This window comes from Ranitomeya variabilis, chromosome 2 (genome assembly GCF_051348905.1).
Source record: "Ranitomeya variabilis isolate aRanVar5 chromosome 2, aRanVar5.hap1, whole genome shotgun sequence".
Classification (NCBI taxonomy): domain Eukaryota; kingdom Metazoa; phylum Chordata; class Amphibia; order Anura; family Dendrobatidae; genus Ranitomeya; species Ranitomeya variabilis.
Genome location: NC_135233.1, coordinates 367,157,092 through 367,229,180, shown reverse-complemented (window position 1 = coordinate 367,229,180; position 72,089 = coordinate 367,157,092). Strand labels below are relative to the sequence as shown.

At 46.3% G+C, this 72,089-nt stretch overlaps 2 protein-coding genes across 7 annotated transcripts; one reads left to right on the top strand and one right to left on the bottom strand.

Annotated features, from left to right (window-relative positions):
- Positions 1-16,284: 16,284 nt before the first annotated feature.
- Positions 16,285-45,352, bottom strand: SAMD4B (sterile alpha motif domain containing 4B). 4 transcript variants are annotated; one of them, XM_077285874.1, is made up of 13 exons: positions 45,209-45,352; positions 30,524-30,845; positions 28,389-28,844; positions 28,070-28,309; positions 27,872-27,981; positions 27,488-27,574; positions 25,655-25,952; positions 25,491-25,576; positions 25,264-25,388; positions 24,412-24,625; positions 24,203-24,326; positions 18,303-18,386; positions 16,285-17,236 (listed from the first exon to the last, which is right to left on the bottom strand). In XM_077285874.1, exons 2-13 carry the CDS (start codon positions 30,717-30,719, stop codon positions 17,208-17,210), a joined length of 2,049 nt encoding a protein of 682 aa, XP_077141989.1. In that variant the 5' UTR covers positions 30,720-30,845; positions 45,209-45,352; the 3' UTR covers positions 16,285-17,207. The 4 variants fall into 4 exon arrangements, with proteins under 4 accessions (XP_077141989.1, XP_077141991.1, XP_077141992.1 ...); XM_077285876.1 differs by having other exon boundaries at positions 24,412-24,610; XM_077285877.1 differs by having other exon boundaries at positions 25,288-25,388.
- Positions 45,353-45,478: 126 nt separating this feature from the next.
- On the top strand, positions 45,479-71,656 carry GMFG (glia maturation factor gamma). 3 transcript variants are annotated; one of them, XM_077285881.1, is made up of 7 exons: positions 45,479-45,529; positions 54,353-54,449; positions 54,542-54,591; positions 57,602-57,651; positions 59,614-59,696; positions 68,148-68,221; positions 71,514-71,656. In XM_077285881.1, the coding sequence occupies exons 2-7, from the start codon at positions 54,446-54,448 to the stop codon at positions 71,583-71,585; spliced, it is 333 nt and encodes a 110-aa protein (XP_077141996.1). In that variant the 5' UTR covers positions 45,479-45,529; positions 54,353-54,445; the 3' UTR covers positions 71,586-71,656. The 3 variants fall into 3 exon arrangements, with proteins under 3 accessions (XP_077141996.1, XP_077141995.1, XP_077141994.1); XM_077285880.1 differs by lacking the exon at positions 45,479-45,529 and adding an exon at positions 45,734-45,879; XM_077285879.1 differs by lacking the exon at positions 45,479-45,529 and adding an exon at positions 46,150-46,285.
- The last annotated feature ends 433 nt before the right edge of the window (positions 71,657-72,089 follow it).

Here is a 72,089-nt window from a genome sequence, read left to right as displayed (position 1 = left end):
CCTGTGGGGTTTTAGGGGTTTTCGTGTCCTCAATACCCATGGTGTTACAAACTGATCTTACTAAATTATCGATACTGTCTGTGGGAAAGCATGTATCTCGCTCATCATCTGAGGAAATGATATTTTGGGAACCATCCGAATCTTTATCCTCAATGTCAGAGGACTGCTCAGACCTAGGGGAGTTATATTTTTTCCTACTCTCGGGAATTTTTTCTGAGCTTCGGAAGGCCCGCAATTCTTCTCTAATCATACTCCTTATATCTTCCGACCTTACTGAAGATTCCTCACGTAAGGTGGATTCGATGCAAGGCTGGCACAGCTTCTTTAAATAATTATCGGGGAGCGGCTGAGAGCATAAAGCACATTGTATGTGTTTGGTTTTCCCCGTTCTTTTTGCCTAAGGAATATAGACAAAGAGGGGGAGTATAATCAGCCTAAAAAGGGTACAGACACACACTCACCCAGTGAGGTTGTTGTTACAATACCGGCTGATGAGGAGGAGACGGAGGCACAGATGGAACCGACCGGCCTGACTTTTTGTCTCTGGCGTTCTTAGAAGAAGATCTGCGGCTGCTGCTTGTGTGGCTGCCAGGCGTAATAGCGGTGACTTCAGATGAAGCCATCGCCGGGTCCTGCGGAGATGCCATGATGGACGCCGGAGGATCAGTGCCGGCGTCCTTTTCTAATGGGGGCCGCCATCTTGCTTCCTGCCGCACCCGGAAGTGACCGCTACATCCGGGTCGCGGCTCTGCTGTATGCGCCTGCGCCTCCACCAGCTTCAGCGTAGGCGCCGTCCCTCCTGACTCACCCCGGAAGTTCGCAATACTGCTTCCGGGGGACAATACACCGGACCCACGCTGCCTGCACACCATACGAGATGGCGCCGCAGGATCACCTTACCCCAGCGAGTCGGTCCCTGCAGGTCCGCTGGGTGGATCTTCGTGAGCCAGACGACTCCCCGGACCCGGCCTCACGGTACCTGCCAGCAGAGGGGGGAAACTGCCATAGGACCCCCGACGCTGCTTCCAGCTTCTGGAGCCCTTGCCGTCCCATAAAGGTAAACTGCGCAAGCGGCATCCAGGCTGGGTATCCTCTTCTCTCCAAGCGTCTCCCGTAGGAACAGGAAACCAACTGTGGGAGCGAGGGGGACCGCCCCTTTTATCTCTCCATAGGGTTTCCTGTTCCTAGGGGCGGATCCCCTCTCTCAAGTGGGTGCTGTCGTGGCGAAGAGAAAACATTGTTTTTACGGCATGCTGTTGCAGAGTGGTCTCTGCTGCTCCATCTAATAGTGTAAAAAGGCAGAAAGCCCAAAGAAAACCTCCCAAAAAGAGGCTAAATTTAGATATAATTTAGGTGTAACCAGCATTTATTATTTCTTCCCCTTCCCCGTCCTACAGATCAATGAGGAGCCGAAGCCCAATACCCCAACTGATAGCTAACATTTTTTTTTTTTTTGCAATCAGTATTGTGGATGGAAGCAACAAAATCCATCCACACTGTGGCCACGATCAGACCCGGATCTTGAGACAGTAGGCTCAAATACTTAATGCACTATGGCTAAAGCACCCCTACAATGCTTTAACCCCTTCCCGACATGCGCCGTACTAGTACTGCGCTGCCGCCACTGCATTACTGACAGCCGCAGTACTAGTACGGCGCCCCGATCACCGCGGTCTCACGCTGAGCGCCGCGGTGATCGGGTGCGGGTGTCAGCTGTATATGACAGCTGACACCCCGCAGCAATGCCCACGATCGGCGCTGTCGCCGATCGCGGGCATTTAACCCCTCTGATGCCGCTGTCAATAGTGACAGCGGCATAGAGGGGGATCGCGCAGGGACGGGGGCTCCCTGCGCTCTCCCACCGGAGCAGCGCGATGAGATCGCGCTGCTCCGGTGACCTGGAAGGAGTCCCCGGATCCAAGATGGCCGCGGGACTCCTTCCGGGTCACAAGATGACCCTGCTTGCCGGCGTCTGCTGAGAATCCTCATAGCAGGCGCCGGCAAGCCTATGGAACGTGCCTGTCACATCGGTGATCAGACCGAGTGCTATGCACACGGTCTGATCACCGATCTGTGATGTCCCCTCCTGGGACAAAGTAAAAAAGTAAAAAAAAAATTTTTCCACATGTGTAAAAAAAAAAAAAAAAAAAAAATCCTAAATAAAGAAAAAAAAAATATATATATTCCCATAAATACATTTCTTTATCTAAATAAAAAAAACACCACACAATAAAAGTACACATATTTAGTATCGCCGCGTCCGTAACAACCCCACCTATAAAACTATATCACTAGTTAACCCCTTCAGTGAACACCGTAAAAAAAAAAAAAAAAAAAACGAGGCAAAAAACAACGCTTTATTCTCATACCGCCAAACAAAAAGTGGAATAACACGCGATCAAAAAGACGGATATAAATAACCATGGTACCGCTGAAAACGTCATCTTGTCCCGCAAAAAAAAAGCCGCCATGCAGCATCATCAGCAGAAAAATAAAAAAGTTATAGCTCTCAGAATAAAGCGATGCAAAAACAATTATTTTTTATATAAAATAGTTTTTATTGTGTAAAAGCGCCAAAACATAAAAAAATTATATAAATGAGTTATCGCTGTAATCGTACTGACCCGAAGAATAAAACTGCTTTATCCTTTTTACCAAACGCGGAACGGTATAAACGCACCCCCTAAAAGAATTTCAGGAATTGCTGGTTTTTGTTCATTCCGCCTCCCAAAAATCGGAATAAAAAGCGATCAAAAAATGTCATGTACCCAAAAATGGTACCAGCAAAAACGTCAACTCGTCCTGCAAAAAACAAGATCTCACATGACTCTGTGGACCAAAATATGGAAAAATTATAGGTCTCAAAATGTGGTGATGCAAAAACTATTGTTTGCAATAAAAAGCGTCTTTTAGTGTGTGACGGCTGCCAACCATAAAAATCCGCCCAAAAAACGCTATATAAGTAAATCAAATCCCCCTTCATCACCCCCTTAGTTAGGAAAAATAATGAAATTTAAAAAAATATATTTATTTCCATTTTCCCGTTAGGCTACTTTCACACTAGCGTCGGTACGGGGCAGTCGCGCTGCGTCGGCCCGACATACCGACGCATACTGTGCAAGCGCTGCACAACGGGGGCAGCGGATGCTGTTTTTCCACGCATCCGCTGCCCCATTGTGAGGTGCGGGGAGGTGGGGGCGGAGTTCCAGCCGCACATGCGCGGTCGGAAATGGTGGACCGTCAGCACAAAAAAAGTTACATGTAACGTTTTTTGCTGCCGGCGGTCCGCCACAACACGACGCAACCGTCGCACGACGCTTGCGACGTGTGTCAATACGTCGCTAATGTTAGTCTATGGGGAAAAAACGCATCCTGCAGATGACTTTGCAGGATGCGTTTTTTCGCCAAAACGACGCATTGCGACGTATGCAAAAAAACGCTAGTGTGAAAGTAGCGCTAGGGTTAGGACTAGGGTTAGGGTTGGGGTTAGGGTTTCAGTTAGAATTGGGGAGTTTTCACTGTTTAGGCACATCAGGGGCTCTCCAAACGCGACATGGCGTCCGATCTCAACGCGTTTGTTTGCGTTAAAAACGCATGCGTTTTTATAGAAAAAAAACAGAACACACACTGAAAAGTCACCCACCACCATCAAGGTGATAAAGGGATCCAAACCCTAACCCTACCCCTAAACTGATCCCTAACCGTTTAATGAACATTTTCTGACAGTCATAGTGCCACGTATTTCAGTGCCAAGTATTTCAGTGCCAAGTATTTCAGTGCCACGTATTTCAGTGCCACGATATTTCAGTGCCACGATATTTCAGTGCCACGTATTTAAGTGCCACGGTATTTCAGTGAAATACGTGGCACTGAAATATCGTGGCATTTACGTGAAATACGTGGCACTTAAATACGTGGCACTTAAATACGTGGCACTTAAATACGTGACACTTAAATACGTGGCACTTAAATACGTGGCACTTAAATACGTGGCACTTAAATACGTGGCATGTACATGAAATACGTGGCACTTATATACGTGGCACTTATATACGTGGCACTTATATACGTGGCACTTATATACGTGGCACTTATATACGTGGCACTTATATACGTGGCACTTATATACGTGGCACTTATATACGTGGCACTTATATACGTGGCACTTATATACGTGGCACTTATATACGTGGCCACTGAAATATCGTGGCACTTATATACGTATATACGTATATAAACGTATTTCAGTGCCACGTATTTCAGTGCCACGTATTTCAGGTTAGGGGTAGGGGTAGGGTTAGGGGTAGGGTTAGGGTTTTTTGGTTTTTTCTTGTTTTCTTGTGTTTTTCTATAAAAACGCATGCGTCTAAAAAAACGCATGCGTTTTACCGCGATTACATGCATTTTTTCACACATGCGTTTTTAAAAAAAACGCAAGTGTGAAACCAGCCTTACCCTTGGGAAAATAAAAACATGGGGGCTAAAATATAATTTTCGTGGAAAAAAATATATTTTTTATTTTCGCGGCTCTGCGTTATAAACTGTAGTGAAGCACTTGGGGGTTCAAAGTTCTCACAACACATCTAGATAAGTTCCGTGGGGGGTCTAGTTTCCAATATGGGGTCACTTGTGGGGGGTTTCTACTGTTTAGGTACATCAGGGGCTCTGCAAATGCAACATGACACCTGCAGACCAATCCATCTAAGTCTGCATTTCAAACGGCGCTCCTTCCCTTCCGAGCTCTGCCGTGCGCCCAAACAGTGGTTTATCCCCATATATGAAGTATCAGCGTACTCAGGACAAATTGGACAACAACTTTTGTTGTCCAATTTCTCCTGTTACCCTTGGGAAAATAAAAATGTGGGGGCTAAAATATAATTTTCGTGAAAAAAAAAATATTTTTTATTTTCATGGCTCTGCGTGATAAACTGTAGTGAAACACTTGTTGGTTCAAAGTTCTCACAACACATCTAGATAAGTTCCGTGGGGGGTCTAGTTTCCAATATGGGGTCACTTGTGGGGGGTTTCTACTGTTTAGGTACATCAGGGGCTCTGCAAATGCAACATGACACCTGCAGACCAATCCATCTAAGTCTGCATTTCAAACGGCGCTCCTTCCCTTCCGAGCTCTGCCGTGCGCCCAAACAGTGGTTTATCCCCATATATGAAGTATCAGCGTACTCAGGACAAATTGGACAACAACTTTTGTTGTCCAATTTCTCCTGTTACCCTTGGGAAAATAAAAATGTGGGGGCTAAAATATAATTTTCGTGGAAAAAAAAATATTTTTTATTTTCATGGCTCTGCGTGATAAACTGTAGTGAAACACTTGTTGGTTCAAAGTTCTCACAACACATCTAGATAAGTTCCGTGGGGGGTCTAGTTTCCAATATGGGGTCACTTGTGGGGGGTTTCTACTGTTTAGGTACATCAGGGGCTCTGCAAATGCAACATGACACCTGCAGACCAATCCATCTAAGTCTGCATTTCAAACGGCGCTCCTTCCCTTCCGAGCTCTGCCGTGCGCCCAAACAGTGGTTCCCCCCAATGTATGGGGTATCAGCGTACTCAGGACAAATTGGACAATAACTTTTGTGGTCCAATTTCTCCTGTTACCCTTGGGGGGAAAAAAATTGCAGGCTAAAACATCATTTTGTGGAAAGAAAAAATGATTTTTTGATTTTCACAGCGCTACATTCTAAACTTTAGTGAAACAACTGGGGGTTAAAAGTGCTCACCACACATCTAAATAAGTTCCTTAGGGGGTCTTCTTTCCAAAATGGTGTCACTTGTGGGGGTTTCCACTGTTTAGGCACGTCAGGGGCTCTCCAAACACGACATGGGTTCCGATCTCAATTCCAGCCAATTTTGCATTGAAAAGTCAAATGGCGCTCCTTCCCTTCCGAGCTCTGCCATGTGCCCAAACAGTGGTTTATCCCCATATATGAAGTATCAGCGTACTCAGGACAAATTGCACAACAACTTTTGGGGTCCAATTTATCCTGCTACCCTTGGGAAAATAAAAAATGTGGGGCAAAAATATCATTTTTTGTGAAAATTAATATTAATTTTTTTTACGGCTCCACATTATAAACTTCTGTGAAGCACTTGGAAGTTCAAAGTGCTCACCACACATCTAGATTAGTTCCTTAGAGGGTCTACTTTCCAAAATGGTGTCACTTGTGGGGGTTTCCACTGTTTAGGCACGTCAGGGGCTCTCCAAACACGACATGGGTTCCGATCTCAATTCCAGCCAATTTTGCATTGAAAAGTCAAATGGCGCTCCTTCCCTTCCGAGCTCTGCCATGCGCCCAAACAGTGGTTTATCCCCATATATGAAGTATCAGCGTACTCAGGACAAATTGCACAACAACTTTTGGGGTCCAATTTATCCTGCTACCCTTGGGAAAATAAAAAATTTGGGGCACAAAGATCATTTTTTGTGAAAATTAATATTAATTTTTTTTACGGCTCCACATTATAAACTTCTGTGAAGCACTTGGAGGTTCAAAGTGCTCACCACACATCTAGATTAGTTCCTTAGAGGGTCTACTTTCCAAAATGGTGTCACTTGTGGGGGTTTCCACTGTTTAGGCACGTCAGGGGCTCTCCAAACACGACATGGGTTCCGATCTCAATTCCAGCCAATTTTGCATTGAAAAGTCAAATGGCGCTCCTTCCCTTCCGAGCTCTGCCATGCGCCCAAACAGTGGTTTATCCCCATATATGAAGTATCAGCGTACTCAGGACAAATTGCACAACAACTTTTGGGGTCCAATTTAACCTGCTACCCTTGGGAAAATAAAAAATTTGGGGCAAAAAGATCATTTTTTGTGAAAATTAATATTAATTTTTTTTACGGCTCCACATTATAAACTTCTGTGAAGCACTTGGAGGTTCAAAGTGCTCACCACACATCTAGATTAGTTCCTTAGAGGGTCTACTTTCCAAAATGGTGTCACTTGTGGGGGTTTCCACTGTTTAGGCACGTCAGGGGCTCTCCAAACACGACATGGGTTCTGATCTCAATTCCAGCCAATTTTGCATTGAAAAGTCAAATGGCGCTCCTTCCCTTCCGAGCTCTGCCATGCACCCAAACAGTGGTTTATCCCCATATATGAAGTATCAGCGTACTCAGGACAAATTGCACAACAACTTTTGGGGTCCAATTTATCCTGCTACCCTTGGGAAAATAAAAAATTTGGGGCACAAAGATCATTTTTTGTGAAAATTAATATTAATTTTTTTTACGGCTCCACATTATAAACTTCTGTGAAGCACTTGGAGGTTCAAAGTGCTCACCACACATCTAGATTAGTTCCTTAGAGGGTCTACTTTCCAAAATGGTGTCACTTGTGGGGGTTTCCACTGTTTAGGCACGTCAGGGGCTCTCCAAACACGACATGGGTTCCGATCTCAATTCCAGCCAATTTTGCATTGAAAAGTCAAATGGCGCTCCTTCCCTTCCGAGCTCTGCCATGTGCCCAATCAATGGTTTACCCCAACATGTGGGGTATCGGCGTACTCAGGACAAATTGTACAACAACTTTTTTGGTCCAATTTCTCCTGTTACCCTTGGTAAAATAAAACAAATTGGATCTGAAGTAAAAATTTTGTGAAAAAAAAGTTAAATGTTCAATTTTTTTTAAACATTCCAAAAATTCCTGTGAAGCACCTGAAGGGTTAATAAACTTTTTGAATGTGGTTTAGAGTACCTTGAGGGGTGTAGTTTTTAGAATGGTGTCACTTTTGGACATTTTCTGTCATATAGACCCCTCAAAGTCACTTCAAGTGTGAGGTGGTCCGTAAAAAAAATGGTTTTGCAAATTTTGTTGCAAAAATGAGAAATCGCTGGTCAACTTTTAACCCTTATAACTCCCTAACAAAAAAAAATTATGTTTCCAAAATTGTGCTGATGTAAAGCAGACATGTGGGAAATGTTGTTTATTAACTATATTATGTGATATAACTCTCTAATTTAAGGGCATAAAACCGAAAAATTTGAAAATTGCTAAATTTTCATAATTTTCGACAAATTTCTGTTTTTTTCACAAATAAATGCAAGTCATATCGAAGAAGTTTTACCACTATCATAAAGTACAATATGTCACGAGAAAACAATCTCAGAATCACCAGGATCCGTTGAAGCGTTTCAGAGTTATGACCTCATAAAGTGACAGTGGTCAGAATTGTAAAAATTGGCCGTGTCACTTAGGTGAAAACAGGCTTTGGGGTGAAGGGGTTAAAAGCATAAGTTAAAAAAAAAAAATCTTCAAACTATATAGAAAAAAAATAAAAATATATATATATATATATATATATATATATATATATATATATATATATATATATATATATATATATATATATATATATATATATATATATATATATACACATACACACACACATACATATACACACACATACATATACACACACACACACACTCTGTATGTTTAACCCCACCCCTTCCTCAAGGCAAAAGAAAATAAACATGAACTCCATAATGCTAATCTATAAAATTGCGTGTGTGTCTATCTATCTATCTATATACACACAGTTTTATCATATGTCCATAAATAGTGTTGTGCACACCTCAATAAATACATATTGAATCCAATTACCCATATATAGGTGTTATGGGACAAGGAGGCTAGGGCAACAATGTAGAATAAAATCAATTTTAATGAAAATATTTAAAAACAACTGAATACATAAATAACAGGAAATGTTCTCATAAAAACAATGTGCTGGAAACAACTACTAGACAGGACACCAATTGGTTCAAAATTACAACACAGTGTGTAGGTCCACTTGTAACAATTATATAGAGCTCACTGGATTAAACGTGCCATATAGAAAGCTTAAGGACAATGAGTATAGAGAACATGAAAATAAATTTCCTATGGCCATGTGCGGAACATACCGCATAAATATACTCTGTCATAAAGAAAGACAGCTATTCCGTAGCAGATTTAAACCTAATAGAAACCGAATTCTTATGCATGCAGGCTCACCAGATTAAAAGTGCCATATAGAGAATTTCGGGACAATGAGTATAAAAAACATGAAAATAATTTTCCTATGACCATGTGCGGAACATACCGCATTGATATACTCAGAAAAAAGAAAAAAAAAAACAAAACAAAACAAAACCAACTATAACATAGCAGATTTGAACCTAATGGAAACTAAATTCCTATGCATGCAGGTGGAAAATACCGTATCAAATATATTACTGATGAATAACTAGGGAAAACCCGCTAAAACGGGTATAAAGTCTACTGAAATGTAGGGCACGAACGGAGCACACAAGGTGCTAATAACTGTTGCCTAAGCATACCATGCCAGAGTGTGCAATGCAATAATGAAGTGGACAGTACATGACCGAATATAAACTTACATAGAAAAGTGTCCAAATGCCCAGAGTGTTCCACAGCGACCCCGACAGCGCCGTAAGACTTACGCCCCCTATTTGAGGAAGCCGGTCAGGCGAAACGGCGCTGTCGGGGTCGCTGTGGAACACTCTGGGCATTTGGACACTTTTCTATGTAAGTTTATATTCGGTCATGTACTGTCCACTTCATTATTGCATTGCACACTCTGGCATGGTATGCTTAGGCAACAGTTATTAGCACCTTGTGTGCTCCGTTCGTGCCCTACATTTCAGTAGACTTTATACCCGTTTTAGCGGGTTTTCCCTAGTTATTCATCAGTAATATATTTGATACGGTATTTTCCACCTGCATGCATAGGAATTTAGTTTCCATTAGGTTCAAATCTGCTATGTTATAGTTGGTTTTGTTTTTTTTTGTTTTTTCTTTTTTCTGAGTATATCAATGCGGTATGTTCCGCACATGGTCATAGGAAAATTATTTTCATGTTTTCATGTTTTTTTATACTCATTGTCCCTAAATTCTCTATATGGCACATTTAATCTAGTGAGCCTGCATGCATAAGAATTCGGTTTCTATTAGGTTTAAATCTGCTACGGAATAGCTGTCTTTCTTTATGACAGAGTATATTTATGCGGTATGTTCCGCACATGGCCATAGGAAATTTATTTTCATGTTCTCTATACTCATTGTCCTTAAGCTTTCTATATGGCACGTTTAATCCAGTGAGCTCTATATAATTGTTACAAGTGGACCTACACACTGTTGTAATTTTGAACCAATTGGTGTCCTGTCTAGTAGTTGTTTCCAGCACATTGTTTTTATGAGAACATTTCCTGTTATTTATGTATTCAGTTGTTTTTAAATATTTTCATTAAAATTGATTTTATTCTACATTGTTGCCCTAGCCTCCTTGTCCAATAACACCTATATATGGGTAATTGGATTCACTATATACACACAGTACAGACCAAAAGTTTGGACACACCTTCTCATTTAAAGATTTTTCTGTATTTTCATGAATTTGAAAATTGTACATTCACACTGAAGGCATCAAAACTATGAACTAACACATGTGGAATTATGTACTTAACAAAAAAGTGTGAAACAAGTGAATCTATGTCTTATATTCTAGGTTCTTCAAAGTAGCCACCTTTTGCTTTGATGACGGCTTTGCACACTCTTGGCATTTTCTTGATGAGCTTCAAGAGGTAGTCACCGGAAATGGTCCTCCAACAATCTTGAAGGAGTTCCCAGAGATGCTTAGCACTTGTTGGCCCTTTTGCCTTCACTCTGCAGTCCAGCTCACCCCAAACCATCTCGATTGGGTTCAGGTCTGGTGACTGTGGAGGCCAGGTTATCTGGCGTAGCACCCCATCACTCTCCTTCTTGGTCAAATAGCCCTTACACAGCCTGGAGGTGTGTTTGGGGTCATTGTCCTGTTGAAAAATTAATGATGGTCAAACTAAACCAAACCAGATGGAAGAGCATGCCGCTGCAAGATGCTGTGGTAGCCATGCTGGTTCAGTATGCCTTCAATTTTGAATAAATCCCCAACAGTGTCACCAGCAAAGCACCCCCACACCATCACACCTCCTCCTCCATGCTTCACGGTGGGAACCAGATATGTAGAGTCCATCCGTTCACCTTTTCTGCGTCGCACAAAGACACGGTGGTTGGAACTAAAGATCTCAAATTTGGACTCATCAGACCCAAGCACAGATTTCCACTGGTCTAATGTCCATTCCTTGTGTTCTTTAGCTGAAACAAGTCTCTTCTGCTTGTTGCCTGTCCTTAGCAGTGGTTTCCTAGCAGCTATTTTACCATGAAGGTCTGCTGCACAAAGTCTCCTCTTAACAGTTGTTGTAGAGAGGAGTCTGCTGCTAGAACTCTGTGTGGCATTGACCTGGTCTCTAATCTGAGCTGCAGTTAACCTGCGATTTCTGAGGCTGGTGACTCGGATAAACTTATCCTCAGAAGCAGAGGTGACTCTTTGTCTTCCTTTCCTGGGGCAGTCCCCATGTGAGCCAGTTTATTTGTAGCGCTTGATGGTTTTTGCCACTGCACTTGGGAGCACTTTCAAAGTTTTCCCAATTTTTCGGACTGACTGACCTTCATTTCTTAAAGTAATGATGGCCACTCGTTTTTCTTCACTTAGCTGCTTTTTTCTTGCCATAATACAAATTCTAACAGTCTGTTCAGTAGGACTATCAGCTGTGTATCCACCAGACTTCTGCACAACACAACTGATGGTCCCAACCCCATTTATAAGGCAAGAAATCCCACTTATTAAACCTGATAGGGCACACCTGTGAAGTGAAAACCATTCCCGGTGACTACCTCTTGAAGATCATCAAGAGAATGCCAAGAGTGTACAAAGCAGTCATCAAACAAAACTTGGCTACTTTGAAGAACCTAGAATATAAGACATATTTTCAGTTGTTTCACACTTTTTTGTTAAGAAGTATATAATTCCACATGTGTTAATTCATAGTTTTGTTGCCTTCAGTGTGAATGTACAATTTTCATAGTCATGAAAATACAGAAAAATCTTTAAACGAGAAGGTGTGTCCAAACTTTTGGTCTGTATTGTGTGTATATGTATGTATGTATGTATGTATGTATGTATGTATGTATGTATGTATGTATGTATGTATGTATGTATGTATGTATGTATGTATGTATGTATGTATGTATGTATATATATATATATATATATATATATATATATATATATATATATATATATATATTGCTTCTTGGTCATTGTATTGTCTTTTTGTTTTCCTAGGGTCGCAAAGTGCTCAAAACCTCATCAGGCGCTCACATACACCCACTAACAGGAAAAAAAAAAAAAGTTTAGCCTCTGAAAATTATAGTTACTTACCGATAACGGTATTTCTCTGATCCCATGATGGCACCACGGAGAGAGGGGTCCGCCCCCAGGGACAGGAAACCTACAGGTGAAAAAGGGCGTACCTCTCTCCCACATCAGTTGGTTTACAGAGCCTTATACAGAACTTCAGCTGCAACTTAATATTTACACAATTTAAGCTTAACAATTTTTAACTTAACAGAGGCACCGTGACTAAAGCTAATTATTAACACATTATAATGTGCACACCTGTGTGTGAAAAGGGGAGGGAATATACGGGTGCCATCATGGGATCAGAGAAATACCGTTATCGGTAAGTAACTATAATTTTCTCTATCCCCATGATGGCACCACGGAGAGATTTGCATAGATTGTAACTCTTAGGGAGGGACCACTGCCTCTAGAACCCTTCGCCCAAAGGTGAGATCAGAGGAGGTCAAGTCTAAGCGGTAGTGTTTGAAAAATGTAGACTGTGAAGACCAAGTGGCCGCTCTACATATCTGTTGTATCGAAGCGCCAGCTCTCTCCGCCCAGGATGATGCCACTGCTCTGGTTGAGTGAGCTTTTATATTCTCCGGGATGGCCGTCCCGCTGGATGAGTAGGATAGGGCGATGGCATCTCTTATCCACCTTGCTAACGTGGCTTTCGATGCTTTTTGTCCCTTCCGTGGACCCTGGAAGCAGACAAACAGAGCCCTATCCTTCCTGCACTCCCTAGTGGCTGACAAATATCGGACTAGGCACCTTTTTACGTCAAGGGTATGTAGTGTTTTTTCTCCCTCATTTTTGGGGTTGGGACAAAATGAGGGCAGAGAGATCTCTTGTGTCCTGTGAAATTGTGACACGATCTTAGGGAGGTAAGCCGGGTCAGTTTTTAGAATGACTATCGTCGAGAATTTGAGTAAAGGGAGGACACGCGGATAGTGCTTGTATGTCACTGACACGACGGGCCGAGGTTAGGGCCACTAGGAGTGTGGTTTTTAGAGATAGGACCTTTAGGGGTACGTCTGCCAGGGGTTCAAAGGGAGGTTTGGTTAGCGCATTTAAAACAAGGTTTAAGTCCCATGGAGGGGCAGTATGAAGAGGGATAGGCCTTGATCTACCCGCGGCTTTGATGAATCTCGTGATCCATCGGTTTCTGGCTAGATCGTAATTATACAACGCTCCCAAGGCTGCTACCTGAACCTTCAGAGTACTCGTAGCTAAACCTTTTTCCAACCCATTCTGCAGGAACTCAAGAATTTCCCCTATTGGGATTTCCCCCGATGGGTTTGCACCCGATATCGACAAAAATTTTTTCCACACTTTCCCGTATATCCTGGTGGTTACGAGTTTCCTACTCTGTAATAATGTGGACACCAGATTGGGTGAGAAACCTTTATCGCTCAATAGCTTCCTTTCAAAAGCCAAGCTGTCATGTGTAGGCTTTTTACGCTGGGGTGACACACTGGGCCCTGGGATAACAGATTTTGAGAGTCTGGTAGAACCCATGGGCTGTCTATGGACATTTTTCTTAGCCAAGAAAACCATATTCTGCGAGGCCAGAACGGAGCTATTACTATCACAGTTGCTCCCTCCTCCCGAATTTTCCTCAGGACTAGGGGAATAAGGGATATTGGAGGGAACGTGTAGGCGAGGCGATAGTTCCAGGGAATTGTAAGGGCGTCCAGAGCTACTGGGCCCCCCCGGGGATTGATTGAGCAGAACATTTTTACCTTCCGGTTTTGACTGTCCGCGAATAGGTCTATCTCTGGCCCTCCCCAACGCATTACTATCTGGCTGAACACCGATTGTTTTAGCTCCCACTCCCCCTGTTTTAAGCGCGTCCTGCTGAGGAAGTCTGCGGTTTGGTTTTCTGAGCCTTTTATGTAGAGGGCTGTTAGAGACTTCAGGTTGTGCTCTGCTATGTGAAAGATGGACCGAGTTTCTTTCATCAGTGCTTGCGACCTGGTACCCCCTTGGTGGTTTAGATATGCTACTACCACCTGATTGTCTGAGAAGATTTTTACGTGGTGGGAGCGAAGGAGTTTTAGAAAGTGTGTCAGGGCGAGCTTTACCGCTAACAGTTCTTTCATGTTTGATGAGGTTAGTTCTTGATTTTTGTTCCAGTTCCCTTGTGCCACTTGACCGTCTACATGTGCTCCCCACCCCCAGGGGCTTGCATCCGTCATCAGGATTTTCTCCGTCGGTAGTGCCCAAGGGACCCCCTTGGTAAGATTTACTGGGTTCGCCCACCATTCTAGGGAGTGTATCGTAGTTGATGATATACTTAATTGCCCGTCTAAATTTCCGCCCAGATACAGGCTTGAATTTAAAGTCTCCCATTGTAAGTCCCGGGTATGACACTGTGCCCACTGTACGGCCGGGATGCAGGCTGTCATAGAGCCCAGCAGCGACATAGCTTTCCTGAGAGTGGTGACCGGGGATGTCGACAACTGCAACACAGCCTGTGTCATTTTTTGAATCTTCCCCTGAGGAAGATAGCACATTTGTGTGCTTGAGTCCAGGACTATCCCTAAGTACTCCTGTACCTGAGAAGGGACTACTTTGGATTTGGAAAGGTTCAATAGCCAACCTAGGCTTGACAGAGAAGTCATGACCAAATCCAACTGTTGTTTGCAGTGATGGAATGATGTCCCTGCTACAAGGAGATCGTCCAGGTAGGGAACTATCAGGATTTTCTGTTCCCGTATATGAGCCATCACTTCCGACATTATTTTCGTGAATACCCGGGGTGCGATAGCTAACCCAAATGGGAGGGCCCGCCTCCTGAATTGTCTTTTTTATACAATTGCTGCACAGTCTCTTTTCCCAGGAGGAAGGCAGTTCCTCTGAACATATCGCACATTCTCTATGCTTTGTTTTGCCTGCACATTTTCTTCCCTAGGAAAAAAGAGTAACCCCGTATTAAAACTCAGCACTTTCACGTAGGTCACTCACCCCCTGTGGATCAGAGATACCGTCTCGGGCCTGGGGACTGTATCCGCTGGAATCGTCGCCGGCCGTGTGGTTTTTGCAGACCCCCGGCTGCGTTGTGACTCTGATCGCCCGCTGCTGCTGCGCTGTACAGAGGAAGAGTTCCCTTTGCGCTGGTGCTGTAAGTGCAGACGCCGCTGCACCTGTACTTGCCCAGGGGGTAGTTGGACGACTTCCTGCACATCCTGCTGCTCGTTCTCGCTCATAGTGGCCTCCGCACTGTCTGGTGCACTGGAGTTTGAATTTGCCACACTTTTTCGCTTGCTGAGCGTTCTTTTATCGTATTGAACCGGCGACACCGGAAGTGACGGTCTGCGCATGCGCCCGCCCAACTTCCGGTTCCCTGGATCGCCGGCCTCACATGGGGAAAGATATGCGCTGGGACGCCGGCGCGCGCGTACTAGCGCTCTGTTTGTCGGCGCCTGCACTTCGGCGGTAACAGCTGTGCCGGCGGTAATGGCGCCGGCGTCTCTGCCCACGGCGTCCTCGTCTGGTTCGGGCTCTGCGGCCCCGATTTTGCCTGGGCTTATGGAAATGTAGCCGCCGCTACCTCCATGCGGTGGTAAAGAGCTCTTTTGGTGACCGCCGTCACCCGCTCCTTCCTACCCCTTTTTTTTTTTTTTTGTGAGGAAGGCAGACTTGATCCTTTCACTGCCTTCCCCCCTCACTCACCCATGAGGCCCGCCGACCCCTGTGGTAATGCTTCAGGGAAGGGAAAAAGGGGGGAGAAAACCGCTCAATCCAGCCGTGACAGGGCGCCCCCTATCAAGAAATCGACTGGACCAGCCCCTGGAATCCCACGAAGAATCCTTCAGGTATGTGCTGTAGGTTCCCCGTCAGGGACAGGAAACCAACTGATGTGGGAGAGAGGTACGCCCTTTTTCACCTGTAGGTTTCCTGTCCCTGGGGGCGGACCCCTCTCTCCGTGGTGCCATCATGGGGATAGAGAAAATGGCAACTTTTTTTTTTTTTTACGGAGTTCTTAGATTGTTTACGCCAATAAGTGTGCCAGACATACGCAGAAGCAGCCATATATATATTTTTTTTAGATTTTCTTTTAATAATTTGTACTCATGGTTACCAGCCATAGTCATAACAAAAGTTATCCATAATAAAATGTATCTAAAATAAGAATTTTGTTTCTATCAGAAAAGGAGCCGTGTTTTTCTATGTTAGAAATAAATAGTTAGCGCTATTCGGAAAATACTTTGGAGAGGGTGGCCACAGGCGATGCCCAGCTCTTCACCTCCACGCTCCGCGTGTGGCACAGGGGGGCAGCTTCCGAGTCCACCGCTATGAGAGGAGGAGGGAGGCGATGTGGAGCGGATAAAGATTACAGGTATAAGGTGTGCGCTGCGGACCCCAGAAGGTTGTGTGGTTACGTATGACAGCACCGCAATACCCAATTTGTAACAGTCCCCCCTCCTGTGACTGCACACAGCAGCGTCCTGTCTGACAGGTGCCAGTCCCTGTAGTGGGAACACCCGGTCGGGTTCCTTAGCTTAGTGTGCTCGCCCGGCCGAGGCTCCTTCCCTGGAGCTCCTGGCTCCACATCCGATCGGCAAACCTCTTTGTCGGAGTGATGCTTCTTCCTGCTCACCACAACCAGGCTTCTTTGCCACCTGAATGGCGGCTTTAAGTGCGTGCACCAGAAAAGACTCTTCGGTAAGCCCCCCCCCCTCCTCCCACCCTTACGTCATGGTCATCGGGTATAGACAGAAAAAAAGCTCCATCCTCAACATGAACGCTTAGCCGTGCCGCGTGGACTTAGATATTAAACCAAAGTTAAAAAAAAAAAGTTATGATAGCTGAAAGGATTATTAGAACGCAGTGGGTGGATGATGTAGTGATGGCCTCGGGCGGGATCGGGGGAAAGATCGCTCGCTTCCCTGGCCGAGGACATGGGGAAGGTAAAGGTTCTGCAGGTCCTCGTGGAGGAGGGTTGCCCCAGCGTCAGGTCAGATTGTTGATGTCTTGTCTGTGCCTTCTGTCAGAAAAGAAAAGAAGGTAAATGGGTTAGGCTGGGTTCACATAACGTTCACGGCATAACAGTCCGTTAACGCTGCCATTATCCCCTATTTTGGGCGCATCGCTAGCGCATGCCCATAATGGGCGTGCGCTAGCGATGTGCCGTCATTGAGTGATGGACCCTGGGACGCGGGCTGCAGAGTTTTTCGGGTCCGTCACTGCTAGCGCAGATAGAGCATCTGCTAGCTCTATCTGCACTAGGGATGTGAAGATGCCAAATATGATTTTTTGTAATTTAGAACAAAAGTGGGGAAGGAGTCAAACTTTTAGACTTTTTTAATTTTAGTTCCTTCAGGAATTGTTTGTTCCATCTACTGCTTTACTACAATGGTGACAACGATGGTCTTCTAAAAGGGAGTACTGAGATAGTGGCAGGTCCGCGGCACACCACGATCACATCAGCAAATGGGCCACAATCAGAGAATGACATCAGGACTTAAGGGGTTAAATAGCAGCAACCAGAGCCAGCTGCGGTCGCTGCAGTTAGGAGGTCGGCTGTGTTAGGGTATGTGCACACGTTGCGGATTTGCTGCGGATCCGCAGCGTTTTTTGAGGTGCAGAAACGCTGCAGATCCGCAATTGATTTACAGTACAATGTAAATCAATGAGAAAAAAAAAAATGCTGTGCACACTTTGCGGAAAATCCGCTGCGGAAACGCTGCGGTTTAAAAGAAGTAGCATGTCACTTCTTTTTTGTGAATCTGCAGCGTTTTTGTACCCACTCCATTATAGAAAACTGTAGCAAATCCGCAAGAAAACCGCAGCAAAAACGCACAAAAAAAACGCAGGTGCGTTTTCTGCCAGGAGAGGCAGAATCCACACCAGAAATTCCTAAGCCTAATCCGCAACGTGTGCACATAGCCTTACGCAGTGTGGAGCAGACTCCGCTCCTGAGCCGTCTGACATGTACGTCACATCATGATGGGGTTGGAGTAACTTTGCGCTATGGAATATTAAGATTGGGGTAGATTGGGACCCGCTGTAGTAATAGTCCACCAATCTGCTCACCCCGGACGTGGCCTTACCCTCCAGCGCGTGCTCCGTCATACTCAGGCATAAAGACTCCAGTCGGGGGTTAATCTCCAGATCCGCCCCAGGAACCTGGCAATCTGAAGACAGACGAGTCTTTATCACTACACGGCATACGGTTTCATGTCTATTCATTTTCTACTCATTATCCCAACATGGAGCAGCCTTAAAGGGGTTACCTCTAAAAGACGTTATCACCTATCAGGAGGTGGTTGGCAACTGCTGGGACCCCCATTGTTTATGAGAACTTGTGTCCTGATCCCACACTAATCACATTACCAGTATATCTGCTGACCCAATCAGGCATGAAAGCCTCCTTTGACCTCAAAAAAAAAAAAAAAAAAAAAAAGAAAAGAAAAAAAAAAAGGTCTGTCCACTACTGGACCATCTGTTCTTAAAGGGTTTGTTTCCTCAACATGGTATACTATTAATATTGCAAAGTTTTTGTAAAATCAAGAAACTCTGCAATTTTCTTGTTACAAAAAATGCTCTCTGATCATGATATAGGGATTTTTGTGTACTCACCGTAAAATCCTTTTCTCCGAGCCATTCATTGGGGGACACAGACCGTGGGTGTTATGCTGCTTGCCACTAGGAGGACACTAAGTGATACAAAGAAAGTTAGCTCCTCCCCTGCAGTATACACCCTCATGCTGGCTCTCAGCTAACCAGTTCGGTGCAAAAGCAGTAGGAGATCAATAACAACATATGAGCGTATAGCATGTCATTATATATGAGAGTATAGCATGTCAAATTATAAAAACAAGCACAAGCTAATAGGGTGGGAGCTGTGTCCCCCAATGAATGGCTCGGAGACAAGGATTTTACGGTGAGTACACAAAAATCCCTATTTCTCCTTTGCCTCATTGGGGGACACAGACCGTGGGATGCCCCAAAGCAGTCCCTGGGTGGGGACATCATCAGATCAGGCCCTGTGTAACCGCTACTTACAAGTGCGCCACCGCGGCCTGCAGAGGCCGCCTGCCCAGACTCACATCTGTGGAAGTGTGGGAATTATAGTGCTTCAAGAATGCATGTGGACTGGACAAATCCGCAACCTTGCAGGCGTGCCTTGCCGACGCCTGGTGCCTAGAACCCTCAATAGACAGGGAGATAGGCTGACATCTAACACGGAAGGACTCCTGGATGGTGAAACGAATTCACCATGTTATCATGGCCGATGAAATGGCTAAACCCTTCCTGAAAAGTCAGGAAGCCTTCCTCTACCGTCAGGAAGCACAAATAAAGCGTCCAACCGTCGGAAGGACGCCGACCTCGAGACGTACCTACTCAGAGCACTCACTTCGTCCAGAATATGGGGAACTCATTCCATTTTGTTGACTGGTGCCGAAAGATGAGGGAAGAACTATGCCCTCATAACAGTGGTAATACATTACCACCTTGGTAACAAGGGATGGGGATGGCCTGAGGACAACCTTGCCTTGAAGGTAATAAGGGAAAAAAAGGGAAAAAAGTCTGAAAGTGCAGAGCAGCTAGCTCCAAAGACTCGTCAGAGTGAGGATATCGCAGAGAAAAAAGGGTGACTTTCCCTGATAGTAAAGTCTGCCTGGATGAAAAGGAGTCTACTGTAAGGCTCCTAGGACCATTAAGGTCCCAATGATCTAACGGTATGCGATAGGGAAGAACTACGTGTGAAAACTACCTGTGAGAAAGTCCCTACTTGCAGTTTTGCTGCGATAAGGCGGGAAGATACTAGCTCCCAAACAAAAGCTGATGTGGTCAGTGCGGATCTCGGAGGATCACTGGGGCCTCTTTCTGCTTCCTAAAGGCTTTCGGAAGTAGTGGAAGGGGAGTTATGGAAACTGGTACCACGGAAGAACCAGAGCATGGAGTGTGATGGCTCTTGGATCTCGAGGCCGAACCACAAACACGAGTACACTGTGATTCAGTCTGGATGTCATCCGACCTACAACTGGAGAGCTCCAGTGAAGGCAGATCTGATGGAAGACCTCGGGGAGAAGTTCCCACTGACTTGAGGCGGAACCCTGACGGCTGAATTTGTTTGCCGTCCAGAGTTCTACTCCTGGGATATATACTGCCGAGATCACCAAATGATAGATCTAGGCCCATCAGAGAATGTGAGGTACCTCGGTCATGGCGCCTGACCGTGGGTACCTGTTAGATGATTGACGTATGGCACCGCCGTGGCATTATCCAGTTGAATTCGGATAGGGTGACCCGCCAGAAGGCAGTGGACCTGCTGTAGGACTACCGTTCGGATCTCCAGAGCAATGATAGGGAGAAGAAGACTGGCATTGGTAGTTACTAATAACCATTGAATCGGGAGAAAGTCTCTGAGCTCCTTCTTCATCTAGGGCCTATCGTCTGAAAGTCTGTTTGACTTGCTGAAAACGAGCGGAGCGAAGGAAACTGCTTCCATTGTCGTCACCATTTTTCCTCAGAACTCTACCAGCAAATCGAATGAAATGAGGGGGTGAGTAATCAAGTCCTCAGAACTCTCCTTGCGCGAGCTCCCTGTTGAAGGGCCATGACCTTGTCTCGAGGGAGAATTACCATCCTTCTAGAAGTGTGCAGGATCATCCTCAAAAAGGATAACTGCTGGGCTGGAAATGAGGAGGTCTAAGTGTAGCTGCCAGCCCAGGTGAGAGGGTATCACAAGTGATAAACGACTCAGCGTAGTCCTGGAAGGGCGGCTAGACAGTCGACCAAACAGGGCAGGAAGAGCACGCCTCTAGGGTGCAAGAGAAACATGACATCCACCATGACCCGTGCGAACACTTTGGGTGCGGAAGCAAGGCCTAAGGACAAGGTTGTGACTTGAAAATGCTGTTCACGAATGGAAGGGCGAAGGAATTTTGAAGAGGGTAAGCATCCCGTATGTCGATGGATGCCGGAAACTGCACCTTGTTCTGTTGAAGTAATGACTGAGGGGAGGAACTCCATCCGAAGGAGGAGAACCATGTCAAAGGTTGTTAGAAGTTTGAGGTCCAGGGTCGGTCTTACTTTTCGTTCCCCTTTTCGGAACCAAGATCCCTTAGCTCTAGACTGTGCTGGACAACCCTTATACAATCCTTTGTCAGTCTCCCACTCAAAAGATTTGATTGGCCAGTTGTTACTGGTGTGAATCAAGGTAGTTAAGGTCTCCAGCCCGGAGACCATTGCTCTAGCAATCCATGCGGCGGCTAGGGAGGATAGAGCGCTGAACCCGAAGCCGCAAGACGGAACAAACTAGATTTGCTATCTGACAGTCTGTGGTATTTGTAATTGATGACCCATCGGGTAGGGATACTGGTGGGTATACCAAAGGAGAATCTACCCGGTTAATCTGCCCCGTGGCAGAATGTGCGGCTGCATCCAGCAGGTCATAGTCTCTTGCCATAGCCGCTCTCTTTTGACGGTGCAGAGATAAAAAATTAGGAACCCTCGATCCATCAACCTCTTAACAGGGAAGTGGAGAGGAATTATCCGCCTTCTTGCATCATCCTCTAAATAGTGGTGATACAGAAGGGGGTGCTCATATGCCAAAAAAGGGTGCCTCTGTACATCCACAGAGTTCAGGTCTCCGAGTGGACAGGACAGGTTGTCTGGCGTTAGGCCTGGATGCAGAAGAGGAAACATGGAGGCGACACTCCATGTGCTCGTCTGTTGATGGTGTGGGGAGATCGGTGCCCTTTAAAGGACCCGTCGTCCTTAAAAATCAGGCCAGTCATGGCATCCCACGTAGAGGCTTCTGTCCAGTGAATCGCTTATCCGAACTGAATGGCAAATGCTCTACGAGGGAGTTTAGTCTCCTTATGAGGGACACTGCGTAGTCTAGAGCAGAACCAGAGTCTACGTCAATGTCCCGAAATTGGTTACTCTTCTCTGAAGCTCTGGCAATTTCAGGCAATATCCAATCCATATTCAGAGCCTTGTTGTCATCAAACCATTGGTGAGGGAGCAGGAAACGAAAACTTCCAATTTCTAGATGCATGTATGTTTTTAGACGCCTGTACGTTTCTAGAATACTTGCGGCCCCTGCTAGCCGACGGCTCCCATGAAGGAGAGGGACCATGTATATCGGTCCTGCGAGCACTCCGAGCCACAGAGGGTACACGAAGGTATTCAATCTCTTGGTCAGAGAACCATGGATTGCGGTCAGTGACGAAGTCCACTGAGGGGAACTAGAGGATAAGCTGGGGTTGGCGGCAGAGGGCTCCTCGGATTGATCATGCGCCCTTAAGACCAGGGAATACTGGTCATGCGCCTTTAAGACCAGGGAATACTGGTCATGCGCCTTTAAGACCAGGGAATACTGGTCATGCGCCTTTAAGACCAAGGAATACTTCTCATACGCATTTAAGACCAGGGAAAACTGGTCGTGTGCCTTTAAGGGACTGGTCAGGTACTTCCTTACATGGGTAAGGATGTAGAGTGGATGTGCCCCTTTAATACAAAAAACCGTCGCCCCAGTGTGAGCCGGCCGGGTGGACCAAGTTGGCCACCGGGAGTTGCAGAGTTGATAAAATCTCGCAGAGCGAGAAGCGCCAATTCGGGGGGCGGAGCCACGGACACGATGTTGAATAGGCCCAAGCCGGGGCCTAAATTTCTGTAGCCGGTGGGCGATACCAGCTGGGCGTTCCAGGCGAGACTTCTGGGATGCAGCCTACACATCGGCCGAAGCCGGGGGCTAAATTTTTGCAGCCGGCCGGAGCGTTACCTCAGAGAGGTGGGCCACAGGAAAGTGGCTGAGGCTGCCTGTCAGCATGTGGATATCCCTCTGAAGATGGATCCTCTCACCATCGGTGTGCGTCCCGGCATGGAGCCGCCGCGGATGTGGGTTTCAGCGCTGTTCTGTGCAGCGATAAGCCTCAATCCATCATCCCCTTGTTAGGAAGGTGGAGAGGAACCGTCCGCCTCCTTGTGCCATCCGCCTTCACAGTGGTGGGACAGTGGGGGCTGCTCGGACGCCATAGAGAGGGGCCTCTGTATATCCACGGAGTTCAGTCCGGGTGGACAGGGCCAGTTGTCCAGCATTAGGCCTGGCTCCAGGAGAGGATACATGGAGGCGACACTCCATGTGGCCGCCTGCTGCTGGTGTGGGGAGATCGCGACCGTGAAAGGAACCGTCGCCCCTGAAGTGAGCTCAGGCATGGCTTCCCACGTCGCAGGAAAGGTACGGGGAGGTAAACTCGCTGTGCTCACCTGTTGATGGTTCGGGGGAGATCGGAACCTTAAAAGGAACAGTCGCCCCCTTCACTCCGTTAATTAAAAAATAAAAATTTATAGAAAAGTAAAAAATAAAATAAAAACATTGCGGTGTGAAACAGACCCGTGTGCCTCCTACAGACACTAAGCAAGAACTGGTTAGCTGAGAGCCAGCAGGAGGGTGTATACTGCAGGGGAGGAGCTGACTTTGTATCACTTAGTGTCAGCCTCCTAGTGGCAGCAGCATAACACCCACGGGCTGTGTCCCCCAATAAGGCGAAGGAGAAAGAGGACATTTTTAACACTATAGTTTACTGCACGTTGCCTTGACTGGTGACTGTTCTAGACCTACAGAAAGAGCGCAGGACTGAAGCTGGATGGATCAGTGCCCCTGTGATACTGCACAGGCCAAGCGGCCTCATATAGAAGCCTGGCTGAGCATGCAGTTGGGGCCAGCGGTGTGGCCATACTGGCACTGCCCCCCGACATGTAGGAAACCAGGAGGCAGAAGAGCAGCGCGCTCCCAAAGATTATTGTGGGGCAAACTAAAATCTGAAAGATGTATGGCTTACTTCCCAGACTGTGTTCATTCCTCTGATATCGGGACTGTCTGCCGGGAGGCACCGTGCCGACAAGAGGAACAGCGACAGTCCAGGAAGGAAGTATTGCTTTTTTTTTTGCTTTATTTTCCCCAGATTTTTATTTTCCATCCGCTTCAATAACTTACCGGGGGGAAACTTGAGGATGCTCTGTGGAGACGTGTGCACGGGCAGTGAGTGAGTGCGCTGCACAGAGCTGTGACTCTGGCACGGCATACTGTTACTTCCTCCGGGATTGGCGAACCACAGATTCTACAAGAACAGAGAAGGTAAATGTTCGGCCTCATAGAGCGTGTCCCCCGCCATGTCAGCCAATCCCAGCTACTCGCACACTCACCTGTCGGCCCTGGCTCGCAGTGCTTTGGCTGGTAAGCGAATGTCGTGGAGAGACGCCGCCAATTGACCCGGGACTTATAACGCCAATGCGGGTAGGCGGTACAGCCCTCGGGGGCATCGGAAACGGGCGCTGCCCTCTTCGTGCCAAAGATGGCCCCACAGATCCAGCTATGGGGAGGGAGTTAGAAGCGAATGCCCAGCTAGAAACACAAGAACTGAACAATTAAGATGATTAGATTGATTACTGTTGTGTGAATGTGGCCCAATCCCCTCCACAAATCTGAGCCCACCTGTGCTGCCATCTAGTGCTCAAACGTTACTCTACATGTCTGCCGATGTACGATGCTTTTACAGCACATCACAGAGTGTCTCCTAAAATAGTCTAAGGAACTGGTGAAAGGTACGACAAAGCCAGACCAAGCAGCACAATCCTACTTCCCTGCGACTTAAAAAGCCATACCCATTTTGGACATTTCTAGCATATTCACGGGACATGCCAAAAATGTCTGACGGATGTAGGGACCCTCAGGTATGGAGAGAGCAGGCACCTAGTGATCCGGGGTGAGACACTGTAACTCCTATAGAAGTGAAATGGTCACACGTGTCGCCACCTCCAAGCCACAATCTACTCCTCGGGGGGCCTCGTCTACACATAGATGCTTGGACCACCTTCGGGACCCATCAGACAGACCCATCAGACACTTACGGCGTATGCTGTGGATACCGCAGGGCAGGAATACGCTGTAGCTCTGATACATGAACCCTTGCCCACATATTACCGCTCTGAATCACAGGGCACCCAGCATCTCTCCAGCTCCTCTCCTGCACACTACAGCTCCCATATACAGCCCACCTGCACCCCTTCTGGTGTCTGTACCCCTGCATGTCCAGTAACGTCTTGCGGGGCATTGTCCGGATCAGCTTCATGATCTGCTGTTTCCAGGAGCCGAGTCTTTTTTTCTGTGTCTCGGTAAATGCCTGTTGGAAGCAATGATGGCGGAAATGTCAGTAAATGGAGCGAATGGTCACCACATACCACACGTCACAAATGCCAGGTGACTGGCGCCCGATCCTACTTGCCTCATGTGTCAGGCACTTCTCTAGAAGCTGCAGGTAACCGGCTATATTATCCTCATCCGGCCGAGACACCAATAACTGTGTGCAGACTGTGCGGAGAGAAAAGTGTCAGCGCGTAGACGAGCTGGTCCAGATACAGTGCAATGTCCTGATGATGGGGTGCTCACCTTTACCCAGTACTCTCGTAAGCTGTCCGGGGATGTCGCCATCTGCTATCGGTGGCAGAGAAGTCTCCAGGTCGCCAGTCGGGGTACTCTGCTGCTGGAAGCCGTCCGCCGTCAGTCCTGTGGGCGGCTCGTTCTCATCCGAGCCTTTGCTGGCAGAGTCTGGATTTGGCCGGCGTTGGGACGTCTGCTCGCTGCTTGTCGAGTCTGTCTGATTGGGGCGGTAGAACTTGATAGGTGTAATAATGACCTGCTGAAGCTCTTGTAGAGCGTTGCGGACGTTTCCTCCTTCTAAAATGTCCTGTAAAAAACAAAGCTTAGGACTTAGGGGAACCAGTGGGGATAGCAGAAGTGATCTATGCTGCTGGGAGCAAACCCTGAACAGAATCAGTTACCTTCCCCCTCTGGCAGCTAAAAATACAGTCCCTACAAAAGAAATTATACTGCCCGGCTATAGCAAACAGCGAAGAAAGCCACTCCAACTGGTTTCTCCAGTGACTAAGCACCTGTGCCCATCAGCATAAAACGTGCATGCAGCTATACACTGCACACCAGGTGGCGCTATGCCATATACTTCCTGGGTTCTGTCCTATATAGCCCTTTCACCCCTTTTCCCCAATTTTTTGCATTTTCGTTTCTTCCTCCGCTTATTCCAAGAGCCATAACTTTTTCATTCTTGTATTTCTTGGGTGTCAAGTTCTACTTTTGAATGACCCCAGAATGACTAGAAAGTGGGAAAAAAATAAAAATTAAAGTACGGTGAAATTGTGAAAAAAGAAAAAAGTGTAGTTCAACAGTTTTTTGTCTTTTTATTAAATGAGAGGGCGATTCTCAAGGGCAGTATGATTACAGAAATAAGAAAAAAAACCTGTACATTTGGTAAGTGCCGAAAAAGATGTGGTAATTTGTGCAAAAAAAAAAAAGAGGAAAATATATATATATATATATATATATAAATAAAATATCTTTGCTTGTGTTGCTTTATTTCCAAGATCCATAACGCTTTCAGTTTTTGGTGGATGGGGCTGTGTGAGGGCTGGTTTTCTACACCCTCGGCGGATGTTTTTATTGATATCATTTTGGGGTACATATGACATCTTGATGGTTACTTATTGCATTTTGCACTGTTACGGAGTCTGCGAAGAAAAAAAAAAAAAAAAAAAAAAAAGATTCTGAGGTTTAGATTTTTCTTTTTCCCACTTTTTAGTGTACTTCTTAGTACCCCTTAAGGGAATGGAACCTGCGATCATTCGATCACTTGTGCCTTTTGCAGCAATAGCACACTGCTGTATAGTGGAAATCACGGTCTCCTGTAAGAGGCAGCGAAGGGCCGGCTTTCACAGGAGTACTGTAATGATGAGTTAGGGGGGCTCATCAGAGACCTCCACTCGTCAAGGCAACCCTTGTGATTATGTCACAGGCGCGCCGATGGTCGCATAGATAGTGGCGTATGACGGGTTAACAGCCGCAGAGCTGCACCCGGGGCTGTTAGGAGGTAGATGATGACCGATTATCACAGCCATCATCTGCCAGGAAAAGTTGTGGGCTCGGGTTATGAGCCCCAAAGTCAGGAAGCCGAAATATGACATAACTGTGCGTCAGATACTGTTAAGGGGTTAGACGAGTTAGGAGGTTGCTTTTTTGTGCTGCCCCACTATCGGCCATGTCGGCGTTCTCTCTGTTGCAGCCGTGAACATGAATAAACTTCAGTTCATGTTTTTGCAAAAACTAAAAAATCTGTGATAATAGCTGCTAAACACTTGGAATTTCTTAAAGAAACCACCCAAAAATTGGAATAAATGTATATAACTTGCAGAAAACAAAGACGTCTTTTACCTTCTCTAGTGAACGGAGGACGCTCTGTCTTTCGCGTAACTTCTGAATGCTCAGAGCGATTTTGTGTCGGGCTCCCTTAGTAACATTCTGATGGAAAAAGAAGGAGAAACACAAATACTAAGACCGGGGACTTATCCTGGACATCAACAATAATCACACGAGACTTCCCCAGGGCCGTTATTTACTGTGGCCGTGTCTGACTATCCCAATGACTGGGCCGAGCTGCGTCCATACATCCGGCGTGTGCCAGGACAGAGAATGAAATTTTGCATTTTACGGGAGACACACAAGCACTAGATCCAATTACTTAAGAAATCAATTAACCCATCGGTATCTTAGGAATGTCCGTGTACACCGCGGAGGAGGGACGCGTCAACAGCTTACTTGGGATTCCAGGTGCTGCTCCGTCAGCATCATCATCTCCTCGTAGCTCATCTGTGCGAACAGCGATGCGTATTTATGGAGACGTAAACTTTTCAGCCAGGAGGGAACATCTGTAGAGGGAGAAAAGGAAAAATTGTATCAATGATCATCAATCAGATATAAATGAATAAACCTGATGCCATTTCTTGTATTCCGTACCTTTCATCCCGCTCCCATCCTCTTGAAATGTGTTGCGTCCAGAGCCCAGCTCCTCTGTCTGCTCGCTTCCCGAAGAAGCCACGCTGCTCTGCGGGGAGAGGGGAGCATGGTCGGGGGTGAGGAAGACGGGGCGCCCAGCAGCCTCCTCGCTCCCTCCCCACTCATTAGACGATTGCTGGGAGGTAGGTATCAGGGACATGGAGCGCTTTAAGGGACTTGGGTGTATTTGGCAGGAAAGCACTGCAAAACAGAACGACATGTGTGAGATCTAGCAGTGGGGGTCCGCAGTCACCGCCGCTCCTCGGTGCTTCACTCCTACCTGAGCTGCCGCCCACATTCTGGATGGCAGAGGGCACTGAACTGGAAGAAGGAAAGGGCATGAGTCCATTTTCTCGCATTGGCTTTTCATGCCAGCTGTGCCCTGACTCTCCCATGCTGGGATCCCCCGGGGCCTGCCACTCATCAGAACCCTGCCGCATGTGTGTGCCGTGCCGGCTGTAACCTGCAGACATTCGCTCTTCCAGGTGGTTGAGCCACAGCGCCAGAGAGTTGCGATCGTCCAGCGTGGTGGCGGGATGGATCAGTGCATAGGACAGGAGCTGTCGGCTCTCCTCAATGTACAGGTTGCTTTCGGTGGTGTACGCCAGCACCTTCTGCAGCAGCTTCATGTACTCGCACTTGGCTTCCGTGTTGCGGGGCTGCAGCAGGGGCAGGTGGGACAACAGCAGCGAGATCACCTTCTCTTTAGACTCCTGGTGCCACTGGCTGATGAGCGCTGCAGAGGAGGAGACAGATTACCAGATAAACATCACTATTACCGGTCACGGCTCACATTTCACCCCGCTGCTCCCTCTACAGGAATGTGGGACCGCTGCAGCCAGTCAGTGGTGATCAACGAGTCATAGCAACAGTCAGTATGGGGCTAAAGTGGACAAGGGAGTGAGAGGACTGACAGATGACCTGAGCAGCGCTGCAACGTACGTACGTACGTACGTACGTACACACACACATATATATATACACATATGCAAACAAATATAATTTTTTTTTTTTTATTAAGAGGGGGCCCTTTGAAAAAGAAGCAAAAAAAAAAAGACCATCACTAAGTGATTGGCTGCAGCAGTCACTTGTGTTTTGGAACTTAGTGAGCGATGGTGGCACCTAAAAGGTATTGGCGGGGATCAGTAAGAGGAGTTATTTCATTATTTTACTGCATTACGAGTGTTTCTTGAGCCCCTCCAAGACATATGGCGTATATTTACATCACCGGCCGTGTCCATCCCTTTAATGCAGGCTCACACACTGATGCCGCATCTTTACAGCCGAGGCTCTGTGCCTGTCATTGTGAATCTCCTGTGAACGCTGGCTCGTGGCCGACGTTCATAGGAGAGCGTAATTTCTGTTATACATAGAAGGGCTGAAGCAATGCTACTTATAACACTGGCGACTGGATGATCGCAGCTTCAAGTCTCCTACAAAAATTAAAAAAAAAAAAAAGTTCAAATCACCCCCTTTTTGCCACATAAAAATAAAACAAAAAAATAAACATTTGGTATAGCTTCGTTCAGAAATGTCCAAACAAAATCTAAAATAAATTAATCCGATCGGTAAATGGCATAACAGTAAAAAAAAAAAAATCCAGAGCCAGAATTACATTTTTTGGTCACCGCAACATTGAAATATAATGCAATAAGAGGAGATCAAAACATTGTATCTACCCAAAATGGTATCAATAAAAATGTCAGCCCAGGGCGCAAAACCAAAAATAAGCCCCCACACAGCCCCAGATCCCCAAAAATGAGATTATTATGGGAAAATGGTGACACTTTTTTTCACACAAATGTCTGATTTTTGTTTCACCACTTAAATAAAAAGAACCTGTACATGTTTGGTATCTGTGAACTCGTACTGACCTGAAAAATCATACTGACAGGTCAGTTTTACTGTATAGTGAACATGGTAAATAGAAAAACCCAAAAAATGAAAACGAAAAATGGGAAATTGCCTGAAGGTGAATGGGTTAAACGCCCCCTTAAATCTCTGGATAAGTCACAGGCGTGTACAAGTTTCTCCGACACTTAACTAAACACTTACGCTACGTTTTGTAATCTAGGGGCCAATTATGGAGTAAAATTGTTTGAAACGTTTTCAAACGTTGTTTTTCATAACTTAAAATTGACCAAAAAAATGTGCAATTTGATGTTTTTTCCGTTTGGGAGGGAGCAGGAGTGGCCAAATGTGTCCGACAAAGTCATCATAAGTTATATCACAAAAATGATGTAAATTACGGTACAATAGAAATGTGGGTCAGCACCGGCCCGGAATAACAGTGCTTCACCCGGCAGTGGCCGGTTAAAGACAGTATGCAAAAGAACAGGATATTTATTTAAAAAAAAAAAAAAAAAAAGATAGAACGACATTTGTGGCGACAGTCAGCAGGTTGGTGTCACTCACCAGCGCTGTTGGCCTCCGTCTCGAGGATGTGGATCTCGGAGCAGTCCGATAGCGAGTGCTCCAGGCATAGCTGGAGGAAGCGCGCCTGGGTCCTGGTGATCCTCTTCAGGAGGGACAGCAGGGCCACCGTCTGCTCGCACTCGTTCCAGCCCTTGAACCACTCGGATAGCGTGCTCACCTGGTCTCGGAATTTCATTGTGCAGGTGAGAAGGTCAACAACTGAGGGGTGCGAGTGCTCCTATGACATGGCGTAACGTCGTCCGTACAGGGGGGGCCCGGTCACAGGATGGCACATGGGGGGTAACGGGGTGGGATGTGTAACCTGGGAACACAGGGAAATAAAGACGACGAGGGTTACGGCATCAGTCACGGTGTGCTTAGTATTTACACTCATGTACATGGGGCTGCTAATAATAACCCAGTTACTGATGGTCTCACAGAAAGTGTAAGTAGCAGTATTGATAGGCTGGGGCATGGTCATTTTTTGCGGCACCTTGGTATTTTTGTTGGTTTTTCTGTTGTGATTGAGCTACCATTATGCCCATATCGAATACCTTTGGATATAGCACAGAGCACTTTACATGGTGTCTGGTTTACTATATTTTGCTGCTAGGTATAATTTAGGGGTATTGTTATGTAGCACAAAGCACTTTACCAGATAGAAACACATGGCATGTCTAAGTGTATATGGTAGTAAAATGGATTTTTTTGCACATCATTAGGCACTTTAAAACTCTTTCTATATACATGGAGACTATGCATTGAAGTGCATAAGAATTAAATAATCTTTGCCAGCAGGAGCGCTTTGCCCTGCCCGCCTCTGGCTGAAATAATATATACGGTATTTGTAATATACTTTAACCACGGTGGAAAAACATATGATGTATTAATGTATATTATTTCTGATATCTGCGTAGTCCTATGACATTTTGGACACTTACATAAATGTGATCATTGGTTATTTCGTATTTCTGGAATTCCCTTGTCTTTTTTATATGTTTTTATGTATTGTTATTGTTAATAAAAATATATTTATTTTACCCATATCTGTCTTAGCCTCGGTATTTCATCAGTTATTTTCTGATGATTTTGAGATGAATTTAGCGTTTGGAGGTGACTAAATTTACGATTGGACCTTTTCATTTTTTGGTAATGTATAAAACTGTGTGCACACGATGCGGACTTGCTGCGGATCAGCAGCGTATTTTTCCACGCAGAAACGCTACAGATCCGCACTATGATTTACAGTATCAGAAAAATCAGTGCGGAATTGCTGCGGATTTAAAAGAAGTGCATGTCACTTCTTTTGTGCGGATCTGCAACGTTTCTGCGCCCCTCCATTATAGAAATCCGCAGTGGCAAAAACTGCAGAAAATCCGCATCAATGCCGCGGCAAATCCGCACAAAATCTGCGGCAAATCAGCAGCTGCAGATTCTGCCAGGAGATGCGGATTTTGTGCAGAAAATTCTGCACCACATAGCCTTAGGGTATGTGCACACGTCAGGATTTCTTGCAGAAATTTTCCTGACAAAAATCCGGAAATTTCTGCCAGAAATCCGCATGCGTTTTTTGCGCTTTTTTTTGCGTGTTTTTGATGCTTTTTTTTGCGGAAAATGTGCGGATTTTTGCGTTTTTCTCCTGACACTCCAAAATCATGGGAAATCCGCAAAAAGAATGAACAAGTTCATTCTTTTTGCGGATTGTGTTTTTTTTGGCGGAAAAAAGCGCAACATCTGCAGAAAAAATGCAGAATGCATTCTAAATGATAGGAGGCATAATGTAAGCATTTTTTGTGCAGAATTACAGCGTTTTTATCGGGGAAATCCGCAAAAAAAAAAGCTAAAATTCCTGAAGAAATCCTGACGTGTGCACATACCCTTACTGACAGCCCCAATAAGAATCAATGAGCATCGTTAGTATACAGCATATGTACCGAGGGTATACAGAGATCCAACAGCACTGTACACACAGTGCACATACACTGCACACCCCGTACACACCAGGCACTGTACACACACAGTGCACATACACTGCACACCCCGTACACACCAGGCACTGTACACACGCAACACATATACACTGCACACCCCGTACACACCAGGCACTGTACACACACAACACATATACACGGCACACCCTGTACACACCAGGTACTGCACACTCACAACACTGCACACCCTGTACACACCAGGTACTGCACACACACACACACACAACACATGTACACTGCACACCCCGTACACACCAGGTACTGCACACACACACACACACACACACAACACATATACACTGCACACCCCGTACACACCAGGCACTGCACACACACACACAACGCATAAACAATGCACACCCTGTACACACACACAATGCATATACACTGCACACACAACGCATATACACTGCACACCCTGTACACACCAGGCACTGCACACACACACAACGCATATACCCTGCATACCCCAGGCACTGCACACACACACACAAACAGGCACTGCACACACACACACACACACACACACACACACACAACAGGCACTGCACACACACACACACACACACAACAGGCACTGCACACACACACACAACAGGCACTGCACACACACACACACACACAACAGGCACTGCACACACACACACACACACACACACACACACCAGGCACTGCACACACACACACACAACAGGCACTGCACACACACACACACAACAGGCACTGCACACACACACACACAACAGGCACTGCACACACACACACACAACAGGCACTGCACACACACACAACAGGCACTGCACACACACACACAACAGGCACTGCACACACACACAACAGGCACTGCACACACACAACAGGCACTGCACACACACACAACAGGCACTGCACACACACACAACAGGCACTGCACACACACACACAACAGGCACTGCACACACACACAACAGGCACTGCACACACACACAACAGGCACTGCACACACACACAACAGGCACTGCACACACACACACACACACACAACAGGCACTGCACACACACACAACAGGCACTGCACACACACACAACAGGCACTGCACACACACACAACAGGCACTGCACACACACACAACAGGCACTGCACACACACACAACAGGCACTGCACACACACACAACAGGCACTGCACACACACACAACAGGCACTGCACACACACACAACAGGCACTGCACACACACACAACAGGCACTGCACACACACACACAACAGGCACTGCACACACACACACAACAGGCACTGCACACACACACAACAGGCACTGCACACACACACAACAGGCACTGCACACACACACACACACACACCAGGCACTGCACACACACACACACACAACAGGCACTGCACACACACACACACACAACAGGCACTGCACACACACACACACACACACACAACAGGCACTGCACACACACACACACACACACACAACAGGCACTGCACACACACACAACAGGCACTGCACACACACACACCAGGCACTGCACACACACACAACAGGCACTGCACACACACACCCAACAGGCACTGCACACACACACAACAGGCACTGCACACACACACAACAGGCACTGCACACACACACAACAGGCACTGCACACACACACAACAGGCACTGCACACACACACACAACAGGCACTGCACACACACACACACCAGGCACTGCACACACACACACAAACAGGCACTGCGTGCACACACACACACACACACACACAGGCACTGCACACACACACACACACAGGCACTGCACACACACACACACACAACAGGCACTGCACACACACACACACACAACAGGCACTGCACACACACACACACACAACAGGCACTGCACACACACACACACAACAGGCACTGCACACACACACACACACAACAGGCACTGCACACACACACAACAGGCACTGCACACACACACAACAGGCACTGCACACACACACAACAGGCACTGCACACACACACACAACAGGCACTGCACACACACACACAACAGGCACTGCACACACACACAACAGGCACTGCACACACACACAACAGGCACTGCACACACACACAACAGGCACTGCACACACACACAACAGGCACTGCACACACACACAACAGGCACTGCACACACACACAACAGGCACTGCACACACACACAACAGGCACTGCACACACACACAACAGGCACTGCACACACACACAACAGGCACTGCACACACACACAACAGGCACTACACACACACACAACAGGCACTGCACACACACAACAGGCACTGCACACACACAACAGGCACTGCACACACACACAACAGGCACTGCACACACACACAACAGGCACTGCACACACACACAACAGGCACTGCACACACACACAACAGGCACTGCACACACACACAACAGGCACTGCACACACACACAACAGGCACTGCACACACACACAACAGGCACTGCACACACACACAACAGGCACTGCACACACACACAACAGGCACTGCACACACACACAACAGGCACTGCACACACACACAACAGGCACTGCACACACACACAACAGGCACTGCACACACACACAACAGGCACTGCACACACACACAACAGGCACTGCACACACACACACAACAGGCACTGCACACACACACAACAGGCACTGCACACACACACAACAGGCACTGCACACACACACAACAGGCACTGCACACACACACAACAGGCACTGCACACACACACAACAGGCACTGCACACACACACAACAGGCACTGCACACACACACAACAGGCACTGCACACACACACAACAGGCACTGCACACACACACAACAGGCACTGCACACACACACAACAGGCACTGCACACACACAACAGGCACTGCACACACACACAACAGGCACTGCACACACACACAACAGGCACTGCACACACACAACAGGCACTGCACACACACACACAACAGGCACTGCACACACACACAACAGGCACTGCACACACACACAACAGGCACTGCACACACACACAACAGGCACTGCACACACACACAACAGGCACTGCACACACACACAACAGGCACTGCACACACACACAACAGGCACTGCACACACACACAACAGGCACTGCACACACACACAACAGGCACTGCACACACACACAACAGGCACTGCACACACACACAACAGGCACTGCACGCACACACAACAGGCACTGCACGCACACACACACACACAACAGGCACTGCACACAGAACGAATATACACTGCACACCCCGTACACACACAACGCATATACACTGCACACATCAGGCACTGCACACACACAACGCATATACACTACACACCTGGGACTGCACACACAGAACGAATACACACTGCACACCCCGTACACACCAGGCACTGCACACACACAACACATATACACTGCACACCTGGGACTGCACACACAGAACGAATACACACTGCACACCCCGTACACACCAGGCACTGCACACACACAACACATATACACTGCACACACACAACGCATATACACTACACACCTGGCACTGCGCGCACACACACACCGCATATACACTGCACACACCAGGCACTGCACACACACAACTCAAACGCTGCACACCCCGTACACACCAGGCACTGCACACACACACACACACGCACACGCACACACACAGAACGCATATACACTGCACACACCAGGCACTGTACACACACAACGCATATAAACTGTACACAACCAACGCATATACACTGCACACTCCGTACACACCAGGCACTGTACACACACAACGCATATACACTGCACACTCCGTACACATCAGGCACTGCACACACAGAATGCATATACTCTCAAAAATATTTCCAGAATCCGTCCTTTCCTCAACCCACACTCTACCAAAGTGCTTGTGCATGCCCTAATCATCTCCCGCCTCGACTACTGCAACATATTCCTCTGTGGCCTACCTTCTAACACTGTCGCACCCCTCCAGTCCATCCTTAATTCTGCTGCCCGACTAATTAATCTCTCCCCTCGCTACACTCCTGCTTCACCTCTTTGCAAATCCCTTCACTGGCTCCCAATTTCCCAGCGTATCCAGTTTAAATTACTAACACTGACCTACAAAGCCATCCATAACCTTTCTCCTCCGTATATTTCCACACTAATCTCTCAATATCTTCCCTCACGTAATCTCCGGTCCTCCCAAGACCTCCTCCTCTCCTCCACACTTATTCGCTCCTCACCCAATCGCATCCAAGACTTCTCCCGAATATCACCCATCCTCTGGAATTCTGAGCCCCAACACATCCGGTTATCCACTTCTTTTGGATCCTTTAAAAGAAACCTGAAAACCCACCTCTTCAAAGAAACTTACAGCCTGTAAAGACCACACAGCCACCTCAACACCATTGGAACTACTGCAACCCTCAACCTACTGTCTCCTTCCCCATAATCCTGTAGAATGTAAGCCCGCAAGGGCAGGGTCCTCTCCCCTCTGTACCAGTCTGTCATTGTTAGTTTTGTTTACTGTAAGTGATATTTGTACTTTGATGTAACCCCTTCTCATGTACAGCACCATGGAATCAATGGTGCTATATAAATAAATAATAATAATAATAATACGCTGCACACCCCAGGCACTGCACACACAACGCATATACAATGCACACCAGCTCTGTATACTCTGCACATATTGTACACACCCTGTATACAGTGACATTCTGTGTACACTCCCTGTATACCTAGTACAGTCTGTATACTCCCTGTACACTCCCTGTATATACAATGCACATTCTGTATACTCCCTGTATACCTAGTACAGTCTGTATACTCCCTGTACACTCCCTGTATATACAATGCACATTCTGTATACTCCCTGTATACCTAGTACAGTCTGTATACTCCCTGTATATACAGTGCACATTCCGTACACTCCCTGTATACCTAGTACAGTCTGTACACTCCCAGTACACACCCTGTATTTACAGTGCATTCTGTACACTCCCTGTATACCTAGTAGTCTGTATACTCCCTGTACACTCCCCGTATATACAGTGCACATTCTGTATACTCCCTGTATACCTAGTACAGTCTGTATACTCCCTGTACACTCCCTATATATACAGTGCACATTCTGTACACTCCCTGTATACCTAGTAGTCTGTATACTCCCTGTACACTCCCCGTATATACAGTGCACATTCTGTATACTCCCTGTATACCTAGTACAGTCTGTATACTCCCCCGTGTATACAGTGCACATTCTGTATACTCCCTGTATACCTAGTACAGTCTGTATACTCCCCGTATATACAGTGCACATTATGTATACTCCCTGTATACCTAGTACAGTCTGTATACTTCCTGTACACTACCTGTATATACAGTGCACATTCTGTATACTCCCTGTATACCTAGTAGTCTGTATACTCCCTGTATATACAGTGAACATTCTGTATACTCCCTGTATACCTAGTACAGTCTGTATACTCCCTGTATATACAGTGCACATTCTGTACACTCCCTGTATACCTAGTAGTCTGTACACTCCCCGTATATAGTGCACATTCTGTATACTCCCTGTATACCTAGTACAGTCTGTACACTCCCCGTATATACAGTGCACATTCTGTATACTCCCTGTATACCTAGTACAGTCTGTATACTCCCCGTATATACAGTGCACATTCTGTATACTCCCTGTATACCTAGTACAGTCTGTATACTTCCTGTACACTACCTGTATATACAGTGCACATTCTGTGTACTCCCTGTATACCTAGTACAGTCTGTAAACTCCCTGTACACTCCCCGTATATACAGTGCACATTCTGTACACTCCCTGTATACCTAGTAGTCTGTACACTCCCCGTATATACAGTGCACATTCTGTATACCTAGTACAGTCTGTACACTCCCCGTATATACAGTGCACATTCTGTATACTCCCTGTATACCTAGTACAGTCTGTACACTCCCTGTATATACAGTGCACATTCTGTACACTCCCTGTATACCTAGTACAGTCTGTATACTCCCTGTATATACAGTGCACATTCTGTACACTCCCTGTATACCTACTACAGTCTGTACACTCCCCGTATATACAGTGCACATTCTGTATACTCCCTGTATACCTAGTACAGTCTGTATACTCCCTGTATATACAGTGCACATTCTGTATACTCCCTGTATACCTAGTACAGTCTGTATACTCCCTGTATATACAGTATACAGTGCACATTCTGTACACTCCCTGTATACCTAGTACAGTCTGTACACTCCCCGTATATACAGTGCACATTCTGTATACTCCCTGTATACCTAGTACAGTCTGTACACTCCCTGTATATACAGTGCACATTCTGTACACTCCCTGTATACCTAGTACAGTCTGTATACTCCCTGTATATACAGTATACAGTGCACATTCTGTACACTCCCTGTATACCTAGTACAGTCTGTACACTCCCCGTATATACAGTGCACATTCTGTATACTCCCTGTATACCTAGTACAGTCTGTACACTCCCTGTATATACAGTGCACATTCTGTACACTCCCTGTATACCTAGTACAGTCTGTATACTCCCTGTATATACAGTGCACATTCTGTATACTCCCTGTATACCTAGTACAGTCTGTATACTCCCTGTATATACAGTGCACATTCTGTATACTCCCTGTATACCTAGTACAGTCTGTATACTCCCCGTATACCTAGTACAGTCTGTATACTCCCTGTATACCTAGTACAGTCTGTATACTCCCTGTATATACAGTGCACATTCTGTATACTCCCTGTATACCTAGTACAGTCTGTATACTCCCTGTATATACAGTGCACATTCTGTATACCTAGTACAGTCTGTATACTCCCTGTATATACAGTGCACATTCTGTACACTCCCTGTATACCTAGTACAGTCTGTATACTCCCTGTATACCTAGTACAGTCTGTACACTCCCTGTACACTCCCTGTATATACAGTGCACATTCTGTACACTCCCTGTATACCTAGTACAGTCTGTACACTCCCAGTACACACCCTGTATTTACAGTGCATTCTGTACACTCCCTGTATACCTAGTAGTCTGTATACTCCCTGTACACTCCCCGTATATACAGTGCACATTCTGTATACTCCCTGTATACCTAGTAGTCTGTATACTCCCTGTACACTCCCCGTATATACAGTGCACATTCTGTATACTCCCTGTATACCTAGTACAGTCTGTATACTCCCTGTACACTCCCTATATATACAGTGCACATTCTGTACACTCCCTGTATACCTAGTACAGTCTGTATACTCCCTGTACACTCCCCGTATATACAGTGCACATTCTGTATACTCCCTGTATACCTAGTACAGTCTGTATACTCCCCCGTGTATACAGTGCACATTCTGTATACTCCCTGTATACCTAGTACAGTCTGTATACTCCCCGTATATACAGTGCACATTATGTATACTCCCTGTATACCTAGTACAGTCTGTATACTTCCTGTACACTACCTGTATATACAGTGCACATTCTGTATACTCCCTGTATACCTAGTACAGTCTGTAAACTCCCTGTACACTCCCCGTATATACAGTGCACATTCTGTATACTCCCTGTATACCTAGTAGTCTGTATACTCCCTGTATATACAGTGCACATTCTGTATACTCCCTGTATACCTAGTACAGTCTGTATACTCCCTGTATATACAGTGCACATTCTGTACACTCCCTGTATACCTAGTAGTCTGTACACTCCCCGTATATAGTGCACATTCTGTATACTCCCTGTATACCTAGTACAGTCTGTACACTCCCCGTATATACAGTGCACATTCTGTATACTCCCTGTATACCTAGTACAGTCTGTATACTCCCCGTATATACAGTGCACATTCTGTATACTCCCTGTATACCTAGTACAGTCTGTATACTTCCTGTACACTACCTGTATATACAGTGCACATTCTGTGTACTCCCTGTATACCTAGTACAGTCTGTAAACTCCCTGTACACTCCCCGTATATACAGTGCACATTCTGTACACTCCCTGTATACCTAGTAGTCTGTACACTCCCCGTATATACAGTGCACATTCTGTATACCTAGTACAGTCTGTACACTCCCCGTATATACAGTGCACATTCTGTATACTCCCTGTATACCTAGTACAGTCTGTACACTCCCTGTATATACAGTGCACATTCTGTACACTCCCTGTATACCTAGTACAGTCTGTATACTCCCTGTATATACAGTGCACATTCTGTACACTCCCTGTATACCTACTACAGTCTGTACACTCCCCGTATATACAGTGCACATTCTGTATACTCCCTGTATACCTAGTACAGTCTGTATACTCCCTGTATATACAGTGCACATTCTGTATACTCCCTGTATACCTAGTACAGTCTGTATACTCCCTGTATATACAGTATACAGTGCACATTCTGTACACTCCCTGTATACCTAGTACAGTCTGTACACTCCCCGTATATACAGTGCACATTCTGTATACTCCCTGTATACCTAGTACAGTCTGTACACTCCCTGTATATACAGTGCACATTCTGTACACTCCCTGTATACCTAGTACAGTCTGTATACTCCCTGTATATACAGTGCACATTCTGTATACTCCCTGTATACCTAGTACAGTCTGTATACTCCCTGTATATACAGTGCACATTCTGTATACTCCCTGTATACCTAGTACAGTCTGTATACTCCCCGTATACCTAGTACAGTCTGTATACTCCCTGTATACCTAGTACAGTCTGTATACTCCCTGTATATACAGTGCACATTCTGTATACTCCCTGTATACCTAGTACAGTCTGTATACTCCCTGTATATACAGTGCACATTCTGTATACCTAGTACAGTCTGTATACTCCCTGTATATACAGTGCACATTCTGTACACTCCCTGTATACCTAGTACAGTCTGTATACTCCCTGTATACCTAGTACAGTCTGTACACTCCCTGTACACTCCCTGTATATACAGTGCACATTCTGTACACTCCCTGTATACCTAGTACAGTCTGTACACTCCCAGTACACACCCTGTATTTACAGTGCATTCTGTACACTCCCTGTATACCTAGTAGTCTGTATACTCCCTGTACACTCCCCGTATATACAGTGCACATTCTGTATACTCCCTGTATACCTAGTAGTCTGTATACTCCCTGTACACTCCCCGTATATACAGTGCACATTCTGTATACTCCCTGTATACCTAGTACAGTCTGTATACTCCCTGTACACTCCCTATATATACAGTGCACATTCTGTACACTCCCTGTATACCTAGTACAGTCTGTATACTCCCTGTACACTCCCCGTATATACAGTGCACATTCTGTATACTCCCTGTATACCTAGTACAGTCTGTATACTCCCCCGTGTATACAGTGCACATTCTGTATACTCCCTGTATACCTAGTACAGTCTGTATACTCCCCGTATATACAGTGCACATTATGTATACTCCCTGTATACCTAGTACAGTCTGTATACTTCCTGTACACTACCTGTATATACAGTGCACATTCTGTATACTCCCTGTATACCTAGTACAGTCTGTAAACTCCCTGTACACTCCCCGTATATACAGTGCACATTCTGTATACTCCCTGTATACCTAGTAGTCTGTATACTCCCTGTATATACAGTGCACATTCTGTATACTCCCTGTATACCTAGTACAGTCTGTATACTCCCTGTATATACAGTGCACATTCTGTACACTCCCTGTATACCTAGTAGTCTGTACACTCCCCGTATATAGTGCACATTCTGTATACTCCCTGTATACCTAGTACAGTCTGTACACTCCCCGTATATACAGTGCACATTCTGTATACTCCCTGTATACCTAGTACAGTCTGTATACTCCCCGTATATACAGTGCACATTCTGTATACTCCCTGTATACCTAGTACAGTCTGTATACTTCCTGTACACTACCTGTATATACAGTGCACATTCTGTGTACTCCCTGTATACCTAGTACAGTCTGTAAACTCCCTGTACACTCCCCGTATATACAGTGCACATTCTGTACACTCCCTGTATACCTAGTAGTCTGTACACTCCCCGTATATACAGTGCACATTCTGTATACCTAGTACAGTCTGTACACTCCCCGTATATACAGTGCACATTCTGTATACTCCCTGTATACCTAGTACAGTCTGTACACTCCCTGTATATACAGTGCACATTCTGTACACTCCCTGTATACCTAGTACAGTCTGTATACTCCCTGTATATACAGTGCACATTCTGTACACTCCCTGTATACCTACTACAGTCTGTACACTCCCCGTATATACAGTGCACATTCTGTATACTCCCTGTATACCTAGTACAGTCTGTATACTCCCTGTATATACAGTGCACATTCTGTATACTCCCTGTATACCTAGTACAGTCTGTATACTCCCTGTATATACAGTATACAGTGCACATTCTGTACACTCCCTGTATACCTAGTACAGTCTGTACACTCCCCGTATATACAGTGCACATTCTGTATACTCCCTGTATACCTAGTACAGTCTGTACACTCCCTGTATATACAGTGCACATTCTGTACACTCCCTGTATACCTAGTACAGTAGGTACACTCCCTGTATATACAGTGCACATTCTGTACACTCCCTGTATACCTAGTACAGTCTGTATACTCCCTGTATATACAGTGCACATTCTGTATACTCCCTGTATACCTAGTACAGTCTGTATACTCCCTGTATATACAGTGCACATTCTGTATACTCCCTGTATACCTAGTACAGTCTGTATACTCCCCGTATACCTAGTACAGTCTGTATACTCCCTGTATACCTAGTACAGTCTGTATACTCCCTGTATATACAGTGCACATTCTGTATACTCCCTGTATACCTAGTACAGTCTGTATACTCCCTGTATATACAGTGCACATTCTGTATACCTAGTACAGTCTGTATACTCCCTGTATATACAGTGCACATTCTGTACACTCCCTGTATACCTAGTACAGTCTGTATACTCCCTGTATACCTAGTACAGTCTGTACACTCCCTGTATATACAGTGCACATTCTGTACACTCCCTGTATACCTAGTACAGTCTGTATACTCCCTGTATACTCCCTGTATATACAGTGCACATTCTGTATACTCCCTGTATATACAGTGCACATTCTGTACACTCCCTGTATACCTAGTACAGTCTGTACACTCCCTGTATACCTAGTACAGTCTGTATACTCCCTGTGTATACAGTGCACATTCTGTACACTCCCTGTATACCTAGTACAGTCTGTACACTCCCTGTATACCTAGTACAGTCTGTATACTCTCTGTATACCTAGTACAGTCTGTATACTCCCTGTATATACAGTGCACATTCTGTATACTCCCTGTATACCTAGTACAGTCTGTATACTCCCTGTATATACAGTATACAGTGCACATTCTGTACACTCCCTGTATACCTAGTACAGTCTGTACACTCCCCGTATATACAGTGCACATTCTGTATACTCCCTGTATACCTAGTACAGTCTGTACACTCCCTGTATATACAGTGCACATTCTGTACACTCCCTGTATACCTAGTACAGTCTGTATACTCCCTGTATATACAGTGCACATTCTGTATACTCCCTGTATACCTAGTACAGTCTGTATACTCCCTGTATATACAGTGCACATTCTGTATACTCCCTGTATACCTAGTACAGTCTGTATACTCCCCGTATACCTAGTACAGTCTGTATACTCCCTGTATATACAGTGCACATTCTGTATACCTAGTACAGTCTGTATACTCCCTGTATATACAGTGCACATTCTGTACACTCCCTGTATACCTAGTACAGTCTGTATACTCCCTGTATATACAGTGCACATTCTGTATACTCCCTGTATATACAGTGCACATTCTGTACACTCCCTGTATACCTAGTACAGTCTGTACACTCCCTGTATACCTAGTACAGTCTGTATACTCTCTGTATACCTAGTACAGTCTGTATACTCCCTGTATATACAGTGCACATTCTGTACACTCCCTGTATACTCCCTGTATACCTAGTACAGTCTGTATACTCCCTGTATATACAGTGCACATTCTGTATACTCCCTGTATACCTAGTACAGTCTGTATACTCCCTGTATACTCCCTGTATACCTAGTACAGTCTGTATACTCCCTGTATACCTAGTACAGTCTGTATACTCCCTGTATATACAGTGCACATTCTGTACACTCCCTGTATACCTAGTACAGTCTGTATACTCTCTGCACACTCCCTGTACACACACTGTCTACGTCCAGGCTCCTGCACAGCTGCCATCACCGGGAGGAGAGGAGCAGACAGCACAGCACACACACACACACACACACACACACACACACACACACACACACACACACACACACACACACCTCGCCCTCCACCACAAAGTTCCCACACTCACACTCCTCACTTCTGCCCCTCAATGAACAGCCCCCTGCCCGTTGCTATGGAGATGAGTTGGGGACAGGGGGAACGACTAGTGCTCCCTCCGCCTCTTCTACCTGATCGCGTCCCCACCGTTACGTAACCCAGCCCTCCGCCTTCCTTCCCGCCCGACCCCCACTACCCTCACACGCACCATAACACCCCTCACTCACCGCCCGGTCAGGCCTCTGCACTCCCCCGGGGAGCCACACAGGCAGCCACCGCCGCCAGCACGTCGCACGTTACGTTTTGCGTGGTCACTGACGTCATCACGCACGCACTACTGCACAGAACCAGCCCTCTGAAACTGATTGGCTGACGGATCAAAGCGATGAAGAGTAACATCAGAGGCCCCGCCCATTGGACGCGCCTTCCACATCGACGCCTTGATTCTATTGGTCAGGCTCATTTTGAGTGACGGGAGTGGAACAATGCAGGGGGCGTGGCTTTAAAGTGACTGCTGCGGCGGGGACTCGGGACGAGTTGTGAGGAGTGTGAGGACTGGGGCGGAAGAGCGGGGAGGCGCCGGGCGGTGCTGGGACAGATGGGCGACCGCGGGGAGGCACCGGGCGGTGCGGGGTTAGAGGGGCCATCGCAGTCGGCCTGTTGCAGGTTTCTTATTCAGTCATTTTTTTTTTAAGGTTTAAAGACAAAAATAAATTTACGAATAAGAGACCTCAGCTTATTACCGTAGTTCCAAGATATAAGACAAGACTTAAAAAAATATATATATTTTTTAAGAAATTATTTGCAGCAGCCTGGAAAGTGAGAATTGTAAAAAGTGTGCGCTCTGCTGCCATCTAGTGGCGAAGAACAACAATTGCCGTACATTTCCTATAGACAGGTATGACTGCGCAGTGCTTGAGTACAAAGATTCCGCTGTTGCCGTTGGTAACTGACTGCGAGTTATCACCGCCCTGTTGTCAGACGGGTGACAGCTCCCACAATGCACTGCTCTTCGGTATAAAGCAGCCAGGTGGGTTCTGCGTTCACGTTGGGTGTGAATAGAGGCAACAAGTTATTTCAGGGCCAACTGGGCAAAGTGACGTTTTCCTTGAAGTTCGCGTTTTTTTTCTGCCTTGGCAAAATGCCAGAAGTGGTGCTGAGTGTGATAACAGGATGTGGTGAGCAGATGTGCTGCGCGCACCCCTCCTCCGCCTGCCCCCCACATCCTGCTGTCATCCAGGTCAGGGGTACAAAACCCGCAGAGGGGACCCTGGGGGCAGAGGAGACGCCCCAGGCGCAGGATGGTAAGCAGCCGCTCCGCTCCCCGTCCGATAGCTTCCTGAGGGTGATAGGGTCTGTGACCTCCGTGGGGTCTGTGACCTCCGTGCTCCCTGCAGCCCCCTAGTCATGGCCGCCTGCAGTGTACGGGACAGTCGTACTGGTGCTCGGGGGCGGCGTTAGCCAAAAAATACCCTGCAGGGAATTGTTATTGAAGCAATTGTCTGATATCTTCTGTATAGTCGGGGATTTTATGTCTTATCCATGGGAGGTAATAAGTCGTTATACGTCATCTGATGAGTGATCCCTACCTTATATGTATAACACTGAGCGGTGCGGTGAGTGATCCCTACCTTATATGTATAACTGAGCGGTGCGATGAGTGATCCCTACCTTATATGTATAACACTGAGCGGTGCGGTGAGTGATCCCTACCTTATATGTATAACTGAGCGGTGCGATGAGTGATCCCTACCTTATATGTATAACTGAGCGGTGCGGTGAGTGATCCCTACCTTATATGTATAACTGAGCGGTGCGGTGAGTGATCCCTACCTTATATGTATAACTGAGCGGTGTAGTGAGTGATCCCTACCTTATATGTATAACACTGAGCGGTGCGGTGAGTGATCCCTACCTTATATGTATAACTGAGCGGTGCGATGAGTGATCCCTACCTTATATGTATAACACTGAGCGGTGCGGTGAGTGATCCCTACCTTATATGTATAACTGAGCGGTGCGGTGAGTGATCCCTACCTTATATGTATAACTGAGCGGTGCGATAAGTGATCCCTACCTTATATGTATAACTGAGCGGTGCGATGAGTGATCCCTACCTTATATGTATAACACTGAGCGGTGCGGTGAGTGATCCCTACCTTATATGTATAACTGAGCGGTGCGGTGAGTGATCCCTACCTTATATGTATAACTGAGCGGTGCGATAAGTGATCCCTACCTTATATGTATAACTGAGCGGTGCGATGAGTGATCCCTACCTTATATGTATAACACTGAGCGGTGCGATGAGTGATCCCTACCTTATATGTATAACTGAGCGGTGCGATGAGTGATCCCTACCTTATATGTATAACTGAGCGGTGCGATGAGTGATCCCTACCTTATATGTATAACTGAGCGGTGCGGTGAGTGATCCCTACCTTATATGTATAACTGAGCGGTGCGATGACTGATCCCTACCTTATATGTATAACACTGAGCGGTGCGGTGAGTGATCCCTACTTTATATGTATAACACTGAGCGGTGCGATGAGTGATCCCTACCTTATATGTATAACTGAGCGGTGCGATGAGTGATCCCTACCTTATATGTATAACACTGAGCGGTGCGATGAGTGATCCCTACCTTATATGTATAACTGAGCGGTGCGATGAGTGATCCCTACCTTATATGTATAACTGAGCGGTGCGATGAGTGATCCCTACCTTATATGTATAACTGAGCGGTGCGGTGAGTGATCCCTACCTTATATGTATAACTGAGCGGTGCGATGACTGATCCCTACCTTATATGTATAACACTGAGCGGTGCGGTGAGTGATCCCTACTTTATATGTATAACACTGAGCGGTGCGATGAGTGATCCCTACCTTATATGTATAACTGAGCGGTGCGGTGAGTGATCCCTACCTTATATGTATAACTGAGCGGTGTAGTGAGTGATCCCTACCTTATATGTATAACACTGAGCGGTGCGATGAGTGATCCCTACCTTATATGTATAACTGAGCGGTGCGATGAGTGATCCCTACCTTATATGTATAACTGAGCGGTGCGATGAGTGATCCCTACCTTATATGTATAACTGAGCGGTGCGGTGAGTGATCCCTACCTTATATGTATAACTGAGCGGTGCGATGACTGATCCCTACCTTATATGTATAACACTGAGCGGTGCGGTGAGTGATCCCTACTTTATATGTATAACACTGAGCGGTGCGATGAGTGATCCCTACCTTATATGTATAACTGAGCGGTGCGGTGAGTGATCCCTACCTTACATGTATAACTGAGCGGTGTAGTGAGTGATCCCTACCTTATATGTATAACTGAGCGGTGCGATGAGTGATCCCTACCTTATATGTATAACTGAGCGGTGCGATGAGTGATCCCTACCTTATATGTATGAGGGTATGTCTCCACGGTCAGGAAACGCTGCTTTTTTGACGCTGCGCAGAGCTGCAGCGTCAAACAAGCAGCGTCCAGATGTTCCAGCATAGTGGAGGGGATTTTATGAAATCCCGTCTCCACTATGCGTGGAAACCCGCACGCGGCGGCCCTGCGACTCCGGACATGCTGCGCGTCTTTTCAGAACGCAGCATGTCCGTACACCTTGCGGGGACGCAGCGTCCCCGCAAGGCATATCACAGGGCCCTATGGCGAGGGGTGCGATGATCCCGGATGTGTACTGTACACATCCGGCATCATCGCGTCCCAGAAAGGGGGCGGGGCTTAGCGCCGAGCGGCTTCGCCGCTGCGGCGATCCCGCCGGGAAAACGGACCGTGGAGTCATACCCTAACTGAGCGGTGCGATGAGTGATCCCTACCTTATATGTATAACTGAGCGGTGCGGTGAGTGATCCCTACCTTATATGTATAACTGAGCGGTGCGATGACTGATCCCTACCTTATATGTATAACACTGAGCGGTGCGGTGAGTGATCCCTACTTTATATGTATAACACTGAGCGGTGCGGTGAGTGATCCCTACCTTATATGTATAACTGAGCGGTGCGGTGAGTGATCCCTACCTTATATGTATAACTGAGCGGTGTAGTGAGTGATCCCTACCTTATATGTATAACTGAGCGGTGCGATGAGTGATCCCTACCTTATATGTATAACTGAGCGGTGCGATGAGTGATCCCTACCTTATATGTATAACTGAGCGGTGCGATGAGTGATCCCTACCTTATATGTATAACTGAGCGGTGCGGTGAGTGATCCCTACCTTATATGTATAACTGAGCGGTGCGATGACTGATCCCTACCTTATATGTATAACACTGAGCGGTGCGGTGAGTGATCCCTACTTTATATGTATAACACTGAGCGGTGCGATGAGTGATCCCTACCTTATATGTATAACTGAGCGGTGCGGTGAGTGATCCCTACCTTATATGTATAACTGAGCGGTGCGATGAGTGATCCCTACCTTATATGTATAACTGAGCGGTGCGATGAGTGATCCCTACCTTATATGTATAACTGAGCGGTGCGATGAGTGATCCCTACCTTATATGTATAACTGAGCGGTGCGATGAGTGATCCCTACCTTATATGTATAACTGAGCGGTGTGATGAGTGATCCCTACCTTATACGTATAACTGAGCGGTGCGATGAGTGATCCCTACCTTATACGTATAACTGAGCGGTGCGATGAGTGATCCCTATTTTACAGGTGCATCTCACAAAATTAGAATATCATCAAAAAGTTAATTTATTTCTTCAGTACAAAAAGTGAAAATCATATATAGAGTCATTACACACAGAGTGATCTATTTCATGTGTTTATTTCTGTTAATGTTGATGATTATGGCTTACAGCCAATGAAAACCCAAAAGTCGTTATCTCAGTAAATTAGAATAATTAACAAAAATCACCTGTAAAGGCTTCCTTAAGTGTTTAACAAGGTCCCTTAGTCTGTTTCAGTAGCTCCACAATCATGGGGAAGACTGCTGACCTGACAGATGTCCAGAAGGCAGTCACTGACACACTCCACAAGGAGGGGAAGCCACAAAAGGTCATTGCTAAAGAAGCCGGCAGTTTACAGAGTGCTGTATCCAAGCAGATTAATGGAAAGTAGAGTGGAAGGAAAGAGTGTGGTAGAAAAAGGTGCACAAGCAACCGGGATAACCGCAGCCTTGAAAGGATTGTTAAGAAAAGGCCATTCAAAAACATGGGGGGGATTCACAAGGAGTGGACTGCAGCTGGAGTCATTGCTTCAAGAGCCACCACACACAGACGTGTCCAGGACGTGGGCTACAAGTGTCGCATTCCTTGTGTCAGCCACTCATGACCAATAGACAACGCCAGAAGTGTCTTACCTGGGCCAAGGAGAAAAAGAACTGGACTGTTGTCAGTGGTCCAAGGTGTTGTTTTCAGATGAAAGTAAATGTCGCATTTCATTTGGAAATCAAGGTCCCAGAGTCTGGAGGAAGAGTGGAGAGGCCACAATCCAAGCTGCTGGAGGTCTAGTGTGAAGTCTCCACAATCAGTGATGGTTTGGGGAGCCATGTCATCTTCATGTGTAGGTCCACTGTGATTTATCAAGACCAAAGGCAGCGCAGCCGTCTACCAGGAAATTTTAGAGCACTTCATGCTGCCCTCTGCCGACAGCTTTATGGAGATGGAACTTTCATTCTCCAGCAGGACTTGGCCCCTGTCCACACTGCCAAAAGTACCAATACCTGGTGTACAAACAGCAGTATCAGAGTGCTTGATTGGCAGCAAACTCACCTGACATTAACCCCATAGAGAATCTATGGAGTATTGTCAAGAGGAAGATTTCATTGGCTGTAAGCCATAATCATCAACATTAGCAGAAATAAACACATGAAATAGATCCATCTGTGTGTAATGTCTCTATATAATATAGGAGTTTAACTTTTTGTATTGAAGAACTGAAATAAATTAACTTTTCGATGATATTCTAATTTAGTGAGAAGCACCTGTAGATGTGTAACACTGAGTGGTGTGATGAGTGATATGTATTGTATATGAATTTATACAGCCACCACTAGAGGGAGCTCACCACATACAGATTTATACAACCAACACTATGGGAAGCGCACTACATACAGATTTATACAGCCACCACTAGGGGGAGCTCACTACATACAGATTTATACAGCTACCACTAGGAGGAGCTCACTACATACAGATTTATACAGCTACCACTAGGAGGAGCTCACTACATAGAGATTTATACAGCCACTACTAGAGGGAGCTCACTACATACAGATTTATACAGCCACTACTAGAGGGAGCTCACTACATACAGATTTATACAGCCACCACTAGGGGGAGCTCACTACATACAGATTTATACAGCCACCACTAGGGGGAGCTCACTACATACAGATTTATACAGCTACCACTAGGAGGAGCTCACTACATACAGATTTATACAGCTACCACTAGGAGGAGCTCACTACATAGAGATTTATACAGCCACTACTAGAGGGAGCTCACTACATACAGATTTATACAGCCACTACTAGAGGGAGCTCACTACATACAGATTTATACAGCCACCACTAGGGGGAGCTCACTACATACAGATTTATACAGCCACCACTAGGGGGAGCTCACTACATACAGATTTATACAGCCACTACTAGAGGGAGCTCACTACATACAGATTTATACAGCCACCACTAGAGGGAGCTCACTAAATATGATTCTGTACAGCTAGTGCCGGTACTCAATTGGAGTTGTATTTGCATGTTTTCAATGAGCTCCCCCTAGTGGTGGCTACAGCGTCACAAAAAGCAGGGAAAGGAGTTTATTTCCAAGTCTTTCCCCACCACTAATTACAGACCAGGAACCACCATTACACCATTTTCCAATCCCTGCTTCAATAATTGACAGGATCCAATTTTAACGAAAGAGCCTTCGTGAGCAAAAGAACAAAAAGATTGCTCAGTTGGCAATTTATATGTTGCAGGTGGTATATTGCACACAGAGAATACAGATGATGCAATGTCAGCCTTGTGGTTGTAGATTGCACACATCAGGATTTTGTAATCTGCAGAGTCTAATGGGGATTAGTCAGCGAGTAGAACTTGTGCTGCACTTTCCATCTGATGGGCTGCAAAGTCATTTGTTGACCATTGTAAATGCAGCACAGTGTAGCAAAAAGGTAATATTCTTGTAATATGAAGCCTCCACTAGATAGCGCCAATAGAAGACATATTTATTGTAAAGATAAAAGAGGACCTGTTGGGTTCCACTGAGTAGAGGTGGCAAATTCTTAGGTGGTGTGACCCATACCCTTTAAGAAAATTCATACTACAACAGGAAAGGCAGTGTGCTAGTCAGCGCCATAAGTGCTTGCCTCAGGGCAATGCTGCCAAGAGGTGAGCAAGTGAGGGGCTATGACAAGCACTGAGTGTGCGCCAATACGCATTGAGAATGACAGAGACTGTGTCAATGTGGAGGAAGAGCAGCTGAAGACGTTGCAAGCAGGCTATATAATGTCTGACTACTTCTGCTAAGACAGTTTAACCATCTAGCGCCTTGTGACATGTAATATTGTGTAACCATAAAGGAACTCACTACCTACCGAGCAATCCCCACAAAAGACATGAAAATGGTGAACCCCTCCAAAGTCCCCCCTATATGCATTGTTTACACGTGAGGGATTCTTCATAGCCGTAGCGGTAACCACATGATAGCCCATGTGAAGTTTTGAGGTGGTGTTGTAGACTCCTTTTGTTAAGGCTTCTACAAAATTCAAAGATCAGACAGAAGGAAGTATGTGATGACTCCTACGTATACCTGACAATGAGTACGGTGCCCATATGTCTGGTACTAATATAAGATATTTAACTGGCACTTTCCTATACAGCACACGTAACACAATGCTATTAGCAACCATGATTCATTAGACCATCTCACATGAGGCAATTAACTAGATTACTCCAGTTCACACACAACAGTAGGCTGACAACTGTGACACTTTAGCAAAACTTAATGTAGCCTGCTGGCAATGTCTTCAGCTGCTCTTCCTCCACCTTGACAGTCTTCCTGTCAATTTCAATACATCTTGGCACATAATTCATTTTGAGTTTCATCTAAAGGGCATTTCAAAACCAAGTGGGTGCCAAGAATGAGATCTCATTGGACTGCTGCCTAGTTTCCTTGTCTTGTTACTCAAGTTATAAACCGGTGTAATTATATTATTTAATCCCCCCACTCATATCTCAGCCAGTCATTGGAGTATGGAATATGGGGACATAATTATTGCTCTTAAGATGGTGAGGACGTGTTGGGGCTTATTCATGGATGGAAAACAAGGATGAGTTCAGCTCATTTATTTTTATACACGAGACCTGCGGCCCCGGCTTAGTGTTAGTGTCCATTTGTGTGAACCATAGTACACTCATTGTCTCTACAATTATTCTTATTCCTGCTGTTGAGCGACTCGAATCTTATTCACACAGGGGATATCTTATTCCGAGACTGCTCAGTTTAATTATAAGGGTTTTCCCAAGACCGAATGCACCCACCGATCAGCCCAAATCTGCTCTTGATGTAAACAGTGAACAGCTCAAGAAACTCTCACCAGCTCAAAAGTGGTCATTTGTTTTATTTTATTTTATCCCCACTGCTCCCCTGATTACTCTGTTTTTTGTTTTATTAAAATCCACCATGTGGTTCCAGAGTTATGGGCCTTTATACTTAGTACTCATTCTTATGGTCTTCACCAAGGGGCGTGGCTGACAGGATCCTCTGGGTCGTGTCTTTAGTATTCTTTGCATAATTATGCTGTGAGCCACGCCCCCACGGTACAAACCTTATACATAAATATAAAGGTCCATATCTTTGGAACCGTATGGTCGATTTTAATAAAACAAAAAATGGATTACTCAGGGAAGAAATGAGCATACAATAAGGGCAAAAACTGGTCACTTTTGATTTGGTGACAGGTCATCTTTAATTACATAATGGACGTAGGTAAAAGAATAAGAAAAGGTTAGGGGTATGACTGGGTGACTGAGCAACATGGAAGATGAAGACCCCCGTGTTTCTGCCTTGGATTTGTAGTTGGCACTGCTGCAGATCCACACAGTTGTTGTTCTGAATGGCTATTTATTAGCTTTTTTCTTATTTCCATGGTAAACTACATTTTGTGATGGCACAAGAAATCCAAACAAAAAAATCCTGATGTCTGTGAAGACGTTTTTTATTAAAAAAAAATGTGAATTTCACTCTGACTTTGGTGTGGAATCCTCGATGAAATCTTTGTAAAAATGAACAAGTGTGAACCTATGTAAACGACTAAATAGGACATAAAAAATGATTCCAAGGTCAATGAGTTTTCCTGTCACCACTCTGTCATCAGTCAGACTCGCTGGTGGTGTGTGACGTGGACCCTGATCTCAGAGAGAAGCTGAGGAAGTTCCGCTTCCGGAAGGAGACCAATAATGCCGCCATCATGAGTGAGTGACCGACTGTGAGGATCCCGCGGGACGCTCCTCAGGGTTGTGTATTACCGGAGGACAAGAGCTCATTATTCTTGTCTCTTTCATAGTGAAGATCGACAAGGAGAAGCAGCTGGTGGTCCTGGAGGAGGAATTCGTGGTAAGTCATCCAAAAATGTGTTTCCCTAGAGTACAGGTTTCCAAAATGTGGCTCACCTGATGCCCAACTACAACTCCCAGCATGCCCTGATAGCCTGTGTCCTGGGTAAAAAGTTGCTACCGGTGGTGAATGACAGTGTGCTATCGCCTTTTCTCTATATAGAGCGTCCGTGTGTGTGGGGGTCAGATGAGGAGCGTGCATGTCTGTGCAGGGTCTGGAGGAACACCGTTGAGCTGACATTGTGTGGCCACCTATAGCCCTGACCCTAAGGCCGGAGTCACACTAGCGTATGACATCGGATACGAGACCATTGGATGTATATGCTGATGACCTCGGCTTCAGTTCTCCTGAGAGTGTAAGGAGTGCCATGCTACCGTGCTCCGGTGGTCTCACGTGAGAGGATCACAAGCACAGGTGCGAAGGAGACGGAGAAAGTAATTTCTACATCTCCTCCATTGCAGGTGTTTGCGGGAATCGCACTGCACTCGGGTGATATCCGAGTGCAGTGCGATGTTTCACACTCACCCACTGACTGATATGGGTGCGTGCGATCCAGTTCTCCAATGCAATTGCACCATGCTGCCGAAGCGGCATGAGAAAATTATGGCAGATGTGAGCTGCCCCATAAGTTAACATTGGGCACAGTGCAATCCGATTTTTTTCATTGGATTGCACTTGCCTGATTCCATTGCAAGTGGGAGCGAACCCTAAGGCCTCTTTCACACGTCAGTGTCTATGGTATGTGTGGTGACAGTTTTCACATGTACCGGAGACACTTCCACAGGTAGACCCATTCAAGTGAACGGATCTGTGCTTGTCATCAGTGTGAGACGTACCGGCACCTGGGAAGCAGCGGTACTGTTCGCGCTTTTGTCCGGTGTCGGGTGCTGATGATGGCTCTCATCATTCTCCCCTGCGATCAGCGCAAGCAGGGGAGAATGTTGAAAGTTACACTCAACTGATAAGAGTGAGGGCAGGCGGTGGCTGATGGGTCTACTACTCCCATCAGCTTACACCTGCTGCCGCTAATAACAGAGGGCAGACGGCGACTGATGGGAGTATTCATCACCCGCCACCTGTGCTATAAATAAATGAAATTAAAAAATGACGTGGGGTTCCCTTGTATTTTTGCTAAACTGGCAGGCAAAACTCACAGCTCGGCTCTGCAACCCTCAGCTGTCAGCTTTTGCAAGGCTGGTTATCAAGAATAGAGGGGTCCCCACGCCTTATTTTTAAATTATTTAAATAAATAATTTAAAAAAACGGCATGGGGTCCTCCCCCCATTTTTGTTGCTAAAGCTCATAGCTGGGGGCTGGTATTCTCAGGCTGGTAAGGGGCCATGGATATTGACCCCCTCCCCAGCCTAAAAATAGCAGCCCACAACTTCCCAGAAAAGGCACATCTACAAGATGCACCAATTCTGGCGCTTAGCCTCGCTCTTCCCACTTGACCTTTGGCGGTAGCAAGTGGGGTTAATATTTGTGGGGTTGAAGTCAGCTTTGTATTTTCAGGTGACTTCAAGCCCACAGGTTAGTAATGGAGAAGTGTTTATAAGACACCTATCCATTACTAATCCTAAAGTTATATGGTAAATAAAGACACGGCCAGAATAAAGTCTTTTTTTAGAGATAAAACAAAACACACTTTTACTTTTTTATTTAAAAATAACAAACACAGTTAAACTCCCCTAACGCCCATTCTATTGTAGCCCTCGTCTCCTGTAAGGAAACAAAAATAAAAAACAAGCATATCCCTCACCTGTCCTTCGTTCTGTCCCACGCCATAATCCATGTCTGGGGGACTGTCCAGGCTGAGAACTACTGGTGAATGATGTCACGGGCTATTTTTGGATTTGTGACAGCTCTTGTTCCACTTTGTTTAAATGTAGCTTTTTTTCCTTTCAGTCCATTGGGGGTTAATGTCAGTACCCCTCCCCCATAGCAATCTGGTGTAACTGCAGTGCGGTTAGGTCAGCTGATGTGGTGGTGACCACTCCCACAATCCTTTAAATGGTCACCTGATGCAATAGCTGACTGGTGATAGAGTTTATCTTTGGAGACCAGCCTAGCAGGAGCAGCTCTCTGGTGTGAGCCATTTCTGGTGTTTGGAGTCCTGTTGCTGTGCTATCTATGGTGTGGAGCTTGGCAGCACTGTCTGGAAGCTAAGTGCTGTATTTTCACCTTGTCCCTTTGGTGTTTGTCACTGTCCCCTGTGTTGTTTTATCTGCAGTGGTGCGTCTAGTGCTCCTTGCCGGCAAGTGCACTAGCCAAGGCAGTATTAGGTGACAGCGAGGGACTTAGGTTTGTGACAGCAGCGGGGGGAAGGACCCGCTTAGGGCATTAGGGGAGTGCAGGGACAGCTCCCATTTCCCTATCTGTAGGGTCTTTCTCTCCCCAATACCATCCCCTTGTGTGTGTTTTGCGCCATCCGCTCACCGACCACCCGTTGGGTCACAATACGTATTGTGACAAATGAGCTGCTGCGAATGCAGTGTCAGTGACCAGTGGTGATGTTATCAAGGTTACTGTTGGTCACTGAGGCTGCGTTCCCAGCCGGGCTGAACTGTGGTGACCTCAGCAGCCTGAGAAAGTCAGTAAGTTCACCGCAGTTCAGAGGCCAAATACAGGGAAAACCCACGTAATTAAAAAAAAAATAAAATTTTATAGCGCAGGTGGCGGCTGATCAATACTCCCATCAGCTGCCAGCTGCTCTCGCTGTTATCAGTTGAATACAACTCTCAATATTCTCCCCTGCTAGCGCTGATTGCAGTGTGATCAGGGGAGAATGATAAGAGCTGTCTTCCGCACCTGGCACCGGGGAACAACGTGAACAGAACCACTGCTTCCCAGGCGTCGGTACATGTGATACTGATGCTTTACAAGGGCGGCACACGTATGCCATAAATATTACACACACAGACACTGATATCTCCAGGACCAGAAAAATCAGGACGTGTGAAAGAGTCCTAAGACTAATTCCAGGGACTAAACTCAGAATTATGTGTTTCAGGACATTTCCCCCGATGATCTACAGAACGAACTCCCGGAGCGTCAGCCTCGATATCCGGACAAATCACCTTCATTACAAAGAAATTTTTGTACTTTAGATAGTTCCTGTCCATTCTCCTCTAGTTCTGTACTATCTATCTATCTATCTATCTATCTATCTACAGTTAGGTCCATATATATTTGGACAGAGACAACATTTTTCTTATTTTGGTTATAGACATTACCACAATGAATTTTAAACAAAACAATTCAGATGCATTTGAAGTTCAGACTTTCAGCTTTCATTTGAGGGTATCCACATTAAAATTGGATGAAGGGTTTAGGAGTTTCAGCTCCTTAACATGTGCCACCCTGTTTTTAAAGGGACCAAAAGTAATTGGACAATTGACTCCAAGGCTATTTCATGGACAGGTGTGGGTAATCCCTTCATTATGTCATTCTCAATTAAGCAGATAAAAGGTCTGGAGTTGATTTGAAGTGTGGTGCTTGTATTTGGAAGGTTTTGCTGTGAAGTAAACATGCGGTCAAAGGAGCTCTCCATGCAGGTGAAACAAGCCATCCTTAAGCTGCGAAAACAGAAAAAACCCATCCGAGAAATTGCTACAATATTAGGAGTGGCAAAATATACAGTTTGGTACATCCTGAGAAAGAAAGAAAGCACTGGTGAACTCATCAATGCAAAAAGACCTGGGCGCCCACGAAAGACAACAGCGGTGGATGATCGCAGAATAATCCCCATGGTGAAGAGAAACCCCTTCACAACAGCCAACCAAGTGACCAACACTCTCCCGGAGGTCGGCGTATCAATATCCAAATCTACCATAAAGAGAAGACTGCATGAAAGTAAATACAGAGGGTTCACTGCACGGTGCAAGCCACTCATAAGCATCAAGAATAAAAAGGCTAGACTGGACTTTGCTAAAAAACATCTAAAAAAGCCAGCACAGTTCTGGAAGAACATTCTTTGGACAGATGAAACCAAGATCAACCTCTACCAGAATGATGGAAAGAGAAAAGCATGGCAAAGGCGTGGTACAGCTCATGACCCAAAGCATACCACATCATCTGTAAAACACGGCGGAGACAGTGTGATGGCTTGGGCATGCATGGCTGCCAGTGGCACTGGGTCACTAGTGTTTATTGATGATGTGACACAGGACAGAAGCAGCCGAATGAATTCTGAGGTATTCAGAGCCATACTGTGTGCTCAGATCCAGCCAAACTGATTGGTCGTCGTTTCATACTACAGATGGACAATGACCCAAAACATAAAGCCAAAGCAACCCAGGAGTTTATTAAAGCAAAGAAGTGGAATATTCTTGAATGGCCAAGTCAGTCACCTGATCTCAACCCAACTGAGCATGCATTTCACTTGTTAAAGACTAAACTTCAGACAGAAAGGCCCACAGACAAACAGCAACTGAAAACCACCGCAGTGAAGGCCTGGCAGAGCATCAAAAAGGAGGAAACACAGCGTCTGGTGATGTCCATGAGTTCAAGACTTCAGGCAGTCATTGCCAACAGAGGGTTTTCAACCAAGTACTAGAAATGAACATTTTATTTAAAATTATTGAATCTGTCCAATTACTTTTGGTCCCTTTAAAAACAGGGTGGCACATGTTAAGAAGCTGAAACTTCTAAACCCTTCATCCAATTTTAATGTGGATACCCTCAAATGAAAGCTGAAAGTCTGAACTTCAACTGCATCTGAATTGTTTTGTTTAAAATTCATTGTGGTAATGTTTATAACCAAAATTAGAAAAATGTTGTCTCTGTCCAAATATATATGGACCTAACTGTATCTATCTATCTATTATCTATCTATTATCTATCTATATATCATCTATCTATTATCCATGTATTATCTATCTATCTATCTGTCTGTCTATCTATCTATCATCTGTCTATCTATCATCTGTCTATTATCTATCTATTATCTATCTATTATCTATCATCTATCCAATTCTATAATTATTCTGTACAATGCATGTGATTTCCTTGACCTTCGGCCACGTTCCTGGTGTACAGTTATAGGTACGCGCACGATGACGGGAGGATCTCTTACCCACTGTGTATGATATTTTCCAGTCCAGTAGGTAAGTGAACATTAAAATAATGATATTATGGGAGAAACTCAAAAGCGGATGCCTAGTTTTCTCCTTGCAGTCAGGTGTGGGTGGGAGCCGTCCCTTGTAGTGTTCCCATATCTGTCAGAGCACAAAACTAAGCACAGAGCAGCTCTTGCTCCAGAGGACCACAGTACAGAACTACGTGGCCGTTGTAGGCTACGTTCACATTTGCGTTGTTTGGCGCAGCGTCGTCGACGCATGCGTCATGCGCCCCTATCTTTAACATGGGGGGGCGCATGGACATGCGCTGGTATGCGATGTACTGCGTTTTACGACGCATGCGTCATATAGACGCACAAGACAGGGCGCAGGGGACGCTACTTGTAGCGTTTTCCCTGCGCCGAAAGTCCCGATCTGTAGGATCTTATGACAACGCATGCGTCGCAAAACGCTGCGTTGTGTACATGCGTTGTTGGTTGCGTCGCCGACGCTGCGCCCAACAACGCAAATGTGAACGTAGCCTTAGTGAGCACCATGCAGTACCACCTTTTTCCTGTAGTGGCCGCCAGATAGTTTTCCTTCAGAGAAAACTTTTTAGATTATTGTAACAAAGATTTTTTTTTTTCACTTTTACATTTTTTTCTCCCATCATACCTCAGTGTGGAGCTAAGGAATGGAGAAGCTTTTTTCCTGTACACACTGTTGTCCTCTGCTGACACACCTGCTGATTGTGCAGGCGTCCTGCTACTTATACCCAGATGCAGAGGTGAGCTGAGCTGCACGATCCCTTTAAGGCATATGAAATGCTGGTCTTAAGTAAATGTGCTCCATTGGGTATAAATTCTCGTAGCACATTCTCTGAGCAGAGATATTGCCGGAGCTGCCATTAGATTTTCTCTAAAGTAGGAATTGTGACAAATTTATGGGAGCGTTTACGATTGATCCTGTGCTCGCCTGTAATAACTCAGCGTCGGTGTCTGTAGCTGCGGGAGACTCTGCCGGGTCTGGGAATGTTCAGCGTTATATGTGTTTGTCTGCAAATCACTTTGTTTAAGAATGATGTTTAACCCGTGTAATGTGCCGCAGAGACAGCAAGAAGAGTTACTGGACCTGGGGGAGGGATATTATCTCTGTGAGAGCTGGGGTGGAGCTTTGTCTACAGGAAGTGGGGGCGGGTCATTGTCTCTACAGGAAGTGGGGGCGGGTCATTGTCTATAGGAAGTGAGGGTGGGTCATTGTCTACAGGAAGTGGAGGCAGGTCATTGTCTATAGGAAGTGGGGGCGGGTCATTGTCTCTACAGGAAGTGGGGGCGGGTCATTGTCTATAGGAAGTGGGGGTGGGTCATTGTCTATAGGAAGTGGAGGCGGGTCATTGTCTATAGGAAGTGGGGGCGGGTCATTGTCTCTACAGGAAGTGGGGGCGGGTCATTGTCTCTACAGGAAGTGGGGGCGGGTCATTGTCTCTACAGGAAGTGGAGGCGGGTCATTGTCTATAGGAAGTGGGGGTGGGTCATTGTCTATAGGAAGTGGAGGCGGGTCATTGTCTATAGGAAGTGGGGGCGGGTCATTGTCTCTACAGGAAGTGGGGGCAGGTCATTGTCTCTACAGGAAGTGGAGGCGGGTCATTGTCTATAGGAAGTGGGGGTGGGTCATTGTCTATAGGAAGTGGAGGCGGGTCATTGTCTATAGGAAGTGGGGGCGGGTCATTGTCTCTACAGGAAGTGGGGGCGGGTCATTGTCTCTACAGGAAGTGGAGGCGGGTCATTGTCTATAGGAAGTTGGGGTGGGTCATTGTCTATAGGAAGTGGAGGCGGGTCATTGTCTATAGGAAGTGGAGGCGGGTCATTGTCTATAGGAAGTGGGGGTGGGTCATTGTCTATAGGAAGTGGGGGTGGGTCATTGTCTATTGGAAGTGGGGGCGGGTAATTGTCTCTACAGGAAGTGGGGGCGGGTCATTGTCTCTACAGGAAGTGGGGGCGGGTCATTGTCTATAGGAAGTGAGGGTGGGTCATTGTCTACAGGAAGTGGAGGCAGGTCATTGTCTATAGGAAGTGGGGGCGGGTCATTGTCTCTACAGGAAGTGGGGGCGGGTCATTGTCTATAGGAAGTGGGGGTGGGTCATTGTCTATAGGAAGTGGAGGCGGGTCATTGTCTATAGGAAGTGGGGGCGGGTCATTGTCTCTACAGGAAGTGGGGGCGGGTCATTGTCTCTACAGGAAGTGGGGGCGGGTCATTGTCTCTACAGGAAGTGGAGGCGGGTCATTGTCTATAGGAAGTGGGGGTGGGTCATTGTCTATAGGAAGTGGAGGCGGGTCATTGTCTATAGGAAGTGGGGGCGGGTCATTGTCTCTACAGGAAGTGGGGGCAGGTCATTGTCTCTACAGGAAGTGGAGGCGGGTCATTGTCTATAGGAAGTGGGGGTGGGTCATTGTCTATAGGAAGTGGAGGCGGGTCATTGTCTATAGGAAGTGGGGGCGGGTCATTGTCTCTACAGGAAGTGGGGGCGGGTCATTGTCTCTACAGGAAGTGGAGGCGGGTCATTGTCTATAGGAAGTTGGGGTGGGTCATTGTCTATAGGAAGTGGAGGCGGGTCATTGTCTATAGGAAGTGGAGGCGGGTCATTGTCTATAGGAAGTGGGGGTGGGTCATTGTCTATAGGAAGTGGGGGTGGGTCATTGTCTATTGGAAGTGGGGGCGGGTAATTGTCTCTACAGGAAGTGGGGGCGGGTCATTGTCTCTACAGGAAGTGGGGGCGGGTCATTATCTATAGGAGGTGGGGGCGGGTCATTGTCTACAGGAAGTGGGGGCGGGTCATTGTCTCTACAGAAAGTGAGGGTGGGTCATTGTTTTTACAGGAAGTGGGGTCTGCTCATTGTCTATAGGAAGTGAGGGTGGGTCATTGTCACTACAGGAAGTGGGGGTGGGTCATTGTCTCTACAGGAAGTGGGGGCGGGTCATTGTTTTTACAGGAAGTGGGGTCTGCTCATTGTCTATAGGAAGTGGGGGCGGGTCATTATCTCTACAGGAAGTGGGGGTGGGTCATTGTCTCTACAGGAAGTGGGGGCGGGTCATTCTCTACAGGAAGTGGGGGCGGGTCATTGTCTCTACAGGAAGTGGGGGCGGGTCATTATCTATAGGAAGTGGGGGCGGGTAATTGTCTACAGGAAGTGGGGGCGGGTCATTGTCTCTACAGGAAGTGGGGGCGGGTCATTGTCTCTACAGGAAGTGGGGGCGGGTCATTGTCTCTACAGGAAGTGGAGGCGGGTCATTGTCTATAGGAAGTGGGGGTGGGTCATTGTCTATAGGAAGTGGAGGCGGGTCATTGTCTATAGGAAGTGGGGGCGGGTCATTGTCTCTACAGGAAGTGGGGGCAGGTCATTGTCTCTGCAGGAAGTGGAGGCGGGTCATTGTCTATAGGAAGTGGGGGTGGGTCATTGTCTATAGGAAGTGGGGGCGGGTCATTGTCTATAGGAAGTGGGGGCGGGTCATTGTCTCTACAGGAAGTGGGGGCGGGTCATTGTCTCTACAGGAAGTGGAGGCGGGTCATTGTCTATAGGAAGTGGGGGTGGGTCATTGTCTATAGGAAGTGGAGGCGGGTCATTGTCTATAGGAAGTGGAGGCGGGTCATTGTCTATAGGAAGTGGGGGTGGGTCATTGTCTATAGGAAGTGGGGGTGGGTCATTGTCTATTGGAAGTGGGGGCGGGTAATTGTCTCTACAGGAAGTGGGGGCGGGTCATTGTCTCTACAGGAAGTGGGGGCGGGTCATTATCTATAGGAAGTGGGGGCGGGTCATTGTCTACAGGAAGTGGGGGCGGGTCATTGTCTCTACAGAAAGTGAGGGTGGGTCATTGTCTATAGGAAGTGAGGGTGGGTCATTGTCTCTACAGGAAGTGGGGGTGGGTCATTGTCTCTACAGGAAGTGGGGGTGGGTCATTGTTTTTACAGGAAGTGGGGTCTGCTCATTGTCTATAGGAAGTGGGGGCGGGTCATTATCTCTACAGGAAGTGGGGGTGGGTCATTGTCTCTACAGGAAGTGGGGGCGGGTCATTGTCTCTACAGGAAGTGGGGGCAGGTCATTGTCTCTACAGGAAGTGGGGGCGGGTCATTATCTATAGGAAGTGGGGGCGGGTCATTGTCTACAGGAAGTGGGGGCGGGTCATTGTCTCTACAGAAAGTGAGGGTGGGTCATTGTCTATAGGAAGTGAGGGTGGGTCATTGTCTCTACAGGAAGTGGGGGTGGGTCATTGTCTCTACAGGAATTGGGGGCGGGTCATTGTTTTTACAGGAAGTGGGGTCGGCTCATTGTCTATAGGAAGTGGGGGCGGGTCATTATCTCTACAGGAAGTGGGGGTGGGTCATTGTCTCTACAGGAAGTGGGGACGGGTCATTGTCTCTACAAGAAGTGGGGGCGGGTCATTGTCTCTACAGGAAGTGGGGGCGGGTCATTGTCTGTACAGGAAGTGAGGGCGGGTCATTGTCTATAGGAAGTGGGGGTGGGTTATTGTCTCTAAAGGAAGTAGGGACAGGTCATTGTCTCTACAGGAAGTGGGGGCGGGTCATTGTCTATAGGAAGTGGGGGCGGGTCATTGTCTCTACAGGAAGTGGATGCGGGTCATTGTCTATAGGAAGTGGGGGTGGGTCATTGTCTCTACAGGAAGTGGATGCGGGTCATTGTCTATAGGAAGTGGGGGCGGGTCATTGTCTCTACAGGAAGTGGGGGCGGGTCATTGTCTCTACAGGAAGTGGGGGCGGGTCATTATCTATAGGAAGTGGGGGCGGGTCATTGTCTACAGGAAGTGGGGGCGGGTCATTGTCTCTACAGAAAGTGAGGGTGGGTCATTGTCTATAGGAAGTGAGGGTGGGTCATTGTCTCTACAGGAAGTGGGGGTGGGTCATTGTCTCTACAGGAAGTGGGGGCGGGTCATTGTTTTTACAGGAAGTGGGGTCGGCTCATTGTCTATAGGAAGTGGGGGCGGGTCATTATCTCTACAGGAAGTGGGGGTGGGTCATTGTCTCTACAGGAAGTGGGGACGGGTCATTGTCTCTACAAGAAGTGGGGGCGGGTCATTGTCTCTACAGGAAGTGGGGGCGGGTCATTGTCTGTACAGGAAGTGAGGGCGGGTCATTGTCTATAGGAAGTGGGGGTGGGTTATTGTCTCTAAAGGAAGTAGGGACAGGTCATTGTCTCTACAGGAAGTGGGGGCGGGTCATTGTCTATAGGAAGTGGGGGCGGGTCATTGTCTCTACAGGAAGTGGATGCGGGTCATTGTCTATAGGAAGTGGGGGTGGGTCATTGTCTCTACAGGAAGTGGATGCGGGTCATTGTCTATAGGAAGTGGGGGCGGGTCATTGTCTCTACAGGAAGTGGGGGCGGGTCATTGTCTCTACAGGAAGTGGGTATGGGTCATTGTCTATAGGAAGTGGGTGCGGGTCATTGTATCTACAGGAAGTGGGGGCGTGTCATTGTCTACAGAAAGTTGGGACGGGTCATTGTTTCTACGGGTCACTTTCTCTCTCCCTGAAGTGGGGACGGGTCATTGTTTCTCTACAGGAAGTGAGGGCGGGTCATTGTCTCTCTACCGGAAGTGGGGACGGGTTATTGTCTGTACCGGAAGTGGGGACAGGTCATTGTCCACAGGAAGTGGGGATGGGTCATTGTCTCACTACAGGAAGTGAGAATGGGTCATTGTCTCTACAGGAAGTGGATGCTGGTCATTGTCTACAGGACATGGATATGGATCATTGTCTATAGGAAGTGGGTGTGGGTCTTTTGTGTACAGGAAGTGGGTGTGGGTCATTGTCTCTACAGAAAGTTAGGGCAGGTCATTGTTTCTACAGGAAGTGAGGGCGGGTTATTGTCTCTAAAGGAAATTGGAATGGGTCAGTGTCTCTCCACAGGAAGTGAGGGCAGGTCATTGTCTGCAGGAAGTGGGGATGGTTCATTGTTTCTCTATAGGCAGTGGGGCCTTGTCATTGTCTCTCTAGAGGAAGTGGGGACTGGTCATTACCTCTCTACAGGAAGTGGTGGCAGGTCACTGTCTCTCTACAGGAAGTGGTGGTGGGTCATTGACTCTACAGGAAGTGATAGCGGGTCATTGCCTCTACTGTAAGTGGGGGTGGGTCATTGTCTCTCTACAAGAAGTGGGGGCAGGTCATTGTCTCTCTACAGGAAGTGGAGGTGGGTCATTGTCTATCTACAGAAAGTGGGGGTGGGTCTTTGTTTCTCTACAGGAAGTGGATGTGAGTCATTGTCTCTCTACAGGAAGTAGGGGCAGGTCTTTGTTTCTCTGCAGGAAGTGGGGGTGGGTCATTGTCTATAGGAAGTGGAGGCGGGTCATTGTCTATAGGAAGTGGGGGTGGGTCATTGTCTATAGGAAGTGGGGGTGGGTCATTGTCTATAGGAAGTGGGGGCGGGTAATTGTCTCTACAGGAAGTGGGGGTGGGTCATTGTCTCTACAGGAAGTGGGGGCGGGTCATTATCTATAGGAAGTGGGGGCGGGTCATTGTCTACAGGAAGTGGGGGCGGGTCATTGTCTCTACAGAAAGTGAGGGTGGGTCATTGTCTATAGGAAGTGAGGGTGGGTCATTGTCTCTACAGGAAGTGGGGGTGGGTCATTGTCTCTACAGGAAGTAGGGGCGGGTCATTGTTTTTACAGGAAGTGGGGTCGGCTCATTGTCTATAGGAAGTGGGGGCGGGTCATTATCTCTACAGGAAGTGGGGGTGGGTCATTGTCTCTACAGGAAGTGGGGGCGGGTCATTGTCTCTACAGGAAGTGGGGGCGGGTCATTGTCTCTACAGGAAGTGGGGGCGGGTCATTGTCTCTACAGGAAGTGGGGGCGGGTCATTATCTATAGGAAGTGGGGGCGGGTCATTGTCTATAGGAAGTGGGGGCGGGTCATTATCTCTACAGGAAGTGGGGGTGGGTCATTGTCTCTACAGGAAGTGGGGGCGGGTCATTGTCTCTACAGGAAGTGGGGGCGGGTCATTATCTATAGGAAGTGGGGTCGGCTCATTGTCTATAGGAAGTGGGGGCGGGTCATTATCTCTACAGGAAGTGGGGGTGGGTCATTGTCTCTACAGGAAGTGGGGGCGGGTCATTGTCTCTACAGGAAGTGGGGGCGGGTCATTGTCTCTACAGGAAGTGGGGGCGGGTCATTATCTATAGGAAGTGAGGGCGGGTCATTGTCTCTCTACCGGAAGTGGGGACGGGTTATTGTCTGTACCGGAAGTGGGGACAGGTCATTGTCCACAGGAAGTGGGGATGGGTCATTGTCTCACTACAGGAAGTGAGAATGGGTCATTGTCTCTACAGGAAGTGGATGCTGGTCATTGTCTACAGGACACGGATATGGATCATTGTCTATAGGAAGTGGGTGTGGGTCTTTTGTGTACAGGAAGTGGGTGTGGGTCATTGTCTCTACAGGAAGTGGGTGTGGGTCATTGTCTCTACAGAAAGTTAGGGCAGGTCATTGTTTCTACAGGAAGTGAGGGCGGGTTATTGTCTCTAAAGGAAATTGGAATGGGTCAGTGTCTCTCCACAGGAAGTGAGGGCAGGTCATTGTCTGCAGGAAGTGGGGATGGTTCATTGTTTCTCTATAGGCAGTGGGGCCTTGTCATTGTCTCTCTAGAGGAAGTGGGGACTGGTCATTACCTCTCTACAGGAAGTGTTGGCAGGTCACTGTCTCTCTACAGGAAGTGGTGGTGGGTCATTGACTCTACAGGAAGTGATAGCGGGTCATTGCCTCTACAGTAAGTGGGGGTGGGTCATTGTCTCTCTACAAGAAGTGGGGGCAGGACTTTGTCTCTCTACAGGAAGTGGAGGTGGGTCATTGTCTATCTACAGAAAGTGGGAGTGGGTCTTTGTTTCTCTACAGGAAGTGGACGTGAGTCATTGTCTCTCTACAGGAAGTAGGGGCAGGTCTTTGTTTCTCTGCAGGAAGTGGAGGTGAGTCATTGTCTCTCTACAGGAAGTAGGGGCAGGTCTTTGTTTCTCTGCAGGAAATGAGGGCAGGTCATTGCCGATGCAGGAAGTGGAGGGTTAGTCTTTTGTCACTCTACAGGAAGTGAGGGGCAGGTCTTTGTCTCTCTGCTCCTGCTCAAGCAGAACAGAGAAGTGGGCTCTCATTTCATAATGGCAAGCCAATGGACAATGGCAAGCACAGTGCATGAAGGGAAAAAAAGTTCCAGCACCTATAGTGCTAGTAGAATGTTAATGAAGATGAGTCTATAGCTGGTTACAAGACATGAGAATTGGCACAGAACATATTAATCTGATATGTGCAACAAAACCAGCTTTCCTCTTTTGGAGAATGAGGACACAGTATCTGCTTTTCTACAGGCTTTATGTGATAGGACATGAGCATGATAAAGGGCATTCATTCAGAGGATCATCTCATGACGTGTTACAGTGTATATGATACATATGTCTACCCCGTTATGTTCAATGTCCCTTTAACAAGCCGTGTATTACTTACAGGGTGTAAACCGGAGCAGCAAATGATGTACGCCGGAAGCAAGAACAGACTGGTACAGATTGCTGAGCTTACCAAGGTACAAGGGCAGGAGGAAAGGGCAGAGTCTAGATGTGAGAGCACCCTCTAGGGGGTGAATATTTATCTACATGTGGGGGTGAGGACACTGGGTACAAAGGAGAAACCTTTAAAGATGAGGGGACAACATATAGTTGCCATCATGGTTGGATTCACACCTAGGACCCCAGTCCAGCAAGCAACACTGGTAACCCGAGACCACCAAAGGCCTTAGTGTGGTATATGTCAAGCAATAGTTACAAAAAGGGTCCTTTTGTCTCACTGTGCATTACATGGACTAACTTCTGAAATTATTTTGTTACAAAATTCCCAAAAGTATCTACAATGCAAAAAATAAATACAAGGTATATACAATCCGTATAATACAAAATCTCACCAGTCCATAGAGCATCGCACCCGACGCGTGTTTCAAGCTAGATGTGATGAAACGCGCGTCGGGTGCTATTTTGTATGTACTGGTGAGATTTTGTATTATACGAGCCACTGTGCCTTAATCTGTATTCCATACTCATGGATTTATATTGTTTGTTATTTCTTTGATATCCCCCATGTATACTTATGCATTCCACTATGTCTTATTATGATGCCCTTATTACACCGGTGTACATCACTAACATTTAGATCATATCAGGTTGTATATACCTTGTATTTATTTCTTGCAGTGTAGCCCTATTGACTGTACGTACCCTGAAGGGCATACTTTATGGTATGATATTTCTCATCAGTCACACATCTTGTGTCTCGTATGTTTGTTCCGATTTCAATCATTGTTAAAATAAAATTTATATTTTTAATATATCTTATGCTTTGCACTTTCCTCTATTGTTTTTTTCTAGCTCCATGTGCAATTTAGGGCCCGTTTACTCTCTTGCTTATGATATTTCTATAGATTTAATTTCAAATGTATGTTTTGTTATTTCTATTAATTTTTTTTTTTAAATTTCATATCATAATCTGTAATAAAAAAAAATAAAATACAAATCTTGCAGTTTTCACAGTGGCCACTAGGGTTACTTTATACTCATGCTTCCTGTTCTTTACAGATTACAATGATTGTTTACACAAGATTCACCATTCTTAATAGGTGATGTCTCAGCTCACCTCCTCCTCCTCCTGTACAGTGACTGATAACACCTCTATATACAGTAGATAACACAGGATCCACCATTCACAATAGGTGATGTCACAGCTTACCTCCTCCTCCTATACAATGACCGATAACACCTCTATATACAGCAGATAACACAGGATCCACCATTCACAATAGGTGATGTCACAGCTCACCTCCTCCTCCTGTACAATGACTGATAACACCTCTATATACAGTTGATAGCATAGGATCCACCATTCACAATAGGTGATGTCATAACTCCCCTACCCCTCCTGTACAATGCCAGATAACACCTCTATATACAGCAGATAACACAGGATCCACCATTCACAATAGGTGATGTCACAGCTCACCTCCCCCTCCTGTACAATGACCGATAACACCTCTATATACAGTAGATAACACAGGATCCACCATTCACAATAGGTGATGTCACAGCTCACCCCTCCTCCTCCTGTACAATGCCAGATAACACCTCTATATACAGCAGATAACATAGGATCCACCATTCACAATAGGTGATGTCACAGCTCACCTCCTCCTCCTGTACAATGACTGATAACACCTCTATATACAGTAGATAACACAGGATCCACCATTCACAATAGGTGATGTCACAGCTCACCTCCTCCTCCTGTGTAATGACTGATAACACCTCTATATACAGTAGATAACACAGGATCCACCATTCACAATAGGTGATGTCACAGCTCTCCTCCTCCTCCTCCTGTACAATGACTGATAACACCTCTATATACAGTAGATAACACAGGATACACCATTCACAATAGGTGATGTCACAGCTCACCTCCTCCTCCTCCTGTACAATGACTGATAACTCCTCTATATACAGTAGATAACACAGGATCCACCATTCACAATAGGTGATGTCACAGCTCACCTCCCCCTCCTCCTGTACAATTACTGATAACACCTCTCTATACAGTTGATAGCACAGGATCCACCATTCACAATAGGTGATGTCACAGCTCACCTCCCCCTCCTGTACAATTACTGATAACACCTCTATATACAGTTGATAACACAGGATCCACCATTCACAATAGGTGATGTCACAGCTCACCTCCTCCTCCTGTACAATGACTGATAACACCTCTATATACAGTTGATAGCACAGGATCCACCCTTCACAATAGGTGATGTCACAGCTCACCTCCTCCTCCTGTACAATGACTGATAACACCTCTATATACAGTAGATAACACAGGATCCATCATTCACAATAGGTGATATCACAGCTCACCTCCTCCTCCTCCTGTACAATGACTAATAACACCTCTATATACAGTAGATAACACAGGATCCACCATTCACAATAGGGGATGTCACAGCTCACCTCCTCCTCCTCCATCCCCATGACTTTTTCACATGCTCATTAGATGCTCACACAGGGTCGGAGTCAGTCTATTCCTGTGAATGTACATGTGGATTTTCTGTCAGAACAGGAAGTTTGAGTCTATAATAGCCCCAGTGGCCGGTGTGAAAATTGCAAAAATTTTTATTTCTTTTTAACCCCTTCATGACATATGACGTAAACGTATATCAAATGCCGGCTCCCTGCCTTTGATGTTAGCTTGCACGCTGAGCCCCCATCTTTCCTCGCACATGATGGCTGATTTAATTAGCCATCATGTGCCCCTAACAACCAGGGATGGAGCGGAGCTCTGCCCGCGGCTGTGAGCCTGTCTGTCATTACGATCCTCCTCGGAAAGCCGGCCTGAAGGAGGTCGTGAATTTCGCTATACATAGCAGTGAAGAAAACCTATGCATGTTTGGTATCTGCGTACTCGTACTGACCTGAGGGATCATATTAACAGATCAGTTTTACTATATTGTGAACATGGTAAATAGAAAACTCCCCCAAAAATTACGGAATTGCACTTTTTCTTTTGCAATTTCCCGTTTTTCCCGTTTTACAGTGCACTACATGGTAAAATCAATGGTGTAATTCCAAAGTACAACTTGTAAAAATACAAAGTTACGTCTCTTTGGAAGAAGGGGAGGAAAAAACGAAAACAAAAAATCACCACGTCATGAAGGGGTTAATACAGATTGTGATGTGAAAAATTTGAATGAATTGTTAATTTTTGTTGTCAGTGCCCTTTAGGTCCCATACGTAATAACTCTGAAGGTCTTTCTTCTGCATTGTGACCTTGTGCAGGTGTTTGAGATCAGGACCACCAGTGACCTCACAGAAGAATGGCTGAAGGAACGGCTGAGTTTTTTTCGCTGAGATTGACCGAACTGACATTTCTTGTGTCGGACCACAAATGGTTTTGACTAATAAACACAAACTCTCTGCTATGGCTGAGTATTGACCTGTTCTCTGCGGTAAGGAGGGAAGAAGGAGCAGGAAATGTTCCAGACACCAAGGATCAATCCGCTCTCATCACACAGGGAGATATTGGATTGCCTCCAGCCGGAGAGGCTAAGGCCATGTGCACACGTTCAGTATTTTTCGCGTTTTTTTTCGCGTTTTTTCGCTATAAAAACGTGATAAAAACGCGAAAAAAACGCTTACATATGCCTCCTATTATTTTAAGTGTATTCCGCATTTTTTGTGCAAATGTAGCCTTTTTTTCCGCGAAAAAATCGCATCGCGGAAAAAAAAGCAACATGTTCATTAAAATGTGGAATTGCAGGGGATTCCGCACACCTAGGAGTGCATTGATCTGCTTACTTCCCGCACGGGGCTGTGCACACCATGCGGGAAGTAAGCAGATTATGTGCGGTTGGT

Excerpts from the sequence above, each read along its gene's own strand:
- SAMD4B (XM_077285874.1), bottom strand. The coding sequence starts at position 30,719 with ATGAAATTCCGAGACCAGGTGAGCACGCTATCCGAGTGGTTCAAGGGC. Across the intron at positions 27,982-28,069 it reads GGATGGGAGCGGGATGAAAG|ATGTTCCCTCCTGGCTGAAA; the intron begins GTACGGAATACA and ends CTCCCTCTACAG. Across the intron at positions 25,389-25,490 it reads AGAAGTGCCTGACACATGAG|GCATTTACCGAGACACAGAA; the intron begins GCAAGTAGGATC and ends TGCTTCCAACAG.
- GMFG (XM_077285879.1), top strand. Across the intron at positions 54,592-57,601 it reads TCCTGGAGGAGGAATTCGTG|GACATTTCCCCCGATGATCT; the intron begins GTAAGTCATCCA and ends TATGTGTTTCAG. Across the intron at positions 57,652-59,613 it reads CTCCCGGAGCGTCAGCCTCG|GTTCCTGGTGTACAGTTATA; the intron begins ATATCCGGACAA and ends ACCTTCGGCCAC.